Source organism: Sorghum bicolor, chromosome 10, assembly GCF_000003195.3.
Source record: "Sorghum bicolor cultivar BTx623 chromosome 10, Sorghum_bicolor_NCBIv3, whole genome shotgun sequence".
Taxonomy (NCBI): Eukaryota; Viridiplantae; Streptophyta; class Magnoliopsida; order Poales; family Poaceae; genus Sorghum; species Sorghum bicolor.
The window spans coordinates 11,934,902-11,995,849 of record NC_012879.2 but is presented as its reverse complement, the minus strand read 5'-3'; the positions used below and the strand labels follow the sequence as shown (position 1 = coordinate 11,995,849).

The 60,948-nt window shown below is 43.7% G+C and overlaps 3 protein-coding genes across 3 annotated transcripts; 1 reads left to right on the top strand and 2 right to left on the bottom strand.

The window, feature by feature from the left end:
• On the top strand, positions 15,668–16,896 carry LOC8061549 (E3 ubiquitin-protein ligase ATL41). Its single transcript, XM_002438178.2, has one exon. The coding sequence runs from the start codon at positions 15,981–15,983 to the stop codon at positions 16,491–16,493; it is 513 nt and encodes a 170-aa protein (XP_002438223.2). The 5' UTR covers positions 15,668–15,980; the 3' UTR covers positions 16,494–16,896.
• LOC8061548 (senescence-specific cysteine protease SAG39) lies at positions 19,567–20,697 on the bottom strand. The gene is made up of 2 exons (XM_021448536.1): positions 20,274–20,697; positions 19,567–20,153 (listed from the first exon to the last, which is right to left on the bottom strand). Exons 1-2 carry the CDS (start codon positions 20,611–20,613, stop codon positions 19,567–19,569), a joined length of 927 nt encoding a protein of 308 aa, XP_021304211.1. The 5' UTR covers positions 20,614–20,697.
• On the bottom strand, positions 31,048–32,204 carry LOC8061547 (senescence-specific cysteine protease SAG39). The gene is made up of 2 exons (XM_021450582.1): positions 31,755–32,204; positions 31,048–31,634 (listed from the first exon to the last, which is right to left on the bottom strand). The coding sequence occupies exons 1-2, from the start codon at positions 32,188–32,190 to the stop codon at positions 31,048–31,050; spliced, it is 1,023 nt and encodes a 340-aa protein (XP_021306257.1). The 5' UTR covers positions 32,191–32,204.

The window sequence follows — 60,948 nt, the reverse complement described above, 5'->3', positions numbered from 1 at the left end:
CTCTTCGTGTCGCCTAACAAGGACAAACTACGCTACGTCCTCAGGATCCTCTTTCCGGCGTCAAACAACATCGCTGAATACGAAGCATGCCTACATGGCATACGACTAGCCGTCGAACTGGGAGTCAAACGCCTCTACGTCCACAACGACTCTGCCTTAGTCATCAACCAGCTCAACAAGGAATGGGACACAACCCACGAGAAGATGGACCTCTACTGCAAAGAAATCCGCAAATGGGAATCCAATTTCTACGGCATAGAATACGTCCACGTGGTCCGGGACAGGAACCAGGCAGCGGATGCGTTGTCAAAGTTAGGATCATCTCGGGCCCAGATTTCGCAGGGAGTTTTTGTTCAGGACATCCACGCGCCAAGTGTGGGCATAGACTCGGTCGACAAGCAACCCAACGAGGCAATGCTCATAGACAACACCACTCCGGCGACCAGCAGCCGTGATTGGCGCACCCCCTTCATCAGGTATATATCTGATGGATCGGGATTTCAAGACAAAACAGAGAACGAGCGCCTCATTCGACGGTCCAAAAATTACATACTGGTGGATGGCAAACTTATGCGAAAGAACGCAAGTTCTAAAGTATTGCTCAAATGCATATCCCAAGATGACGGCATCAAGCTCTTAGATGACATACACGCCGGATCCTGCGGCAACCACGCGGCCTCTAGAACACTAGTCGGGATGGCCTTCCGAGTTGGTTTTTACTGGCCAACCGCGGTCACCGACGCCGAGAAACTAGTCCGACATTGTGAAGGATGCCAGTTCTTCGCCAAGAGGACCCACGTGCCTGCTCACGAAATTCAAACTATTCCGTCGTCCTGGCCTTTCGCCTGCTGGGGTCTCGACATGATCGGGCCATTTAAGCCGGCCCCCGGCAACTTCAAGTTCGTCTTCGTGCTAATCGACAAATTCTCGAAGTGGATCGAATACATGCCACTGGTCAAAGCAACCTCCGAGAAGGTTGTGGAGTTCCTCAATCAAATCATACACAGATTCGGGATCCCCAATAGTATAATCACTGACTTGGGCACTCAGTTTACTGGCACTACATTCTAGGACTTCTGCGATGACAGGGGCATAGTCATAAAGTACGTGTCAGTAGCTCACCCACGGGCCAACAGTCATGTAGAGCGCGCGAACGGAATGATTATCGATGCCCTAAAGAAAAGGTTATACACCGAGAATGACAGAGCACCTGCACGATGGATGAAAGAGTTACCGGCTGTGGTCTGGGGCTCCGAACACAGGCTAGTCACAATACGGGTGTATCCCCCTACTTCATGGTTTACGGCTCCGAGGCAATGCTCCCATCTGACGTAACCTTTGGATCTCCAAGAATCGAAAATTTCGACCAGTCATCGGCTGACATCGGTAGGGAGCTTGAAATCAACTGCATGGAGGAAAGGCGCCTAATCTCATGTCTTCGAACAACAAAGTATCTCGAAGCCATCAGGCGGTATCACAACAGAAACATCAAAGACCGTTCCTTCGTGGTCGGTGATCTGGTACTCAAGTGGAAAACAAGCCAGGAAGGAACGCACAAGTTATCCACATCTTGGGAAGGACCCTTTGTGGTCGCTGAAGTCACACGCCCTACATCTTACAGACTGGCGTACCCAGACAGAACACGCCTGCCTAATTCTTGGCACATAGACAAGCTGCACCGTTTCTATCCATAAGTTCCAGCACCTTTTATTTGTAAGTTTCTTGTAACTAGCAATAATAAAATTTTCTCTTTTTTGCTATATATTTTTTACACGCAGAGCTTTCGACAAGCGCAACAATTCCCCTCTAAGACCAAGATCATTAAAAATTATTAATCAAACACAGTGATACATCACTCAGACAACATTGCAGCGCTCAAAATCATGGTCATGACAAATTAATCTTTATTACAAACTTTACATACAAAGTTTACAATACACTCCCCTCTGGGCGGTTCCTAGTCTATCCCTGCAGACTACTCTACAAGCCTATTGCTCGGGCTGATCACCTGCACGGTCTTGCCGTCCAGTTGAAGGGGTCGGGGCCACCGGCGCCTGGCTGGTCGAGACCGCAGGCGTCGACCGCCCATCTCCGGCATTCGACGCTCCCGACAACTCCCTGGCCGATCTATCTGACCCGGGCTGGTCGGGGGGAGTTGCTGTCCCGCAGAGGTTGATGTCACCGATCACTGTCGACGACAAGTCAAGCAGACCAACACGAAGGTCGTCTGCCTCCTGCGGACCAACCTCCTTGGGGTACCCCCTCGCTAGTCTGGACAGGTCAACCAGAGGATAGTGGGCGCGCACCATGCTGAGGACGTGCGCACCGGCGAACTCCCCGGCGTCCTTGACAAACTGCTGGAGCCAGTCCCATGCCCGTTGCGCCTTCTCGATCGGAGTCAACTTCGGTGCGCGGGGCTGGTCCTCAGGGAGCTCGGGGCTGATCAAATCAAGGACCGGGTCCACTCCTTTCCAAATCTTGATGCAGTTGGCCTTCCAGGAGTCCCGGTCCTTGATCAGCTCATCGAAGTGCTTCTTGGTATTCATCTTGAGCACTGTAAACCAAGCAGGAGGTTAGTACACAAACAAGAAACGGAACGTTGGGCAGTCAAAGGAAAATGGGATAGAACGATTCTCACCAGACAACTCCTGACTCTTGCTGCTCAGTTCCTCGCCAGCTCGGCGCCCGGTCTCCAGTGCCCTGGCAAGCTCCTGGTCGAGCCTCTCCTTTTCTTGTCGGAGGCGTGCAACCTCCTCCTCCAAGTCTGCAAGAGCAATTTCTGGTCAACAAAAATGACTACGTGGCTACATACAGCTGCTCGGAATATATGATCGACTTCTCCTTTGTTGATGCAAAACTGATCTGCAAACACAAAGGGCTAATACCCGATTCAAACGTTAAGGCGTGCCAGCCGATTTGACCTTGCTATCGGCAAAGGTGATAACTCGAGTACTTTAGTCCTGACAACAGCGATGCGCCCGGATGTCACGGCTAAGAGGTACTCACGCGGAACTTGAGAACACGCCGAGCTTAAGTCGACGAATTCCTAAGAACTCGTAACAAAAGGAAAAAAGTATGACGAAGTCGTCGAAAAGTAGATGCTGGGATATGAGTAAAAACGTGTGTTTGATTGATTGATTTTTTTCATTACAAGGCCCTAGGGTCTATATTTATACCCTGCTCAAAGAGCTACAACCAGACACGATTAGAATTCGAATTCCAAATTACACGGAATCCGTATACAAAACGATGTAAATAATTAAGGAAATAACAAAACTATCCCTCGTGACAAACCGAAACTCCTCCACATAACGACCGGCAGCTTCCGGACTCCCTCTTTGCATCATCGGCAGACCCTTTGCCATAGTCATCGGCAGACTTTCTTATCTAGCCATCGGCACAATACTACTGCCTGTGGACTTAGTCACGTTCAACTTCGCCCTCATCGGCAACCATCCTCATCGGCAACCCACTTTGTAAACATCGTACTGCCACCTTATCCTGCCATCCTAGACACGTGCCCAAAAACGGTGTCAACATCCTTTGCCGATCCTGGTCGGCCAATCGCCGATTGAGGTCAAGCAGGTGCTCTTCCTGAGCACTCATCTCGGCCGTCTTCTCCCCGGCCTCCGACCGAAGCCGATCCACCTCCACGGACAGGGCCTTGTTCTCGGCCACGATGCCCTCAATTTGGTCGAAGCACCTTTTCTAGTACTTCGCTGTTTTCATTGCGCCCTACAAGAAGAATACATACTGAATCCAGGAACAATGCATATAAACTTCGAGCAGCCCAAAAGACCACTTACCTTAACCTCGTCCACAAGCTGCTTCGCTGCGCGCTCCACCCTCGCGGCCTCCTCCGTCTCCGCGAGTTCTTCATGACCAATGAAGTGGTCCCCGCGTTGGCGCCACACGTAAACGTGCTGGCGACCATCTTGGGGACGACCTTGGATCTCCTCCACTTCATCGTCGAAGGCCGTCTGGGTCTCCTCGCCCTCCGCACTACCCCCGGCTGTGGTCGCAGGCATCACTGGACCCTGATCCAGGCCAGGGGAGTCTACTGGTGAAGAGACCCTGATCGGGGCGGGGTTGGGACCCTCCCTTCTTCAGCAGGCAGGGGAGTCAGAACTCTGTCCTCCTCCTCTACAGCACTGCTCGGGGGAGGCGCCCTCGCAGCCTCTCCATCCCCTGTAGGGGTGTTCGCTTAGGTCTTCGTCGGAGCCGGTTGCTCCACGGCACTCTCAGCTGCGATCGTCGCCGCGGACTGCTCCTCGGGCTGTTCCTGGGCGGTCTGCTGCGCGGCGTCCCCGACGACAGCCGTCGGCTCGGCTGTCCTCTGCCCAACGACGTTGTCGGGATCAACGTCAGACGCCGCACTAGCAGATACATGGCATCTTACCAATGTCAAACGCCACGGTAACAAACGCAAAAGCAATAATAATGATAGGAAAAAGTGTCAAGAAGAGAGTTTTTCTACTTACAGATCGGAGCGCATATGCGTCGCCGTAAAGACCCTCCTCCTGGTCCTACCGGTCGCCGCTGCCGCCTCTGTCGCCCCAAGACGTGTCGGCTCGGTGTGAGGAGCAGGAGGGTCACTGGTCACCCGGTCGCCAGTGATCGGCGCAACATCCGGACGACTACGCGGCCTCCGGACCAAGGAAGGCGCGGCCTCCTCCTCCTCGTCGTCGTCATCAGTGATCCTGACGAGCCGATGGCGCTTCGGCGCTTGGCTGCTCTCCGCCGGTAGCGCCTCCGCCCGGGACGGATCCGCCACCACTGGCCTTTTCCCCACCACTCTGTCCTCGGTGGTCGGGGCGGGACGGTTCTGCTCTTCCTCGCTGCTGGTGTATTGAGGACACCGAGCAGCGTCGTCCTCTGTCGGGTCCACTCCCGCGGGATTCTCCATACCAGGTGCCAGTGATACGTACACTGCGCACCGGTCTACGTCTCCAATCTGCAGTAGAATCAAAGACAAGTCAACAACTAGGAGAACAAGTACTCGGAAAGTAAAGTCAGTCAGTAACATTACCTTTGGAGCTGGTCGTCCCAGCTTGAAGGCGTGCATCCGATCACTGCTTCGAACGAAGTTGTCATCTGTAAAGTTGAACAACTCGTTCATCAGCTGCTGCATTTCTGCCTTCTCCAGAACATCGGGACTCATTCTGGTCGGGTCCTGGCTCCCCGCGTACTCGTATGCCGAGTGTACCCTCCTCTGGCAGGGCATCACCCGATGACAAATAAAGTTACCGACCACTCCTGGCCTGTCTAAGCGGGACCAGTCGATCAGTTTCATCAGGTCCACCTGACCAGCGAACGCCGGGCGGTCCGTCCAGCTGACCCTCTCCTCGGGAATGTAGCCCACGTCGCAGAATGTGGAGCTGCTCGACTCTTCCTTGACATAGAACCACTTCTTGTACCATTCAGTGAGAGAAGTATTTCATGGGCAGTTGAGATACCGGTTCTTCATCCCGTCACGTAGATTGAGGTATACTCCACCTGCAATCTTGGAGCCTCCAACTGCTCCTTTCTTCCTCAGACAATAAAGGTAGCGGAAAAGGTTGAAGTGCGGCTCTATTCTAACATAGGCCTCGCACAGATGGATAAAGGTGGAGATAAGAAGAATGGAGTTCGGGTGCAAATTGCAGATCCCAATCTCATAGTAAAGAAGAAGACCCTGGAGAAAAGGGTGGATAGGAATCCCAAAGACCCTCTTGAAAAAATCTTCAAAAACCATGATCTCACCGGCACGAGGGTCGGGGTAGCTCTCCCCTTCCGGCGCCCTCCAGCCGCTGAGCTCCTGGCTGTGAAGCAGCCCCATGCCGACGAGGTCGTTGAGGGACCTAGTGCTACTCCGGGACTTCTTCCATTCCTTCGCCATCAGTTCGGCCCTTTTCTTCGAGTCACTCTTTGCCATTGATGCTGCGGGAACGACTGCGAACTGGACGAACTGACGGTGGCTGCAGAAGGTAGGAATGACAAGAATAGAGGGCTTGAAGGCAAAGGCAGGGTAAAGATTACGGGCGTGGTGTTAAGTCTTTATAGGCAACGCCTCCACCTCTTCCACTTCCCGTATCCTTGGGAAGTGAGCGGGCCCAGCGGCGGATGCGGCGTTTCGGTTCTCAACAATTACGGGCAGTTAATGCGGTGGCTTTTCTGTCTAATTGATGGTTTCATTTTCTCGAACCACGCAAAGAGCGGCTGCACAGTTACCAGGCGCACCTTTTCACGCAGCCGTTTGACAAATACGCCAGGATGCCTCGTCACATCACGCATTAATGTGGCAAGATGCTCTTTCTAAAAGAACAAGCAGAATTGGTGGAAGATTGTGTATGACATTCCTGGGGACTGCACCGACCACCGAGCACTATAAGCTCGGGGACTGGTCGACCAGTCTACCAGTTTGGAGACCTGGGGACTGCATCGACCAATTTGAGCACTATAAGCTCGGGGACTGGTCGACCAGTCTACCAGTTTGGAGATCTGGGGACTGCACCGACCAATCTGAGCATTATAAGCTCGGGGACTGGTCGACCAGTCTACCAGTTTGGAGACCTGGGGACTGCACCGACCAATCTGAGCATTATATGCTTGGGGATTACATCGGTAAATTCCATTTTTCAGACCTTGCCACAAGGCTCATACTTCGTCTTCCAGCAAGCTCGGGGACTACATCGGTATGATGCATCTGGCGACGCATCTCAGTTTTAGGATTCCTATGAAGACTTTTTTGATCCTGGTATGACGTGCCTACGTCACCTACTACCAGGCTCGGGGACTAAGTGGGCACACTTCACCTTGCGGTGAACTTGCTTGCTTTTTGACGGACTGAACTTTTTATAAAAGTCAAGTGGGCACACTTCATCGAGAAAAGAAATATTTTTTCTCAAGAGCACCATGCATTCTTCGAACAACCTGCTTCTTCGATGCCAATGTTGATCAACTATCTTTTGAGTTGGTCAAAATACCGTTGAAACTATTTGGGCGACTTCCATGCAAATTGAAGATGTCAAGCCTTGCTGATCGAAGAAGCTCAAGACGGCATGTTATATCACAATACACGGTGCTTGGGGACTAGCTGTGGGGGTATAAACCCCTATACCCTTACGGCTAGACTTGGGCCAGGAGGCTTGGCCCATTACGAGACAAGTCTGAGGCTTGATCCGACTGCTTGGAGTTTCGCGCAAGGAAACAAGACGTGAAGATCAAGCCAGAGTCTAGTCAGTTAGAATAGGAATTGATATCGAACTATCTATGGCAATTGTAACCGACTAGGATTAGTTTCCAGATTTGTAACCCTGCCCTCTGGACTATATAAGGAGGGGCAAGGGACCCCCCTTGGGACACAATTATCTCAACACAAATCAATATGACCAGACGCAGGACGTAGGTATTACGCCCACACGGCGGCCGGACCTGGATAAAAAGCTTGTCCGTGTCTTGCGTCACCATCAAGTTCGTAGCTTGCGCACCGTCTACTGATAAACTACTGCCGTGGGTATACCCCAAGGTAGACTGCCGACTAGCTTTCGTCGACAAGCCTCATCTAGTTGTTGAGGGTAGTTTAGGCCAGTATGTAAGGCTTCTATGTCCCATGTCACTAACACTAGGTTAACCATTTTAGTGAAATGAAGATGAAACCATATGTGAGTTAGTTAGAGTATTTGAGCTGTTTGTAGTCTTAGGGTGTTACAAACTCTCATTAGATCATTGTTGTCCAAGACCAAATCTTCTATCAGGGTGTAAAAACTATCATTAGACCATTATTGTACAAAAACAAAATCTTTGACAGTACAGTGTATTGAATGGTACGAATGCAAGTGCATGATGGCGCTGCTTGCAATCAGGAATGTCATATCCACTTTATTCTAGGAGGCACTATTTATAGTGCCCAAGTTACACTTGGTAGTCCGGGAATGATCCTAAACTACCCTATGGCTAGATCCTAAGTATATTCCTAGTATTGTGTAGGGACATTCTAGTCCTTTCAATCTAAATCCATACAAGAATCGGATTTGACTTCTCGATTGAGTTATTGGGCATTTTGTGTTGTCATACTCCTCTAGAGCCATGCATGTCCCCTTCATGTGTTTGATGGACTCTAGGCTCATTGAACATCATCCATAAACCATGTGATTTTGGATGGCCTAAAGTTACCTTCGTGCTAGCCTCTTTATAGAGATGGCTGATGCCATGTACTTCATTCAACTCTTAGAGCGCTTCTTTGCAGAATGTTAGGGTGATATTTTGGAACCTCTTCTCTCAAGGACTAGAGCCGCCTTCCAGTTTCCTTGCAAGAATGTATATTTTGGCTTACACCGGTGTGGTAAAAGATCACGGTTTAGGGAAGACGATGCAGGAGGACCCCGTAAAGGATATGGGCCCCCAACGCTCATCATTGTTAGAAAGCCTAATTCAGTTCTCCTTTTGTAGCATCACCGGATGCAATGAAATACAAACCGTGAAGATAGAGAAAAGTCGATGGCACGAACAATGCAAAGACCCAGAACAAGAGCACAAATACTTATTGCATCATTATAACAAAAAAATCTGAACATTTTACTAGTTATGTATGCTCAAAATGTTGCTTAGCATGCATGTTTTCATCTACTCCTTGCTAGGCTACGTGTAATGTTTATTTGTTGACCTGTATGTTTGTCGGAACTAGTAGTATGTGGAAGCCAAACTAAATATTACCCACGAAGGTTTCATTTCCCGATTACAGACTTCACTCTTTGCGTTCAATCGAAATCTCTTAACTAAATTGCATCCAAAAATTCACTACACCACAGCCCCAAAATAGCGACGTATCGTTGATCGCTATAGGTGGATATAGCGATGCACCATCGGTCACTATAGACCTATTGCGACACTTAATTGCTGCCGCTGAAAGTGGCGTCGGGATAGGGTTATAGCGACCAACATACTTTTAGCGACTGATAGTCTGATAGAAATGTTGAAGCAATACCGACCAACAAGCTGATGAAATATAGCAGTTTTACCGTCCAACAGTGCAAGGCTAATGGGATTTATACCAACCAACAATCCAACGCATAGATCACATGACCCAAAACACATTGCTAATGTTACATTAAGCAAATTGCAATTTTCTTTCAGACATTATACATACAAGGTCACATTCAACATCGGACAAGAAATCAAGTAACAAAGACATAGCTTTGATTTCATTCATGCTAATTGGTACATGTAACAGTCAACACACAAGTCTAGCTTGCACACCTCACAGCTAACATGCACAAGAAGTTCTTTACAAAATGTTACATCATCCAAAACAATTAGCATCCATCCCCAAGCAGTTCATTACAAAATGTTATGTCATCCAAAGCAGCTAGCATCCATCGATGTTTCATCTTCATCTCACAAAATGTTTAATCAATCTGCTTGCTAATACAAAATAATCACATTACATCCGGCGCCTTCCACTTGAAAAATCAACACATTTTCAACTCCAACTACTAATGTGTGCTACCATATTTTCAGCTCATGTATTATCTGAAATGGAACTTGTTTGTACACCTACCCTAGTTCCAGCCAGCCACTTCAATCAGTTTTGTGTCCACGCCTCTCCTCCCTTGCTGCAAGACAAGACCAGTAACCCAAGGTCAGAAGAGTATGTAAGTTTGTGACCATAACCACTATAAAAAAAAAGTCCAGTAACTTGGTAGCTTGGTGAAAGTATGTAAGTTTGTGACCATAACCATAACAAATTGTAGCTTGGTGAAAGTAAAATTAAAAAAATACATACCTGTAGTAGACTTGGATGAATGTGATGCCTTGGTGACGCTCAACTATTACAAATATCAGTAATTAGAAATTTTGTTCACTTATCACATAATGAATAAAAGAAACATGTGCAAGTATAGTTTATTACTCTGTTGTATGGCCACTGAATTGGCATTGACAAAGCATCAGCCAAAGTCTCAATGTCACCATAAGGGCGAGGAAGCACTGTATTCCTTTTAATCACAACCTTCACAACAACTTCACAAAAGTGCTTTCCAAGAGGCTGGCCTCCTAGTAAATTTCTTGGATTTTTTGAAATAACTGTTGCCTTAGCCACAACTTCTGGCCGCAACAACGCATATAATGTGACCTCCTTTCCAACCGGAAATGGTTTATGCACTTGTCAGCAAAAATTGAACAAATGTATAGAACTGCTAGAATTATAAGCAAGGTTATATTAAGAAAATTACAAGGTCAGCAAGTGAAACACGAGGGGATTTATTGTTCTTTTGTGGGGCAACATTTTTTATGGGACTAGTAGCACTGGACTCTCGATGAAGATCAATCGATCCTCCTACAACACTGTGCACAGAGGAGGCAGGAGCACGCTGCGTAGATGGGGCAAGAGTATGCAAGGCAGATGGAGAGGAACTAGGCTGCTTGGATGGGCTGCAGCTTCCTTCACAGATAGGGCAGGAGCACGCTGCATAGACAAGGCAGCAACACGCGCAGATAGGGCAGCAGCACGCGCCACTGATAGGAAATTAGCATCATGCTCAGATGGGGCAGCCTGAGGACTGGGAAAAAGGACGTAATCATCTTCATCATAGTGGTTAGAGTTTTCATTAATATCTTCAAAAATAGCATCTTCAAATGGTTGAGCGTCATGTGCCTCATCAACATGTTCTTCAGACGTTGGGCTCTACATAAACAATACAAGAGGGTTAATATGTATTATTCACATGTCACCATATCATCTAGCAATTCAAAGTCTTGAAGTTCTTTACCACATGATTTCATGAATTAGAACCATTGTGTGAGGCAATTTCCATATTTCTTCTTTGTTGCACTATCATTGCCTCATCCAGTTTCTCTTCCAATTCTTGTATGCGTCGTTCTAGAGAAGCTTTGTCACTTTCAACCTTTTTACGAGCTAGAACTTCCATTTGTAGCCTTGTTGGCTTGTAACACTTCAAACCAGGGGTTCCAATAACTTGGGGAGTTGGTCCTAGACCCAAAGCACGAACACGCCCTCTTGGCTCTTTTTCTCCACAAGCAACAACGAAGACATCACCTTGCTGAATTGATCTTTCTATCAACTCTGGGTGGGCTTCAACAACTTATTTAAGTTTGTTCTAGCAAAATAGAAAAGGGTTGTTTATACACTAGAGTGAAATATTACATACTAAAAGTCTTTTATGAAGAAGAACTTACAATTATTGGCTCTGCTTGTTGCGATGGAACTCCATTTTTTCTTGTATGTGTTCTAATATAGATTTCATCTCTTCGAGGCACGCGCCCTAGCTCTATAGCCTAAAATTGTTTTAATTTAGTACTAAAATTGTAGCAAAATAATGCACTAAAATTGAATGCTAGACATATTTTCTATACCATTTCATGCCTAGAACAAGCAAAGCTCTTGCTTCCTGATGTATGATGTATCCTCAACTTTGTACGATTAGCTTTGGATATTTCCATTCGAGCCTAGGATAGAAATTGTTAAATTCAGCAAATATATTGTAGTCCAAATTTGCATATAACAAAATTTACTCCTTACTTCAAATTCAGGAGAGGTCCAATGCTTAATGAGGAACTTCCAGTCAGTAGGTTTAACTCTATCACCATGTTTTCGCTGCAGTGCCTCAATTGTTATTTTTTCATCAAAAAATTCCTTCTTCAAGGTTGCCTTAAAATCCTTCCATTTCCTTACAGCAGTGATTAGAAACCAGTTTTTGGCAGCCTCATCAACGTCATAGAATTCCTAATTTTCCATTGACAGCAAATCAGTCCTTAGGATAGTAATCTAATACTAAACATAAGGATGGGACAACCCACACTCCATAGCAAATCAGTACAGAAAACAGTACATGTTGTGTGGCAGATTTTAGCAATCAAGGTCCAAAGAATTGAAGAGGAAAAATACCTTTAATGTTTCCCACACTTGGTCTTCCTTTTCAACATCGACAAGCCTCCAATCTGAACACCCAACTGATAATGTTCGTCTCACTAGGCAACCAATGGCACTAGAAAACTGTCTATAATTCTGTCCAATAGGTTGACCAAATTCATTGAGTGTTATTTTGATTTTAGGCATGTTTGGTGTTCTTGCAAATATGTTATCCATCCTAGTGATGCTTCTTTTCCTCTTCTTTGGTGGACTAGTATGAAGATCTGTAGTAAATTTTAAATAAGAAACATGTAATACGACAAGATATTTGTGATGTAGCAAGTCAGTCTACAAGACCTTCATCCCCAGCTGGCTGGTACTCAGGATCTTCTTCAATCTGCTCATTTACACTTTCAGCTTGATTTCTCTGTGACCTACGTAGATTGTGACCTTCAGTTCCTGCATAACTTGATTGTGGAGTTTTCTAAAAAAAAGGCACATAATAGTATAAATATTTGTTAAGAAATATGCAATGATTGTCGTAGTAAATAAAAGTCTATACAAAACCTTTGTTCTTTTACTAGGTTGAATATTCTGTCCTAAACTATTCATAGGAGGCAGATTTAGAGCTTCAAGCCTCTGGTTATTGATTTTAATCTGGTCATTTCGAAGTTTCTCATACGGATTGACAAGGATATCCTTATTGCTTTTTTTGGTCTTAACATGTTTTCTCCTGTGAATGGACAAATAAATTAGCAATACTCACAAGAAAGAAATAGACACATTGTTTGACAAGACTTACTTTTTAGAACCTGTTTTAGAATTTTTTCGATCAACAATAATACCATCTATGTCTGTTCTAACAGAAGGGACAACCCCATTAACAATATCCACAGTCACATCACGATTTAGATTAGGTAGGTACACAACTAGTCCATTATCATTATTTATGTGCTCATCCTCCAAGTTATCAAAGTCAAATACTGTAGTGTGAATACACGACATCGGATCAGTACATGTACAAATATGTCGAGACTGAATCGCAAAAACAAAGTACTGCAGTAAATCGATTATGCCAAATAGAACTAGTCTGCATTTCAGCTTTCTATTAGTTTGTACAACAACTGATAGCATGAAAGTAAAAGACAGAACACAAGATACATAGTGATAGGCCAGGGTCACAGAAAAATTAAGATCAGGCTACTGCCAATACTAAACCATCACTTTTCTACAATAATCGTATCATCATTTAGGACATGTGATCTGACAGTGCGTGCGTTCCATGAGAAAAACTGAGGTCCAGCATCACCACCTGAACAATATTAAACCTGCAATATGTTGCCATAACTATAGATGTTTTCACTGCTTGTTGATTAATACGTAAAACACAAAAGAAAATGCACGTGCTACTCAATCTACTTCCCGATTTATTTCCTACCATTCATATACTACCGACACGCACTGCACTGACATGTTTTTCAGTTGTTCACAATAATGAGCACAACAAGGCTTTGTGTCAAAATTATTAGCACAGCAAGCCGTAGGCAAGGAAAAAATTGCAAGCAAATGTAACCTTTCTTCTCCACGCAGCAGTTGTGGTTGTGGCAGCAGGCGTCGTGGTGGTAGCAGCAGGCGTTGATGTCGTCGTAGCACACCTTGTCCACGAAGCAGCTCCAGCCCCCACTGCAGTTATTGTTGCCACGAATCTGAACAGCTGCTGCAAAGAAAGCGTCATGGAAACCAGATCAAATCACTAGTTCAAATCGAATCGATGAGGATGAGGGGAGGAGTCACGCACAGTCGCAATTGAGGGCCGCGTACGAGGAGCTGTATGGCAGGGGCTAGGGGCGCCAACTGGGCAGCAGCGGTGGTCGTCTTGGGCGGAGCTGCACGGCAGCAGCGGTCGTCTTGGGCGGCGGCCGTTGTCTTGGGTGGGGTCTTTGCCGGCGGCCGTTGTCTTGGGCGGAGCTGCAACGGCAGGGGCAGGGGCGCCAACTGCACAGTAGCGACGGTCGTTGTCTTGGGCGGAGCTGCAGTGGCGATGGCAGTCTTGGTGGCCGTGGTCCTGGGCAGCGGCGGCAGCGGTTTTTGGCGGCAGCGGCGGCGGGTGGGGTGGGCAAGCACCGTGATAGAGGATGGGGTGGGCAGGCGCAGGGAAGTGGCGGCTAGCTGAGGGAGAGTGAGTGGAAAGGTTAGGGTTAGTAGTATTTGGGCCCAATTTTTACCGCGAAGGCCTGTTTTCATTTTTAGCTTCCCGCGAAGGAACTTTTTTCCTTTTCAGCTCCCGTGCATGGACCTTGAGCCCGCACAAAATACACAGCCCTATATAGCGACTGATGGTTCGTCCTCTTTACAGATCTATCCCGACCGATAGATGGACGCTATAGCCAAATATCTATACCGACCGATCGTTTATCGCAAAGAGTATATTTAGCGACACATGATCCGTGGGCCACCTATACCGACCGACGGTTTGATGTTATTAGTATATTTATAGCGACACACATATGACACTATATTAGGGTTGTGGTATAGTGATTGAAACTGTTTCTTTTTAATTTGGACTTATTTTACTATATAAGTTTCATGTAGCCCTGATTGAGAGTTTTGGACCAGCACATTTCAACCTTGTTTTCTAGTTGGCTCCAAAGGTTTTATGTGAAGTGAAAAGAAGAGAAAGTGACGTTTTCTTATTTTCTAAAAGGAAACTCATAAAAGAAGCCATCCTAATTAACCTGATCGAGGTCATCTGCTCTAGAATGCCTGCTTTCATATTAGTTTTGTGTAAACACGCCGTTACTAGAATAATCGTCATTGATCCGGCACTGAAATCAGAGATGATGCTTTCAGTATGACTCCTGAGTCATGACCCGCGCCAAGGTGATGTCACCATATATATAATGAAGCTGATATGTCATTATGTACACTCTCTTACTGAAACATTCAAAAATATACAGGATTAGATGGTACCATGACTAAGCCTACGGATGCAACTGAATGAAAGGTCAGCTGACCTAATATCCACATTTGAAAATTAGCTAGCAACTACTTCCATATAATTATACTACCATCTCCACTCACAAATAAGTGATGTGATTTTGGAGATCCTAGGGATGTTTAAACCGCCACTTATTTATGATTGGCGGAATGCTGACTGTAGTTCATTTTCTTTTTTTTTCCGCTTGGATTTATTGTTTATGGATCAAATCAACTAGAGCTAATTAGGGGTCACTAATAGGATTGAGCCTATTTCTCTGATCTCCATTGTGTTTGCACCCTGCTGGCATGCTCATGCTCTGTGCCTGTGCGTCGCATCTCAGCTCATCAATTTTGTCTGGCTGCACATCAAAATCTGATGTGTGATATTAATTATTTTTGTCTAGTGGCATGCAATGAACCACCAAAAAGAAAATGTGACTGCACAGTGCACATTCTATGAGCTGAAACGACATAGAGCCATCCAAAGCTGCTGACAGAAGTCCGTCTTGTCAACTTGCATAGTTGAGAAATAAGTAATTTGACGCTCTCGGTCTATTTTCTAACCACCCCCCATATCAGGAAGATAAAATACTTATACTGTCATATTGTGGCAAGAAGCGTGGTAAAAAAATATTGATGCAAATTGTAAGAAACGCTTTTTTTCAAAGGAATGACCAAAAAGAGCTGAAATATATTCCTTCCCTTTGACCGTCGGCTTCTCTACCTTCAGGCAACAACAAAGCATGAAAATCCTCTTAAAAAATCGGCACTGCTATAATTCCAATCGAGCCCTGTGGATGCAAATATATCTAGGTTAAGTCAATATAATTGACAATGGCAAACAAATAAATGAGCAATTATCTCAAGAAAAAAAAACCCAGCTGCGCCTCCCGTTTTCTTCCTTGTACCTATCAGTAACTTGCAGCTGCCACACAGCCCCTGCTATACAATATACAGTGCTGATCGCCTCTTCCTTGGTTTCTCCCAACCCAACACGTACTTGAACTGGTGTCCATATACATCCAATTCCAAAGCATGGAACGTCAAAAGCAAGAGAAATCTTCACATCATCCATGAGAAACACATGACTCCTAGCCTAGAGAACATCATCACCAGCTAGACGCTACCATATACAGTACAGCATAGCAATAGCATGATCATGACAAACCCAGCCGCGATCCTCTCCGTGGCGCTGCTCATCGTGGGCGTCTCTCTGATGCTCGCCGTGCACATCCTAGTTGTTTTCTGGGCTCTACGACGGGGACTCGGCTCCCGCGACACCGGCCAGCACGCCAACCACCAGGACCAGGAGCGCGTGGAGGACGGCCACGGCAGGCGGGGACTGTCGCCCGGCGAGCTCGTCACGCTTCCTTGCCACGACTTCAAGGCTGCGGACGGCGAGGCGGCCGGGGACTGCGCGGTCTGCCTCGAGGCGTTCCAGGCCGGCGACCGGTGCAGGCAGCTGCCGCGGTGCGAGCACTGCTTCCACGCGGAGTGCGTGGACTCGTGGCTGAGGAAGAGCAGCAAGTGCCCGGTGTGCCGTGCCGACGTGGTGGACCGGCCGCCCAAGGGAGAGGCGAAGGCGGCGGCCTCGGGACCAGGGGTCGTGGAGATGGCGGGGAGGAGAAGCTCGAACGCCGCTTTGGAGATCGTCACTGAAAGATAAGGTCGATCGCCCCATGGCAGTTGGGAGTTGGGACGACCCAGGGACGGCGCCACGGTGCGTTGGTTGTGCAGGCATGTGCATAGTTTCTTTTAAGCCGCACCCCTGCAACTACTCTTTCATGTGTAAGATACATGTATACCCTTTTTATCTTGATTTTACTATATGCATGATGGTAGAAATGTTGCCATGCATTTGATCAATGTGATACTGTTTACATATATATATTTAATTTCTAGTGTTTTGTTCACTACTATGTTTAGGCTTTTTAGAGTCGCCAAAACAATGCTCTCCAGAGCTGGGACGGTAGCAGACGGCGGTCTCTATTAAGCCCACTTGTAAAAAATGGTGTGGAGACGGTGAGTTAGACATCCGTCTCAAATCTCAATAAATATAAAAACCATCCATCACCATCAGCATATGGAAATCTAGCTTTTTTTTGTTCGATCACTGCCGCTGCTCCTCCTTGTTGTCCTGCTTCCGCTCTTTCATCATGCAGTACACCACAGCTGGGCCGCCGCTAACGGATTGTCTGAGATCAAGAGTCAGAAGCATCTCCCTACCTCCCTGCTCAAGATTGAGCACATGCAAAACACCGGAGAGACAGATGAGGGGAGAGATGCATGTCGAGAGGGAATTCATAGAGTACCTCCATATAGAGAGAGCACCATGTGCGCCCCGCCCACCTCATCCATGCTGCTCTAGTCATTGCCTGCTGCATCACCCTCAGCCTTCGTGTCCCTTGGCATCCGCGTCCTCCACGTGCGCTCGGTTTGCAACCCCTTTCTATAGGTGGATTGACGAACCGCCTGTGCTGGTGGCCTGCGGGTAACTGAGAACCATCGGTAGAAATTCATTTCTATATGCGGTTCACGTAACTGAACCGCCTGTAGAAATGAATTTCTAAAGGCGGTTCAATTATGCCATCCGACTGTAGGATTTTTTTTATAAAAAATACAAAATCGTTTTTAAAAATAGAAAAAAAGATTTTAATTATAGGGAAGTCTCCGTCGCAAGTCACGTTTTTTCACGTAAAATCGCGTGCTTCGTGGCCGGTGGGATTCCAACCTGAGACCTCGCCCTTGCGCGTAGCCTCCTCTACCACTCCACCCATCAGTTGTATCTATATTAGAGTTTAGTTCCCCACATATTATCCTAAACCGAGCATATATTGATTATTTGAGGCCCTAAACGGATTCTAATGGAAAAGTTGTCAACTACAAAGTTTAATAACTTTTTAAGAATCTACAACTTTTATATTGATAGTTTCTCCATCTGAGGTCATTTACAAAATTTGAATTTCAAATTTGAGAAATTCAAACGTAGTTTTCGACGACAAGATGATTTCAAATGAAAAAAATTATCAACTACAAAGTTTCATAACTTTTCGAGATCTACAACTTTTATTTTGATGGTTTTTTCAAACGAGGTCATTTGAAAAACTCAAAAAATTGAATTTCAAATTATTTCTACAGTAGAAATATGATTTTTACAGGCGGTTTTTTAGGAGAACCGCCTGTAGAAATACATGATTTCTACAGGCGGTTTTGTTAGGAAAACCGCTTGTTGAAATTAATTTTCACAGACGGTTTTTGAGTTGTGCCCGCCAATTTTTTTTTATAGTCGTTCTTTAATTGATTCCGCCTATAAAAATTAAATTCCACCGCCAGCGTAGAGCTTCTCTGTACCACCAGCCTCCACCCAGCAATAGCCCAGGCATTTCCCCTGCGCACCACCATCAGCCTCCATTACACCACGCTTGGCCTCTGACCTCAACCTCTGCACTCGTAGGACCTCCTCCACGCAAGCCGTCTGCCGGTAGCGCTTGACGAAAAGCTCACGGCTCGATAGCTCGCTCAACATGGTTCATTAATTAGTGGCTTGGCTTGGCTCGGTTCATTTTTATTTCTGCTTGTGTAGTTAATGAGCCAGCTTGGGAGCCTAACCAGCCAAAGTTACTGACCTTAAACTTATATTATTTTGTAATATTTTATATCTTGCACTTTGTAGAGTTAGACCGGCCTAGACCTAGCAAACAATGGGATTATCATGACCAGATCATATGAGCCACCCATAGTTTCGTGGGTGGTTGACAGTAGCCGGCAGTGCACATCCAATTGTAGTTTAAGCTTGGTTTGGGCCAAGTGAAGCTTGAGGCTTGTTACTCTTGGTGCTTGTCAATATGAGACAATCTTAGTAATTCGGGGAGTTCTTGGTGATGGTGATAATCTTATTTAGAAGATTTTTGTGCTAGTTTGGATTTTGGAAGCCTACCTTTCTAGTGTTGCACAAGTGCATTTCATTCGCGAGGACTTTAGTCTTAGTGCCTAAAGAATTACGCTTGGGTGAGGTGCTACAACAAGTGCCGAGAAGAGTGCCACTGTACTTCAAAAATTTGGTGTTCTATTGTTGATTCCATTACTTTTCCTCATCTAGTGTGTATTTATATTACCATCTTGCAATCACAACTGGATTTTTCAATTTCTCCTAGTAGTGTGGGGTTCTCCTAGTGTTTTAGCATTCAAAATTTAGTATAAACTTTTCCCAGTAAATACCTCATAGTGAGGATTCCTTAGTGTTTTGACTAGTGGTAGTGTTTTATTACTAACTAAAAATATTAGGAGAACTCCACCATTTTGGTAGTGAATGTTCAATGGCTTCCTCATTGTGTAGCTTAATGTTACACCTAGAATGTATGGTATGGTAGCTTGACTAGAATGATAGGCTTTGAACTACAATTATATATAGGGTTAGGCTCCTATGTATTCTTGAATAAATTCCAGTTCATCCTGGTAGCCCATGATACATTGTGTTGCCCTTCGTCATTTCTGAATATTCACTCCAAGAAAATAATCAGAATGTATTCATGATTAATCATTACACATTCAACACATTACATGATTTCTAATAAAAATATGGAATTGTAGAATACATGTAGATGACCAATTTGAAACACAGTTTACAGACACACATTTGAACCAGCTATATACACATAGTAAATAAAAAAGCATATAAGTATCAATTTATTCCAATGTAAGCGTTTATGTACGAACTTAAAGGCTTATGAAGGTTTTGCCTACTCAGTGGGGTAGGAAGGCTCCATGGCTAGGCCACACATGCCCCTCTTGTCGGAAATATCCTTCTCCATTCTCAGGTAACCATTCTCGCCCCAAGTCGTGCCCCATGAGTTCTTCAGTAGCCAGTACTTGGTGCCATCACTGGTTTGTCCATAGCCAATGGCTGCAATCCCATGGTCCAGGTCAGTACCACATGAGCCAGTCATCACACCACCAGAGTAGAACTGAAACGTCATGTCTCCGCCGTCCACTGCCACCGACACGGGTTGGTTGGCCACGGCCTTCATTAGGGAAGCCTCATCATTTGCAGGCACATCCTCAAAGCCCTTGACGGTTGCGACACTGTTTGATCCACTCTTGCACTTGCCATCCGCAGCTGTGTAAGGATAGCTAGACTCCGTGGTTAGGCCACCTTTCTTGATGATGAACTTGAAAGCATCGTCCATCAAACCACCTTCACAACCCTGATCCTCACCATGGACATCGCAATCCACTAACTCTTGTTCCGAGAGGGAGATGAGCTTGCCGGTGCTTATTTTCACAATGCCTTCTGTGGCAGCCACAGCCGAGAACGTCCAACAGCAGCCTGCAATTAATTATTTTGTTTAGACGTATGTTATTGCACTATAGTTTACATCGTAATATGATAATATTAGTGTTGTCAAGGTAAATATATATGTATATCCTTTGTACTAAATGTACTTACCACATTGGCCTTGATCCTTGATGGGAGTGACAGCACCTTTGGTCCTCCAGTCGATGGTTGCCGGAAGTGCATCAACGCTAATATTCTCATATCTAAATCCGGTAGGGACCTTCACGGGGCTAGGTTTGAAGCCCTTGTTAGTCTTGGTAGCCCTAAATTCGTCGTTCGTGAGGTCGGCGAACTGGTTGACACCGAGCCAGAACTTGCGGTTCCCACCAGCATTGAACGACTCGATGAACTTAACATTAGATTTGAACACCTCGAACCGCTGAGCCTTCTCGGTGGCGTCTTTGTAGACGCGGCTGTACTGCACCATCCACTGCTCATGCCTTGCCACCATGGCTCAATCGTTGTTCAGGTCGCGAGCAGCAAGGGCAGTACCGCAGAAGAAGGCGAGGCCGAGGATGGCCAAGATTGATGCCTTGATGGCGTGGCCATGGTCGATCACTCGATCGATCAAACCTGTGAATTGGTTGCTATGCAGACCTGCTGCTGCTGTGCACTATATGCCTTTTGATGTGGTAATTGGTGCTGCTGCTATGGGTACGTATATATAGCTAGAAGATGTATTTTATATTCTTGTAAGTATGAAGAGATACAGTGCTTCTACGCTGTATTGTTGCTCAGCGGCATTGCTCTCTTGTTGCTCAGTCGAATTGCCTTGCATGATCTCGTGGTAATCAATAAGTACTGACTACCGTCGTCGATCATATTTTCAATGACAGCTTACATATAATCAGTCTCCAACAGTTTATATATTATACTTAAAACTAATATACATTCATTCATCATTCTGCAGATTATATATATAAACTGTTGGAGATCGATTTAGTATACGTAGAGGATGTAGACGCGGCCGGAGTTCGATCGGTGGCCGGAGATGGTGGCGGCCGGCGCTGGAGACGGCGCGGCGGCGGCGGCGCTGGAGATGGTGGCCGCGGCGGCGGTGCTGGAGATCGGCGAGGTCGCGCGCGGGCAGATGAACGGGCGGCGGCGCCGGAGACGATGAACTCGACGAAGACGAAGATGAACTGCTCAGATCCAGGACGCCCATGACTTAAATAGGGGCGGACCCTTTAGCACCGGTCCGTGGCTGGAACCGGTGCTAAAGGGTCCCTTTAACACCGGCTGGTGTTACGCGCCGGTGTTAAAGGGTCCCTCTTTAACACCAGCCGGTGTTAAAGGTCCTTTAGCACCGGTTCCAGCCACGGACCGATGCTAAAGGGCCTTAGGCGGGCTCGGGCGGGGTCCTGAAAATTTCCAGGACCTTTTAGCACCGGTTCCCACTATAGGCCGGTGCTAAAGGCCTTGTTTTTTACTTTAGGGTTTTTCAATTGTTTATATATACAGTTTATATTATAAATTGTATAGTAAATTAAATATTTTGCATAATATTTTTTAAACAGTGACATATATTGTAATTTTTTTAATGTACACATGAAAATTTTTAACGTTAAATATCTTACTATATTTTTATAATTTGCAATGATTTTGTAAGAAATGTTTAGTATTTTGTTAATGCAAAAATATATTATTCCAATAAATTTACAAAAACTATATCCAATCAACTGGAAATCTATTTTCACATCATATTGACGTTAAACTTTTTATTTTTGTTATTTATTACTCGATTTGCTAGTAGGCTATAGTTTTCATCAAATAAAAAATCGATTTATAATATAAAAATATATATCTTGATGAACACACCCTTTGACCGAACCCTAGATTGTCCCAAATGGAAAAGTCATGAATACAAAGTTTGTTACACTCATCAAGTTCTACATTTTGTCTAATGGTCAACTTTTCTTTTGGAAAAGTTTGAACCACTGAATTTTAAATTTTCAGAGAATTCATAGCCACACAGCGGTTTCGGAACCCTAGATGGTCTCGAATGGAAAAGTCATGAATACCAATATTGTTCCACTCATCAAAATCTACATTTCATATATAGACCATTTTTGCATTTGACAAAGTTTTGGGAAGGTGTAGTTGAAAATCCACAATTGACACATATAGTTTTATATAGTTTGTGTGAGATTCAAGAATTGGTGGGTATTGTTAACTTAAACTTTCTCAAATGGAAAAGTTGTGTATATAAAAAGTTTAGATCTTGATGATATCTAACAACTTGGTATTCAAAATTTTTTCATTTTAAGTAATTTAGTTTGTCATTTGACCAAGTTTGACCAAAACCCGTCTTGGATTTTATAGAAATGTGATTAGGATTGGCTCAAAATTATCCAAATGGAAAAATGGACAATATATAAAATATAGATCTTGATGATCTCTAACAACTTTGTATTCAAACTTTTTTCATTTAAAGTCATCAAATAGGCCATTTGACCAAGTTTGACCAAAGTCAAAGCATTGGTTTTTACAAAAACACCCTTTGACCGAACCCTAGATTGTCCCAAATGGAAAAGTCATGAATACAAAGTTTGTTACACTCATCAAGTTCTACATTTTGTCTAATGGTCAACTTTTCTTTTGGAAAAGTTTGAACCACTGAATTCTACATTTCATATATGGACTATTTTTTCATTTTAAGTAATTTAGTTTGTCATTTGACCAAGTTTGACCAAAACCCATCTTGGATTTTATAGAAATGTGATTAGGATTGGAAAAGTAGATCTTGATTAAAATGGACAATATATAAAATGTAGATCTTGATGATCTCTAACAATTGGAAAAGTCATGAATACAAAGTCATGAATACAAAGTTTGTTACACACATCAAAATTCACAACTCTCAAATATAGTTTCATACAAAGTCAAGCCGACACAACAGTGAACTTCTTCTTGACGTATGACCCTTGGTTATGATCCTGCCGTAACCATGGAGTATCCTCATTGTTTAACAGAATGCTTGGGTCTTTGTTGACTATGAAGGGCGGAATTCGATCATCCCTTTCGTAATCGCCTGACATGTCTGACTTGTCCTCAATTCCGACAATGTTTCTTTTCCCAGAAAGGACAATGTGGCGCTTTGGCTCATTGATGATTGAGTGGTCATCATTTTTTCCTCTCTTTGGTTTCGTAGACATATCTTTGACATAGAACACCTGACTCACGTCTGCAGCAAGGATGAATGGTTCGTCTTTGAACTCACTATTGTTAAGGTCCACGGTTGTCATCCCATACTCCTTGTCGACTGTTACCCCACCTCCGGTCATCTTCACCCATTGGCACCGGAACAAAGGAACTTTAAAATTAGCTGCATAGACTAGTTCCCATATGTCTTCTATGCGTCCATAATATGTTTGTCTGTTCCCATTTGGATCCGTGGCATCCACGCGTAGACCACTATTTTGGTTGGTGCTCCTTTTATCTTGGCCAACTGTGTAAAATGTGTTACCATTTATCTCGTACCCTTTGTATGTGAGGACATGCCATGATGGTTGCCTGGCCAACAAATAAAGCTGCTCATCAATGTTTTCATCACCTTGACATTTTTTGCGCAACCAATCGCCAAAAGTTTCCATGTGCTGACGCATTATCCAAGCTTCATTCTTCCCGGGCCACTGGGACCGTAGGAAATCTTTGTGTACCTCAACATATGGTTCCACCAATGAGGAGTTCTGGAGAACTGTGTAGTGTGCTTTATTGAAGTAATCGTTTCCCGTACCAATATATGTTTTCTTCCCAAGTGTTCCCTTTCCGCTGAGTCTGCCCTCGTGTCGAGATTCAGGAATGCCAATTGGGTCAAGGTCTGGAATAAAGTCAACACAGAACTCTATGACCTCCTCTGTTCCGTAGCCCTTGGCAATGCTTCCTTCTGGCCGGGAACGACTATGGACATATTTCTTTAGGACACCCATGAATCTCTCGAAGGGGAACATGTTGTGTAGGAACGCAGGACCGAGAATACGAATCTCTTTGACCAGATGAACTAGGAGGTGTGTCATGATATCAAAGAAGGATGGAGGGAACACCAACTCAAAGCTGACGAGACATTGAACAACATCATTCTGCAGAGTAGCTAGTTGCTCTGGATTGATTGCCTTCTGAGAAATTGCATTGAGGAATGCACATAGCTTTACGGTGGCTAGACGTACGTGTGGAGGTAAAATTCCTCTTAAAAACGACCGGCAACAATTGCGTCATTAGAACATGACAGTCATGGGACTTCAAGTTTAGGAATTTCTTCTCTGGCACATTAATTATTCCCTTAATATTGGAGGAGAATCTAGATGGGACCTTGATGCTGCTAAGACATTCAAACATGCTTTCCTTCTCTTCTTTGCTCAGAGTGTAGCTAGCAAGGCTTAAGTAATGACGTCCATCATCTGTCTTTTCTGGATGCAGGTTGTCTCATTCTTTCATGCGCTGCAAGTCTTGTCGTGCTTCAAGTGAATCCTTAGACTTCCCGTAGACACCCATGAATCCGAGCAAGTTCACACAAAGATTCTTTGTAAGATGCATCACGTCGATCGCGTTGCAGACCTCTAGGACATTCCAGTAAGATAGCTCCCAAAATATGGATTTCTTCTTCCACATGGGTACGTGTCCCTTAGCATCCTTGGGAATAGGTTCGCTGCCTCGTCCCTTTCCAAATACCACTTTTATATCCTTGACCATTTCGAGTACATCATCCCCGGTTCGATTGAGAGGTTTGGTCCGGTGGTCTGCCTTGCCTTTAAAATGCTTGCCTTTCTTTCGTACTGGGTGGTTCACAGGAAGAAACCGACGGTGGCCAAGGTACATGACCTTTCAACATTTTTTCAAAAATACACAGTCAAGGTCTTCATAACAATGTGTGCATGCATTATATCCCTTGTTTGACTGGCCTGAAAGATTACTCAGAGCTGGCCAATCATTGATTGTTACAAACAGCAATGCTCGCAGGTCAAAGTGCTCTTGTTTGTACTCATCCCACACGTGAACTCCTGGTTTGCTCCATAAAAGTTGAAGTTCCTCAACTAATGGCCTTAGGTAGACATCTATGTCATTGCCAGGTTGCTTCGGTCCTTGGATAAGCACCGGCATCATAATAAACTTCCGCTTAATGCATAGCCATGGAGGAAGGTTGTAGATACATAGAGTAACTGGCCAAGTGCTATGACTACTGCTCTGCTCACCGAAAGGATTCATACCATCTGTACTTAAGGCGAACCGCAAGTTTCTAGCATCATCTGCAAAATCTAGGAATTCTCTGTCTATCGCTCTCCACTGGGATCCATCGGCAGGGTGTCTCAGCATATTGTCTATCTTACGGTCTTCTTTATGCCACTGCAACAACTTTGCATTGTCCTTATTTCTGAACAGACGTTTTAATCGTGGTATTATAAGAGCATTCCACATAACCTTGGCAGGAATTTTCTTCCTATGACGTTCTTCACCCTCAACATCGCCAGGATCATCTCGTCTAATCTTATACCGTGATGCCTTACATATTGGACATGCATCCAAATTCTCGTATTCCTCCCCACGGTAGAGGATGCAGTCATTAGGACATGCGTGTATCTTCTGGATTTCTAATCCCAAAGGGCAGACAACCTGTTTTGCTTCATACGTAGTGGTGGGCAATTCGTTGCCTTTTGGAAGCATCTTTTTTATGATCTTCAATAACTGCCCAAATGCCTTGTCAGATGTACCATTCTTTGCCTTCCATTGCAGCAATTCCAGTGTGCTACCTAGCTTTTTTTGCCCCTCTTCAGCGGTGGGATATAGCGATTTCCTGTGGTCCTCTAGCATGCACTCGAACTTGGCTTTCTCTTTATCACTTTCACATTCTCTTTGTGCATCACGGATGGCATCACCAAAAGCATCATCGCCCCGTTCATCTTCTACCGCTACCTCTTCTTCATTATCTCCCCCCATTGCAACATCATTGAAGCCACCGTACTGAGCAATAATATTGGCATGGTCCAATTCTTCTTCTTCTTCTTCACCTTCATCCATTATAATCCCGCTTTCTCCATGTTTGGTCCAACAAATATAGTTTGGTACGAAACCAGACTTTAATAAGTGTGAATGAAGAGTTCTTGAGTTAGAATATTCCATCAAATTCTTGCACACGGCACATGGACAGCACATGAAACCGTCCCTCTTATTTGTCTCGACCACACTTAAGAAATAGTGCACGCCATTAATGAACTCTTCGGAGCGCCGATCAGCATTATACATCCAATTACGTGTTACCATCTGCATTAAATATAACATATATATTATGAAAACCATGCACATATATAGTTTCTCATCTTATTGCACAACATGTCTAAGATACATAGTTGATTAATTCAGGAAAGCTTGGCTACAACAAATACAATCGCAACTAGCACTAAAAAACCAAAACTAAAATGCACTTAAGCAACATAATTAGTTCGCGTCCGATCCCAACTATAATAGATAGATCATTCGCTTGATCAACATCATTGAACTCCTTTCGTCGGCTCACTGCCTCACCACCTTCAGCCTCAACCACCTGTGCAAAAGATTTCTTAATGTGTTCAATGTATTCTTCCTCCTAGTACCAACCTGTACATCCGCCGGTACCGTCCCACTGAAATTAAAAGAGAGAATCAAAAGTTTAATTAATATCATTTAAAAAAATATGCACATATATAAGCAAATGTCTGGAAATAACTCACATTACGATCCGGACACTTGTAGAATATACGACCCTTGTTTACTCCCTCTTTCGACACTTTGTACTCCATCAAAATCTTCTGCCCACACTTGCCACAAGTAATGAGATGGAGTTCCGGACGGTATCGCTTTTGAACCCATTGAGAGACCGAAGACCCGGTCACGGTTGCCATCTACTATCCATACTCAATTTTTAAACAATTATAAATTCCACATTTACTAGTAAACATGTATGATACAATGGACATTATGTAGTAATAAAAATAAATCAAGTGATATTAACAAACCAATTAATTTGAACTATCCTACTTTCTAAGATCATAAAAAGATACTATAATTCATTCTTGCAAACTACATTAATACTAGGTCAACCATGAAATATGATATATATATATATATATGGATACTAATTCATGTGATTGATTCAAAATAACAAAGTGGATTTGAGCTAAAAAATGATGGGAACATCACAAGCCAAAAACAACATGAAAAAGAGAAGAAAGGCTGAAGTTAGTCACCTCCAAGCACGAAGAGACGATGATGGAGTCGAAGAAGATCAACGATGGGCGTTGGAGATGAAGAACAAATGAAGAACAAGCAAGAAGAAGCTCTAAGAACAACAATGGTGCTCTCGGTTTCAAATGGGCAGAGGGGAGGAGGGAGCCGGCCTATAAACCGGACCTTTAGCACCGGTTCAGGGCAAAAACCGGTGCTAAAGGGTCACCCTTTAGCACCGATTTGTGTTACAAACCGGTGCTAAAGGCTTTGCCTCGGCCGTGGCACTGGCCGGTGCTAAAGGGTCCCTGCCCCGACAACACCTGTCAGTAGCCGTTGGGCAGGACCCTTTAGCACCGGTTCGTGTTACGAATCGGTGTTAAAGGGGCCTTTAACCCCGATCCGCAATAAGGCCGAGGTTTTTGGTCATTTATTCTGCAGTAGTGCCGGATGCTATAAAAATATGTACTTGATCTCGGATGTGCATTTGCGGCTCTGCTTTGGATTCTTAAGGCATTATAAATAAATATAATAAGCGCCACATTTGATCACAGCATTCAATAACATATATCAGATAAAAATTGGAAAAAGTGTATTGGCTATTAGAACTTAATTTTATTTAGTACCTTAATGAACTCATTGCTTAATTAATTATGCTTTTCCATTACTGACTTAGAGATCTAGATGCAGCCCCCGCCACCATGAATTGATGGTTTTTGGCTCAGATGTGGTGGAAGCAATGGATCAGGTCACTCACCGCAAGAAACTAAATCTGCAAATACTATGTGGCAATGCTTTTTTGCAGGACAAGAGTAACACATGGCTTCGGAGGTAGATTATTTTTGACGAACAGTTACCAGTAGCAGATAGGTTTATTATTAATTTTATTTGTGTATCAACAGCTATTTTGATGCATGTGTGAACCTGAAAGCTGATGCACGCATGAACCTAATGCATATGTGAAGTTGATGTATGTGTGAACTGAAACCTGATTCTGTCGAGATGATATTTGTAGTGTGAAATCTTATACTATATCTTGATGTATGAAAAGAGTTCGTCTGTGTGAATTGAAATCTGACGCAAAATATGTTGCATTTCAAAAGTTCCAGAAAAAGATAGTGACATTCGAAATCATTCGGCGTATTTTCAGCTCAAGAAGGATTTGGTGGAACATATTTGGACAAAGTTCAGACATCGTCAAAATTATAGATGGACATCGGGCTGGGCCAGGCACGGGCCGTAACGTGCCGTGCCGACTTGGCCCGCGTGCCTGCCGTGCCATGCCTCAGTGGCCCGCGTGTTTGGCCTTCGGCCCAAGCACGGACCCACAGGCTGACTTTGTACCGTGCCGGACCGCGTAGCCCGGCGGTCCGAGCTAGTCCACAGCCCGGTTTTATAAAAATAATCAAAATAACCACACAATGACAATGATCACTTCACCAGCATAACGCTACAATCAATTTTTTACAACTCTCAACTTCTCAGATTCACAATCTCAGTCTTAGACCATAAAAATGACATCAAAAGACATGTAACATAAAAATGACCTATTTGTACAATGCCTGCGAAGGTGGCACTGCGCCGTTGCCGGGCCGACCCCTAAAACTCGGGTCGGGCCATGCCAGCCCGCGGGCTTAGAGATTGGCCCAAGCATAGCCTGCACCACCGGGCCGTGGCGGCGTGGGCCTGCGAGTTACCGGGCCGGGTCGTGCTCGGACCGGGCCAAAATGTCGTGTCGTGGGCCGGGCTGTCGTGCCTCGGGCTGCATGGCTTTCTATAGTCAAAATATATCTTGAGTTTGCTATATGCAATTCGTTTAGTATATATGTAATCTTTTAATATATATGTATGATGGACTAAAATATAAGGGTTTCCCATAAGGCAAGCTACTCAGCAAGTAGATAGTCTACCTAGAGGGTGCAGAACAACGTGGCATGTTCTCCAAGGCTACAAGGACCAACCTACTCGTATTCTAGGAAAGTCTAACTTTCTAATTAGATTAGAATCTTATATATAACCGACTAGGTCTAAATCGATACGCCTGTCCTCTAGACTGTATAAAGAGAGACAAGGGCACTTCCCTTGTACATTCAATGATACAAGGCACGACGCCTACTGGACATACGGAATTAGACTATTCTAGTGGTGTGAACTAGTATAAACCACTGTCTTTGCTTTCACCATCGAGTTTGGCTTACGCCGAAGCCCACTAATCACCATTCTGAGTATCACTGTAATGTGTTGCCGGTCATCAGACACCGGCTGGTGGCACGGCAGGTAGGGGGCTGTCAAGGGCACGCTGAGTTGCACCCACGTGACGACACAGATGTCTACCATTTGACCAACCCGGGTTGCTCTTGACGGACACGCGCCCCCTCAGGAGGATACCCTCCGTACCTCCTTTTCAGGATCTTATGAGTTGAGCTACACAAACATACCCAACACAAAGCATACTGATCAGCTGAATTGTTAAGCAATCAAGTACCCTGCTCATAACTGATACAACATTGATGAGAAAAAAAATTACACAGACATAAAAATGTTAGCGTATATTAATTTATGGGCTTAGCTTATTATCCAGCCCTATCCACCAGCCTCCTCCGAGGCCTGCCCATCAGCCTCCTACCTGCTTGTACCACTTATATACAGGCTTCATGTAGGCCTCCTCAACATGTGTTAGATGATTTGTCTACACACAGAGAAAATAGTGTCGGAGTAGTTGGATCAGCACACACACTCTACAAACATAGAGAGAGAGGGGGGGGGGGAGTGTGACATCTAGGAGAATAGGGGTGTGATAGAGTTAGGGTTATGCGAGTGGGAGAGGATTTAAGGGTCCCAAGCTTTTTTAGAGGCACGACTCATAGAATGTATGCCTCTATTAATGGCTCCATTTTCAGAGATAACTACTGGATGGCTGTCTCCATATCTGGACGTAGCTACCGCCTATGAAAGTTGAAGGATGTTCTAGGAGACAAACACTTTTGAGACACCTCAGCAAATAAGAGGGACGATCTCTGAAAACCTTTTTTTTTGTAGTGGCTAGTTCGGAAGCCTACCTTTCTAGTGTTGAAGAAGTGCATTTCATTCATGAGGACTTAAGTCTTAGTGCCTGAAGAATACACTTGGGTGAGGTGCTACAACAAGTGCCGAGAAGAGTGCCACTAACTCAATACTTCAAGAATTTGGCATTTTATTGTTGATTTCATTAGTTTTCCTCATCTAATGTGTATTTATATTACCATCTTTCATTGTTCAATGGCTTCCTCATTGTCTAGCTTAATGTTACACCAAGAATGTATGGTATGATAGCTTGACTAGAATGATAGGCTTTGAACTTTACAACTATATACAACGTTAGGTTCCTATGTATTCTCGAATAAATTTTAGTTAGTCCCAATTCATCCCGGTAACCCATGATACATTGCGTTGCCCTTCACCATTTCTGAATATTCACTCCAAGAAAATAACCAGGATGTATTCATGATTAATCATTACAGATTCGACACATTACATGATTTTTAATACATATGGAATTGTAGAATACATGTAAAAGATCTATTTGAAACACAGTTTATGGACACACATTTGAACCAACTATATATACATAGTAAATAAAAAGTCATATAAGTATCAATTTATTCCAATGTAAGCGTTTATGTACGAACGTAAGGGCTTATGAAGGTTTCGCCTACTCAGTGGGGTAGGAAGGCTCCATAGCTAGGCCACACATGCCCCTCTTGTCGGAAATATCCTTCTCCATTCTCAGGTAACCATTCTCGCCCCAAGTCGTGCCCCATGAGTTCTTTAGTAGCCAGTACTTGGTGCCATCACTGGTTTGTCCATAGCCAATGGCTGCAATCCCATGGTCCAGGTCAGTACCACATGAGCCAGTCATCACACCACCAGAGTAGAACTGAAACGTCATGTCTCCGCCATCCACTGCCACCGACACGGGTTGGTTGGCCACGGCCTTCATCAGGGCAGCCTCATCATTTGCAGGGACATCCTCAAAGCCCTTGACGGTTGCGGCACTGTTTGATCCACTCTTGCACTTGCCATCCGCAGCTGTGTAAGGATAGCTAGACTCCGTGGTTAGGCCGCCATTCTTGATGATGAACTTGAAAGCATCGTCCATCAAACCACCTTCACAACCCTGATCCTCACCATGGACATCGCAATCCACTAACTCTTGTTCCGAGAGGGAGATGAGCTTGCCGGTGCTTATTTTTACGATGCCTTCTGTGGCAGCCACAGCCGAGAATGCCCAACAGCAGCCTGCAATTAATTATTATGTTTAGACGTATGTTATTGCACTCTAGTTTAGATCATAATATGATAATATTAGTGTTGTCATAGTAAGTGTATATGTATATACTTCGTACTAAATGTACTTACCGCATTGGCCTTGATCCTTGATGGGAGTGACGGCACCCTTGGTCCTCCAGTCGATGGTTGCCGGAAGTGCATCAACACTAACATTCTCATATCTAAATCCGGTAGAAACCTTCACGGGGCTAGGTTTGAAGCCCTTGTTAGTCTTGGTAGCCCTGAATTCATCGTTCGTGAGATCAGCAAACTGGTTGACGCCGAGCCAGAACTTGCGGTTCCCACCAGCGTTGAACGACTCGATGAACTTAACATTAGCTTTGAACACCTCGAACCGCCGAGCCTTCTCGGTGGTGTCTTTGTAGACACGGCTGTACTGCACCATCCACTGCTCATGCCTCGCCACCATGGCTGAGTCGTCGTTCAGGTCACGAGCAGCAAGGGCAGCACCGCAGAAGAAGGCGAGGCCGAGGATTGCCAAGATTGATGCCTTGATGGTGGCCATGGTCGATCACTCGATGGATCAGACCTGTGAATTGGTCGCTATGCAGACCTGCTGCTGCTGTGCACTATATGCCTTTTGATGTGGTGATTGGAGCGGGTGGTATGGGTACGTATATATAGCTACAACCTGTATTTTATATTCTTGTAAGTATGAAGAGATATGGTGCTTCTACGCTGTATTGTGTGGAAAGGGACAGGTCCGTGGCCGTGAAGTACGTATGGTTGCCGGATGCTATTAGAATATGTACTTGAGCTCGAGACGTGCATTTGCGGCTCTGCTTTGGATTCTTAATTAAGGCATTATGAATAAAGATTATAAGCGCCACATTTGATCACAGCATTCATTAACATATATCAGATAAAAAATGGAAAAAGTGTATTGGCTGTTAGAACTTAATTTTATTTAGGATCTTAATGAACTCATTGCTTAATTAATTATGCTTTTTCCATTACTGACTTAGAGATGTAGATGCAGCCACCGCCACCATGAATTGGTGGTTTTTGGCCCAGATGTGGTGGAAGCAATGGATCAGGTTACTCACCGCAAGCAACTAAATCTGCAAATACTATGTGGCAATGCATGTTTGTAGGACAAGAGTGACACATGGCTTCGGATCGAGGTGGATTATTTTTGACGAACAGTTACCTGTAGCAGATAGTTTATTAATTTTATTTGTGTATCAGCAGCTATTTTGATGCATGTGTGAACCTGAAAGCTGATGCACGCGTGAACCTAATGCATATGTGAAGTTGATGTATATGTGTGAACTGAAACCTGATTCTGTCGAGATGATATTTGTAGTGTGAAATCTTATACTATATCTTGATGTATGAAAAGAGTTTGTCTGTGTGAATTGAAATCTGACGCAAAATATGTTGCGTTTCAAAGAGTTCCAGAAAAAGATAGTGACATTTGAAATCAGTCAGCGAATTTTCACTTCAAGAAGGATTTGGTGGAACATATTTGGACAACGTTCAGACATCGTCAAAATTATAGATGGACATCGGGCCGGGCCAGGCACGGGCAGTAACATGCCGTGCGGACTTGGCCCGCGTGCATGTCGTGCCATGCCTCAGTGGCCCGCGTGCTTGGCCTTCGGCTCAAGCACAGGCCCACAGGCTGACTTTGTACCGTGCCGGACCGCGTAGCCCGGCGGGCCGGGCTAGCCCATAGCCCGATTTTATAAAAATAATCAAAATAACCACACAATGATAATGATCACTTCACCAACATAACACCACAATCAATTTTTACAACTCTCAACTCCTCAGATTCACAATCTCAGTCTTAGATTATAGAAATGACATCAAAAGACATGTAACATAAAAATGACCTGTTTGTACAATGCCTGCGAAGGTGGCACCGCGCCGTTGCCGGGCCGACCCCTAAAACTCGGGTCGGGCCATGCCAGCCCGCGGGCTTACAAATCGGCCCAAGGATAGCCTGCACCACCGGGCCGTGGCGGCGTGGGCTCGCGAGTTAAGGGCCGGGCTGTGCTCGGACCGGGCCAAAATGTCGTGCCGTGGGCCGGGCTGTCGTGCCTCGGGCTGCATGGCTTTCTATAGTCAAAATATATCTTGAGTTTGCTATATGCAATTCGGTTAGTATATATGTAATCTTTTAATATATATGTATGATGGACTAAAATATAAGGGTTTCCCATAAGGCGAACTACTCAGCAAGTAGACTGCTTAGAGGGTGCAGAAGAACGTGGCATGTTCTCCAAGGCTACAAGGACCAACCTACTCGTATTCTAGGAAAGTCTAACTTTCTAATTAGATTAAAATCTTTTGTTATGACCGACTAGGTCTAAATCGATTCGCCTATCCTCTAGACTGTATAAAGAGAGACAAGGGCACCTCCCTTGTACATTCTATGATACAAGGCACGACGCCTACTGGACATATGATATTAGACTATTCTAGTGGTGTGAACTAGTATAAACCACAGTCTTTGCTTTCACCATCGAGCTTGGCTTACGCCGAAGCCCACTAATCACCATTCTGAGTATCACTGTAATGTGTTGCCGGTCATCAGACACCGGCAGGTGGCACGACAGGTAGGGGGCTGTCAAGGGCACGCTGAGTTGCACCCACGTGACGACACAGATGTCTACCATTTGACCAACCCGGGTTGCTCTTGACGGAGTGTTGACGCCGTTTTTGGGCACGTGTCCATGTTTGGTAAAGTATAGGCCGGCAAGATAAGACGGCGGTGTTTAATCTACAGGATGAGTTGCCGATGAGGATGGTTGCCGATGGAGGAGGGGTTGAACATGACTAAGTCCATAGGTGGTGATGTGTCTGTGCCGATGGCTACGACAAGGAAGTCTGCCGAGGACTATGACGAGGGAGTCTGCCGATGATATGGAGGGAGAGTCCGGAAGCTGCCGATCGGCTTGTGGAGGTGTTCCAGTTTGTCAAGGGGGGATAGTTTTATGTTTTCCTTAGTTATTTAAATCGTTTTGTATACGGATTCTGTGTAATTTGGAATTCGAGTTCTAGTCGTGTCTGGTTGTAGCTCTTTGAGTAGGGTATAAATATAAACCCTAGGGCCTTGTAATGAGACATCTATCAATCAATCAAACACAAGTTTTTACTCATATTCTAGCATCTACCTTTCGACGACTTCGTCATACTTTTTCCTTTTCATTACGAGTTCTTAGGAATTCGTCGACTTAAGCTCGGCGTATTCTCGAGTTCCGCATGAGTACCTCTTGGCCGTGTCATCCGGGCGCATCGCTGTTGTCAGAACCAAAGTATTCAAGTTACCACCTTTGCCGATAGTAAGGTCAAATCGGCTGGCACGCCTTAACGTTTGAATCGGGTATTAGCCCTTTGTGTTTGCAGATCAGCTTTTGCACTAACACATCTTTTGGCACGCCCAGTGGGACCGATTCAAGATCAAGATCAACATGTCGACTTCTGAGTTTGATCAGGAGAACGTTATCCCCGTGACGGAAGCCAATCTCAAGGATGAGCAGAAGCAAGCTATTGCTAAGGCCATGGAGGATTACAAGCAGCAATGCCTGAGGTCCTTCAGCATGAACAGGAGTGGCGAGGTGATCCAGAAGGATGTACTGCCGGCACCGCGGCGGGTTACTTTTGAAGCCAATCCTGGCAAACTTCAAGAGATGGTTGACAGCGCTATCAATCGTGCTTTGATCAACCAAGCTGGTGTATTGTCTAACACGGTTTTCAATGCCGTGGCAAGAACTTTCAAAGAAGGACAGCTGCCACCAGATTATGTGGGCCCCACTTATCACTAGCCAAGGTCACCAGTGGTCATAGCTCCATCAGCCGCTACAGCCGCTGCGGGCATGGATATTCCTGTTCCGCCAAGCACGGTGGGAGTCACCAATGCACAATCTACGCCGATGACAACCAATCCACAAACTTCAGATGGGCAGATCAAACTTGCTACAGATCTGTTGGCATCGGCAATGTCAGGATTGACTCCTCCTCCTAACTGGTGGGGTTATGGCATGCCTCCAGAGTTAACGCCGGGTACGTCGCAGACGACTGATGTGAGGGGCAAGACTCCTATGGCATCGGCACCTCCAAGCATGCCGATGAACTAGAGTCCCCAGTATACTACAACTACTACTGCAAGACCTCACACTGGGAATTCTCAAGCTCCAACGTTCCAGATGCCTAACGCATCGGCAGATTCAATGCTGATGCAACAGAGGTTTATGACTCAGCCAGGGTATGTCAGTTCAATGATCATGCCCAATTACCAGTCATCGGCAGGGCCTATGCCGATGAACGCTAATAATGGATGGCTTGGGCAGCAAGTCTTTCCACAAACACCCCAACAGAATCATCAGGCTACAGGGTTCCAACAAGGCCAGATCTATCCTGGATTCCAGAATCAGGGGATTCCCAACCAGGCAATGAATCTTGGGCAGCAGGTCGGCGGACAACAGATTGGCGCGCAACAGCTTGGTGGTCCACAGATTGGGGGTCAGATGATTAACCCGATGTTTCATGCAGATCGTGCGCCACACCGACACGTGGAAGCTTATCAGCAGGTGCCTGATCCGCAACCGCCCCATCGGCAAGATGCCGATGCTTATTGGGCCGATAAGATTGCTGAAGTGATGAGAGACCAATTCGGGATAAAACCCAAAGTCAATACTTACTCTTATCGGACACCGTATCCTCCCGCATATGATTTGATCCCGCTTCCACATCGGTACAAGGTACCAGATTTTACTAAGTTTTCTGGGTAGGATGACACGTCGACCATGGAGCACGTCAACAGGTTCATCATCCAATGCGGAGAAGCTGGTAACAGGGACGAGTTGAGGGTTCGCTTATTCTCGTCATCATTGTCTGGATCGGCTTTCACCTGGTTTATATCATTGCCTCCCAACTCAGTGATTACTTAGGCCGATCTAGAGAAACAATTCCACAAATACTTCTTTTCTGGGGTCCATGAGAAGAAGATCACCGATTTGGTTAAATTAAGGCAACGCAATGACGAATCGGTTGAGAGTTTTGTGCAGAGGATACGGGAGGTCAAGAACAAATGCTATAGCCTAGTTCTGGATGATCGGCAGCTAGCCGATTTGGCTTTCCAGGGTTTGTTGCCACACATCAGGGACAAGTATGCATCTCAGGAGTTTGAAAGCTTAAGTCATTTGGTGCAGAGAATTTCTGATCAAGATATCAAGCCTTTCGAGCCCAAGAGAGCATGGAACAAGAAGGTATCGTTCGTTGATGAAGCAGCAAGCTCGGATTCTCATGAAGAACCAGTCATCGGCTTGGCAGAATGGGTGAAAAATAAGAAGCCGATGTCTTGTCCTTTTGGACATAAAGAACCAGAGAAGTTCGCGTTTGATACTGCTAAGGCCGATAGGATATTCGACTTTCTACTTCAGGAAGGTCAGATCAAGTTGTCACCTAATCACGTGATCCCATCGGCTGAAGAATTAAAAAGGATGAAATATTGCAAGTGGCACAATGCAACTTCTCACGACACTAATGAATGCAAGGTTTTCAGACAGCAGCTGCAATCGGCTATAGAGTCTGGAAGAATCAAATTTGACAGTTCCAAGACCCAGAAGCTGATGAAGATTGATCAACATCCTTTCCCAACGAACATGTTGGATGCTAAGGGAAAGGCCAAGGTCTTAACATCAGAAGCAGCCGAAAGAAGTGCATCGGTGGATCCTCAGCATCAAGTCACTACTGCCGATGCGAGAGGAAGGGGCTTGGTCCAGGAAGAAACCAGCTCAGGAAGGCCTCCCCGATCTGGTATCGTTATAACTCACAGAAGACCTCGAGAAACTTGGCAGCAACGTGAGGACCGATATCGGCGCCAGGAGGAAGATTATCGTCGGAAAGAAGAAAGACGCCGACAGGAGTGGAATCGGCATAGGGATCACTGGAATTGTCCGTTCTTCATCCATTGCTGGGAGGAGAATATCAAGCTTCCAACTATCAGAGATTGTCCTGAGTGTAACGGTTATGACCGGTACGACAGGTCCGATCGGCACTATCGTGATAATGATCGGCATTTCAATGGGCCGATTAGAGGGAGAGCATCTGTCCATGATCGGCTGGGGGGCAGGCTCAGTGTGCACGACAGGCTTGGCGATCGTGTTGGATATTTTCCCAGGAACCAGGAAGAACTGGAAGAGATGGCTAATGCACGGGTTCCCGACGAGTTCATATTTTGTAGGGACGCCAATGCATATCGGATGGAGTCAAGGGAAAATCGTCGCCCAGTGGCAAGGCAGCAGCAGCTTCCTCCATGGTGTCCAGAGGGGTTGACCAGGACACAGAAACGAAGGCTGCAGCGCGAAAGGCAAGAAGAGTTAAGCAAGGGGGAGAACTCTGGACAGTCTGGGGATCAGCAACAACCAGATCCTAAGGAAGAAGGCCCATCGGCAGGTGTCAACATGGTCTTTATGTTGCCGATGGAGTTCCTTGCGCCATCCAGTGATGATGAGGTGGAGTTTTCCGACCAAATAGCTCAGTTGGCTCTGGATCCGATGACAGCTATCTTCGAGAAGCCTGCTGATGATGAAAGACAACATCTCAAGGCTCTGTTTGTCAAAGGAAGGGTTGACGGGCAGCCGATGACTAAGATCCTAATTGATGGAGGAGCTGCTATCAACATCATGCCATATGCAGTGTATCGGAAGCTTGGAAAAGGGGATCAGGATTTAACTAAGACCGATATGATGCTTAAAGACTTTGAAGGGAATGTGTCTCCGGTCAAGGGGGCAATATGTGTAGAGTTGACCATCGGCAGCAAAACCTTGCCGACAACCTTCTTCGTGATCAGTGGAAAGGGTGCTTACAATTTACTGTTGGGAAGAGATTTGATTCATGCTAATTGTTGCATTCCGTCCACAATGCACCAATGACTGGTCCAGTGGGTAGGTGACAAGATTGAAATTATCCCAGGAGATTCTTCTTATGTCATTGCATCGGCAGAGGCAGACACCTATGAAAGGACTAGGTGCATTTCAGGAGAAATATGGGAAAAGGATTTTCTCAAGGTTGCCGATTACGAGATTCCACCGATCCAAGCAGTCGGTTCTGACGAAGGTTTTTAATGGATAGGTTCGCCGATGATGGAAAATTAGGCCAGGGATTCACATCGGCCGATGATTTAGTAGAAGTAGATATAGGTAGTGGTGATAAACCTAGACCTACTTTTATTAGCGCTAAGTTAAGTCCTAAGTGTAAGCAGCAGTTAATTGATTTGTTAAAGGAATATAAAGATTGCTTTGCTTGGGATTATACTGAGATGCCTGGTTTGGACCGATCAATTGTTGAACATCGGTTACCTATCAAGTTTGGATTTCGGCCACATCAGCAGCCAGCTCGCCGATGTAATCCTAATATCCTCCCTGATATTAAGGCCGAAATCACCAAACTTATTGAAGCTAAGTTTATTCGGTAGTGTCGATATGCCGAATGGATTTCCAATGTTGTTCCGGTCTACAAGAAGAATGGGAAGCTTCGGGTCTGCATTGATTTCAGGAATCTCAACAAGGCTACGCCGATGGATGGATATCCGATGCCAGTTGCCGATCTGTTGGTTGACGCTGCGGCAGGACATCGGATAATCAGCTTTATGGATGGCAATGCAGGATATAACCAAATATTCATGGCTGAAGAAGATATTCCAAAGACCGCGTTCAGGTGCCCTGGGCATGTTGGATTGTTTGAATGGATAGTCATGACCTTTGGCTTAAAGAATGCTGGTGCTACTTATCAAAGGGCCATGAATTTTATATTTCATGAGTTCATCGGCAAGCTGGTAGAGATTTATATTGATGATGTGGTGGTTAAGTCTGGAGACTTCACAAAGCATCTTGCCGATTTACGAAAGGTGTTGGAGTGCACAAGGAAGCATGGTTTGAAGATGAATCCCAATAAGTGTGCATTTGGTGTATCGGCAGGACAATTTCTTGGTTTCATGGTGCACCAGAGGGGGATTGAAATCAGTCGAAGATCTATTGATGCCATCAATAAGATAGTGGCCCCTACCAATAAGACTGAACTCCAGTCCTTGATCGGCAAGGTAAATTTTATCAGGAGATTTATATCTAATTTATCTGGTAAAATTCGTGCTTTCAGTCCTCTTCTTAAGTTAAAAGCCGATCAAGAATTTATTTGGGGGAAGGAACAGCAGTTGGCTCTGGATGAAATCAAGAAGTATTTAGTGAATCCTCCAGTTCTAATTCCACCTCAGCAAGGAAAGCCCTTCAGATTGTATTTGTCTACCGATGAGACGGTCATCGGTTCGGCTTTAATTCAAGAATTTGAAGGCATGGAACGTGTAATTTATTACTTAAGCAGGAGGTTGATTGATGCTGAAACCAGGTATTCGGCTATTGAGAAACTATGCCTATGCTTATATTTCTCTTGTATCAAGTTAAGGCATTACTTGTTATCGGCCGAATGCACTGTTATTTGCAAAGATGATGTGGTCCGGTACATGCTGTCCATGCCGATTATGAGCGACAGGATAGGTAAATGGATTTTGGCGCTGTCGGAGTTCGATCTGCGTTATGAATCAGCTAAGGCAGTTAAGGGACAAATTATGGCCGATTTTGTGACTCAGCATTGCGGTACAGTGGAGGCTTTGGAAATTGTGCCTTGGACGCTTTTCTTTGATGGATCCACGTGTGACCGGGGGGCAGGAATCGGCATAGTACTAGTTTCCCCTCGGGGAAGAAAATATGAGTTTTCCTTGCCGATTGTTGCCACGTCAACGAATAATCAGGCTGAGTATCAAGCTTTAATAAAGGGATTAGAGTTGTTGAGAGAAGTTCATGCTGATGCTGTTGAGGTCTTCGGAGATTCTATGCTAGTTATAAATCAATTGGCTGGGAGCTATGAATGCCGAAGTGAAGTTCTCATAACTTATTACGAAAGGAGTATGCAACTGTTAAAGGAATTCAAAGACTTCCGATTAGAGTATGTTCCTCGATTGCATAATGAAGAAGCAAATCGGTTGGCTCAGCATGCTTCGGGATATTAGCCTATGATCAATACGATATCGGCAATTGGTGCCGATGATTGGAGAAAAGAAATCGTTGATTATTTGAAAGATCCATCTAAGAAAGTTGAAAGACGAGTTCGGTTTCAAGCAACCAAGTATGTGCTCCTCGAAGATGAATTGTATTATCGGACTATTGATGGAATTCTTCTCCGATGCTTAGGTGATGATGAAGCTAAGAGATTGATGGGAGAAATCCATGAAGGGGTATGTGGAGCGCATCAGTCGGCTTTCAAGATGAAGTGGATGATTAGGAGGAATGGATATTATTTGTCGACTATACTTGAAGATTGCTTTAAATATTTCAAAGGGTGTCAAGGATGTCAAAAGTTTGGTAATATTCAAAGGGCACCTGCATCGGCTATGAATCCTATTATAAAGCCATGGCCGTTCCGAGGATGGGCTATTGATTTGATCGGCCAGATTTATCCACCATCTAGCAAAGGGCATAAGTTTATTCTAGTTGCCACCGATTATTTCACTAAATGGGTTGAAGCTATTCCTTTGAAGAAAGTCACATCGGCCAATATGATTGATTTTGTGAAGGAGCATATCATTTACCGATTTGGAATTCCTCAAACAATTACTACCGATCAGGGTACTATGTTTACATCAGGGGAGTTCGATGAATTCGCAATCGGTATGGGGATTAAAGTATTGAATTCTTCTCCTTACTATGCTCAAGCCAATGGGCAGGCCGAGGCGTCTAACAAAGGAATTATTAAGCTTATTAAACGGAAGATTGAAGAAAATCCTAGAAGGTGGCATACATTGTTAAATGAGGCTTTATGGTCATACCGGATGGCTTGTCATGGATCAACCAAGGTCTCACCCTATCAGTTGGTGTATGGGCATGATGCAGTATTACCTTGGGAGGTTAAGGCTGGGTCTAGGCGATTATCTTTTCAAGACCAGTTGGCTGCCGATGATTATGCTACTTTGATGACAGACGAGTTGGATGATCTAGCAGGGCATCGGCTGAGAGCCTTGATGAGTATAGAAGAGAATAAGAAAAGAGTTGCTAGATGGTATGATAAGAAAGTGAAGGCTAAGGAGTTTGCCGATGGAGACTTGGTATGGAAATTAATTTTACCGATCGGGACTAAAAGTTCGAAGTTTGGAAAATGGTCTCCCAATTGGGAGGGTCCCTATCGGATAAGACGATCGGCTCCTGGTAACGCCTACATTTTAGAAACTCTCGAAGGAGTTGAATTTCCCAGAGCGTTAAATGGAAAATATTTAAAAAAGTATTACCCCAGCATATGGGTCGATGCATAAAAGTTTAAATGCCGATAACACTCCTATCGGCTGGATTAAAATGTATCTGGGCCGGACTTAATGTTTCAAAAGGATGCCGATAATAGTCCTATCGGCTAGACTAAACATCAAGAAAGCTGAAGAGCAGGAAGAGGCAAGTGTGTTGCCGATGAAGAGCTCACATGCTTAGCAGCGCTTGGATGGTTGATATAGCGCGTAGGCGGATCTGGTCGGCTGCTTCTATTTCTTTGATGTCTTCATCGGTAGTGCCTTCTATCGGCTTCAATTTCTTCTTCAACTGCAGTGCTTTGCGACCATGGGCATTTCGCTCTTGCTCGAGGAGTTTGATGGTCTCTGGCAGTTGGTTTTCTTCCTGTTGGGCTTGGGATAGAGCGTCCTCCACTTGCTTGAGTTCTGCCAGCAGGGCTTCTCTTTTTGCCGATAAATCAGAGATCTTCTGTTTCAATGCGCCGCCTGATGAATTCAAGGTACCGATGGTCTTGTGCTTCTCATCTGTCAGGAGTTTCTCTTTCATCATCTCCTCAGAAAGCCGGGTCTGAGCAGCTCTATCGGCAAGGCGCCGGGCGGCCCTCTGGTACTGCAGCTGACGACTCTCCAGATGTGCGGCCTGGAAGAGGGTTTCCTCGGCATTGGCAGGAATCTGGCCTCTGAGGGCCTTGAACAGAACCTTGGTCGGGTCAGAGTCATCGACCAGTTGAGCCGTGTCTTGATGAAGGAGAGCTGACAGTTCTTCTAGCTTGGCCCTGATCTCTGCCGATGTGATTCTAACTGCCTGGGAGAAACTTGCTTCCTCACCTTCGTCTTCGGAGATATTAATGGCAAAGGAGAATAGGCTGTTAGGAGAGTCCTGTTCCTGAAAAGGAGGACAAAGTGGGTCATTCCATGGTCAGAGCATCGGTAAATAATATGGATGGAGATTGGATAGCTTACTTGTTTCAAGACAATCTCTCGCCTCTGACTGGAAGATGTCGATGGGGCCACGGGTTGATCGGCCAGAGTTGCCGATGGAGCTACGTCAGCTGAAAATTAACAGAAGGGGTTATAAGACCGAAAAGGAATAAGTTCATCGGAAGTAATAAAATGTGTTACCTTGAGGAAGGGCAGTTCTTGTCTGGATGGAAGAGACCACTGATGCTATGATGGAACCTGCTGGATCGGCAGTTGGTTCGTGTACATCAGCCGATGTGTCTTCTGGCTGAGGTACTTCTTGTTGAGGTTCTTCCACCTGTGGTGCTTCTTGCATTGGTGGGGGAGATGGTACTTGTTGCGTCTGGACTTCTGGAGAAGAAGGGGAAGACTCCATCAGAATTGGAGATGCCGGAGGAGGAGGGGGAGTTGCTACTCTCTGGCGCTTTGCCTGTGCTCTGGTACCTTTGGCACCCTTTCTCTTTTGCTGGCTGGATTGGGGGGCATCGGCACCTTTGCTTTTGGTTCTTGCCGATGCAGTGGTTTGCTGTTACAGAAAAAAGAATTTGTCAGTACTAATATAGCCGATATAGAAGTAAGATCGGTATAAGTGAAAAGGTTTAGCAGTTACCTTAAAAGCCTGTGCTAGGGTGGAAGCAGCTACCGATGGTGATGTCTGAGTTCTCCTGGTGGTGACTTTTTTGAGGCGTATGCCTCGATGCACGATGGCAGCCAGGGTAGGAGCGTTGTGGCCGATTGAGGAAATTGGACCTGATGCAAACAAGTCAATCGGCTTGCCACTCCTGCTGACCGATGGAGGGATGTTGTCAACCTGCAAGATGGCATAGAAGTGAATTACCGATGGAAATAAAATTGAAATTTTTTTTTGAAACATCAGTTTAAAGATACTTACAGTGTCAGTGGAAACTTCGTACTCAGGATCGATCATGCCGCGATACGAAAGAGCCGATTTGCAGAATAGGTGCTCCTTCCATTTTGCCCACCACTGCTTGTATGACTGAGTGATAAAGGCGGCCGGGACCCACTCTGATAGGTCTACATCTGTATCGGCACTTGATGGCAGCTGGGCTACTCGAATCCATTCAAGGAGGCTGGTGATGGTTTCCCTGGGCTTTATCACATCGGCATAACAGAGTGCAATCGGCAGCTGGCCGAAAGCTAACTGACGAGCTAGTGCCGATGGATTATAGAATTCATAAATCTGGGGAGAGGTTTTTCCACTGCCAAAGAAGTTCACTGGTATGGCTCTAGGAGTCACCAATGCCATCATTACTTCATTGTCCTTATCAAGAGCATCATCGAATGGGTTGAAAACCAGAGGAGACACGGTGTCTGGGTCATCATAAGCTAACCATGCTCGCTCATCTCTGGCCAAACCTTCGTAGAAGGTTTGGAAGAATCGGCTAACCTGATCTGGATTACCCCCTGTGCCAGGCAGAACTATGACAGCTTCACCAAGTTCAAGGAAGGGCGTGTTGCCGATTCTTCTTCACCCAGCACATGGTTCTCTGCTATGTCCCTTGGAAAGCGCTGTGCAAAGAGATTGAACTCCAGACGCTTGTGCATGTGGAGGCTGAGCCACATGTTGATGAACGACCAAGGGCCTCCCAAGTTACCGATGGACTGGCCGAGTAAGAGCTTCCTGGTTACTTGGTGGAGGAGGTGATAGGCTGCCCCAAGCAGGTATCGGCCGAGGGGAAATCGGCCACCATTGGCCAGATTTTCTGCTGCTGCTAGGTAGACGGAAGTTGGTCCTGCCGATCGGCCACAAAATACGAATTTGTCTAGCCACATGTTCAAGAAGTAGGTATGTTCTTTTGTGTCAACAGAGCCTGTTTTGCGGTACTTTTGGATATACCCCGACCAGCCTCCGATGGTGCGGGTTTCTACCTTAGCACTGGGTTTGGTATCGAAGAAGTGGGTGCTATCGGCAGAAGATACATCCAGGCCAGTGAGCATAGCTACATCGGCAAGTGTAGGGGAAGCAGGGCCATGGCTAAAGACAAAGGCATTGAGGGTGTCTGACCAGAAATAAGATGCAGCTATCAACAGTGATTCATTCTTATGCATATCGGCAATGGACAACCTAATGCATTGGTCTAGCTTTCTCTCGCCCCACTGGACTTCATTGGAGTTGCTGACCCTCAAGAACCAATCCTTCCACCCCACGGTAGGGCTGGGCCAGGAACGAAAAGTGTCCTTCCATAGATCCAAAGAAAAATTCTCTGCTCTAAAAGGGATCCTGTTGGTTTCTGCGTTTATGAGGTTGGTTGGATCTGGATCCCCTAGCGGGCCAAGGCATTGGAGGTGTGGTTGATCGGTGGGGATGACAATTTTGTTAGCCAATTCCTAGTGGTTTTGGAGATGGAAAAGAAAAACACAAAGAAAAAAAGAGAAAATGTTCAGTAAGATGGATTGCGGATGAACAGGGGTGCGAGGAAAAGTACAACAGATGGCGCGAAGGACTGACCTCAGGAACGATGAAGTTGACGACCATTTTACCACGGAGAAGATGTTTGAGAGCTTCGGAGGTGGTGAAGAAGGGACTTCGTCGAAGATCTTGGAGCTTTTGGACAGCGCCGCCGCCGTGAAAGTGAAGTTGGAGTTGTGGAATGATGTGATGGAGGAGTACCCGAGAAGGAACTATTTATAGGACAAAACGGGCAAGGGCAAATCTGACTTATCTCTTTGCCGCATCCGTGAAATCCGAGGGTGCTCAGGTAGATATGGTAACTGTTCACACGGTAATCAAGGGATTGTGCAGGTGATTTGACAGGAGGCGGTCATTATCCAGAGATATTTTACTGTGCGGGATCTCCTGGTCGGTCCATCGGCAGCATCTTGTAACGGTCATATTGCCGATGAGCGAATAAAGTGGAGATAGCCATTTGGAAAGATAAGGTACGAACGTCCTGGTCAGTCCATCGGCAAGTCTTTGTAACGGTAATATTGCCGATGTGCGACTAAAATGGAAATGCCCGTTTGGGAAGTTGAGGATTTCGAGGAATCTGCAAAAGAATAGGATCAGAGTTGTTCAGATTGAGGTTGTCGGTTACCAGGTTAGGAGCATTGATTGCGGAAAAGGGCATCATTACTGCAGAGAATTTTGGAGCATTAATGATTTCATACTCTGAAATTGGGGGGCATGTGTTGACGCCGTTTTTGGGCACGTGTCCATGTTTGGTAAAGTATAGGCCGGCAAGATAAGACGATAGTGTTTAATCTACAGGATGAGTTGCCGATGAGGATGGTTGCCGATGGAGGAGGGGTTGAACATGACTAAGTCCATAGGTGGTGATGTGTCTGTGCCGATGGCTACGACAAGGAAGTCTACCGATGACTATGACGAGGGAGTCTGCCGATGATATGGAGGGAGAGTCTGGAAGCTGCCGATCGGCTTGTGGAGGTGTTCCAGTTTGTCACGGGGGGATAGTTTTATGTTTTCCTTAGTTATTTAAATCGTTTTGTATACGGATTCTGTGTAATTTGGAATTCGAGTTCTAGTCGTGTCTGGTTGTAGCTCTTTGAGCAGGGTATAAATATAAACCCTAGGGCCTTGTAATGAGACATCTATCAATCAATCAAACACAAGTTTTTACTCATATTCTAGCATCTACCTTTCGACGACTTCGTCATACTTTTTCCTTTTCATTACGAGTTCTTAGGAATTCGTCGACTTAAGCTCGGCGTATTCTCGAGTTCCGCGTGAGTACCTCTTGGCCATGACATCCGGGCGCATCGCCGTTGTCAGGACCAAAGTATTCAAGTTACCACCTTTGCTGATAGTAAGGTCAAATCGGCTGGCACGCCTTAACGTTTGAATCGGGTATTAGCCCTTTGTGTTTGCAGATCAGCTTTTGCACCAACACGGACACGCTGCCCCTCAGGAGGATACCCTTCGTACCTCCTTTTCATGATCTTATGAGTTGAGTTACACAAACATACCCAACACAAAGCATACTGATCAGCTGAATTGTTAAGCAATCAAGTACCCTGCTCATAACTGATACAACATTGATGAGAAAAAAAATTACACAGACATAAAAATGTTAGCGTATATTAATTTATGGGCTTAGCTTATTATCCAGCCCTATCCACCAGCCTCCTCCGAGGCCTGCCCATCAGCCTCCTACCTGCTGCTTGTACCACTTATATGCAGGCTTCCTGTAGGCCTCCTCAACCAGATGTGTTAGATGATTTGTCTACACACAGAGAAAATAGTGTCGGAGTAGTTGGATCAGCACACACACTCTACAAACATAGAGAGGGGGGGGGGGAGTTTGACATCTAGGAGAATACACTACTAACTTTTGACCCTTATGCCACGCTTTTTTGTTACAACAACAAGTTTTGGTTGCAATATGGGGTGCTTTCGCAACCATTCGGACATCTGGTTGCTATAGATCCTAGTTTTGGCCACGCAAATTGTTTCGTTGAAATAAGTATGGAGAGCCTTGCAAAAAGTAATTGCTATCGCAACCCAATTTAGATTGGTTGCAATTATTCATATTTGTTGCAACGGTTTACATTATGTTGCTTCCAATTTTATCAGTGTTGCAATTAGAAGATGAAAATGCAACGCTCAGGTTGAAGGTTGCAATAGCCCATTCATATGGCAACGGATAATTTCATACTATTGCAACCAATTATAGAACGATTGCAATTGGTGATAACTGTTGTCATGATTAGATTTGCGTTGTGAGTAGTTATATTGTCGTTGCAATAATTAGACGTTATTGCAATGCTTTATTTGATGGCTGCGAAAACAATATATATTGCTACGGATATATTTAATTTTATTTAATTGTTTGTTGCGTTGCAAAAGAAAAATATTTCGATGTACAGGTTAATAAGAAAAAATAACTAAAAAAACGTTGGTTGTGAGGTTTGAACCTTGAACCTAAAGCTCACTAGGTTAGGCCTTTACCACTACACCTTACACATGTTTGCAGTTTAATTTGAGTTGGAAACTATATTATTTAATGAAACATTGATTAGAAAAAGTGGAACTATTAAAATTTTTATGATGACCACGCCGTCTTGTTCGTTCCTTGAGAACGTCGCTCTCTTGTTCCTGCGCCGGCGCCATCATCGACCTTGCGCTGCAGTGCCCTAGTCGTTGCCCTTGCTGCAGCGCCGTCCCGAACTCCGTCGCTGCATCGCCGTCCCGATCTCCCTCACTGCAGCGACGCCGTGGCCCTCGCTGCAGCGCCGTCCGGAACTCCCTCGCTGCAGCGCCGTCCGGATCTCCCTCGCTGCAGCCACGTCAATCGCCATCGTCGTTGCCCTCGCTGCTCTTCGTTGAAGTCTGTAGAGCCGTTGTCGTGGTGGCCTTGCGTACAAGTACGTGCCCCCCATCATCGACAACAATTCTGCATCATCACGTACGACCACAGCATCGGTTCGTGTAAAAAATTAGATTGTGCATCTTAATTATGTTGTACTAATTCCTGTAAATTTGTGATTGTACGTTCTAAGTATTCAAATTTGATTTTATTTATGTCAAATATAACCATATGCATCTGTAAGTTTGTTGCATTATTTTTGTAGCTTAATTTCACGATCCGTTATAAGTAATAAAATTAGGTTTTATTTATAAGTAATAAAATTCATTATCTTTATGTGTTGCTTTTGTTTGTAGCATATGGAAAATGAAGATGATCGCAGTTGGATGTTGTTGTCTCAGACAATAGAGAAGTGGCAAGCAGGACTTGATAAATTTATTAACACTATTTTTGAAGGCACCTATACATCAGAAACTGCACTGTGTCCATGTTCAAGGTGTCATGGAGTCGTGTACAAAAAAAAATCTGAGGTTGAAATGCACTTGGTAACTAGAGGGTAGGGATCCGGATGTTGGCTCTGCAGATGATGCATCATCTTCCAAGAATCTGGTGTCCGCATTAATAAGGGGTGCGTAATGAGAATGAAGAGCCAAATAAGAGTGCAAAGAAATTCTATGAATTGCTGAAAGATGCACAACAAGCGTTGTGCCTAGGTTCAAAGCTTACTAAGATATCTTTCTTGGTCAGGTTGTTTCAGCTTAAATGCATGGGTGGTTGGAGTAACCAGTCTATAGGGAAAGCACTTGAACTGATGTCGGATGCGCTCCCACCAGGACATTCTATCCCAGACAGCTTTGAGAAAGCACGGAAGCTTATACACGAGCTTGGACTCACGTACATTAAAATCCATGCTTGTGTTAATGACTGTGTGCTATTTTGTGGGCCATATGAAAATATGGACACGTGTCCAACATGCGGTGAGAGTAGATGGAAGAAGAAAGACTTGAATTCGGATGGGATTGGCGAATCTAGTGATATTGGTGGAGCAAAGAAGCGAACTCCTTGCAAGGTTCTCAGGTATTTTCCACTTATTCCTCGTCTTCAAAGATTATACATGTCAGAGGAAACATCATCATTGATGTGGTGGCACAAGGAAGAATGCATCAATGATGGGAAAATGCGACACCCAGCAAACTCTAAGGCATGGCAGCATGTGAATATAATGTATAAAGAATTTGATTCGGATCCACGTAATATTAGACTGGGACTTGCATCCGATGGCTTTAATCCGTTTGGAATGTTGAATGTTAATTACACTTGTTGGCCTGTGTTACTGATTTCCTATAACCTGCCTCCTTGGTTGTGTTTGAAACAACCTTATTGGATGATGTCGATGTTGATACCTGGGCCTAAATTTCCTGGAGTGAACATTGATGTATATTTGCAGCCTCTAATCGATAAGCTAAAAGAGTTGTTTGTTGATGGAGTTGAAACTTGGGATGACAAGGAGAAGAAGAATTTCAGTATGAGTGCACTGCTGCTATGGACAATTAATGATTTCCTGTCACACTTGGTTTTAAATAACAAAACCAGGCTAGCTATATGTGTGCCCAGGAAGTCCACACATACAACAACAGAAAGGAACAGTATTAGAAACAATGTTATATAACGGAAATATACTTATAATTAACACTTACATCAGAGTATCGCGGAACGGTAACTAATCACCTGGTTTTAAATAACAAAACCAGGCTAGCTATATGTGTGCCCAGGAAGTCCACACATACAACAACAGAAAGGAACAGTATCAGAAACAATGTTATATAACGGAAATATACTTATAATTAACACTTACATCAGAGTATCGTGGAACGGTAACTAATCTTCAGACTCAATCTTCACAGGGACGGTTGACTGGGGATAACATATGCCTAGCACTTCTTGTATCCTAAGAACATCCTTCATGACTCCATCCTTCTAAACAACTCTTTCTAGTGGACTGAAGTGGTGGGAAATAGCAAGAGTGAGCACATATCGTACTCAACAAGTATAACTAGGGGTTCATGAGGCTCAAATAGCTGACACTGGTTTGACTGCATTTAGCTTTTAATAGTGGATAGCATGTTCATAATTATATAACAAAGGTCAAGGTAGCATAAATAATCCATTAATCACACGATCAAGTGTAAGCATAATTAATTCATAGCATAAACGATAATCAAATGAACATAACAACTTAATAAGCTCATCGTCGTCGCAGCAAGAACCCCCAAGGCCGCTCATAACCGTGAGCACGGCTAGTATACCAGTTTTAACACTCTGCAGAGGTTGTACATCTTTACCCATGAGTCATGATTTACCCTTTTGCCCGAGATAGCTAATCTATTAACTCCCTTCCTAGGGAGGTCGGCAGGGATCACTATGAAGCCTTTCAAAAGTTCGTCTAACATGTTAGGACCGCAAGGTTTTCTTTGCGAGTAGATATAGATACCCCCTTTTGAATGGCACAATGACGCGCAGCCTATACACATAGGGACAGGGGCTCGCACTATACCCGTGTCGGTTCAGCCCCTCCGCCCTTTCGGGTAACCTCTAACAAGCTAGAAAAGGTCTTCATACTGAGCTAAAGCTAGAGCCATTATAGCCCTCATAGTTGCACTGTTGTCCCGGTGATCACTTACAGACAAGATCTCATATAGTTATTTGTCATCTTTTAACGTTCATTGCATAGCTATTAATCATCTTACAAGATCATGGATTATATCAAGCACTAGCACATCTACACCAAATGCATATCAAGTAGGTAACAAGGAATCCAGGTAACAATCATCTATGATTTTGCTAAGGTCGACAAGGTGATAGCATGCATATGATATATATGAGTAATTATAAGTGAATAGGTAACAAGGATGATCCCAAGTTATACTTGCCTTGAACACATGCTCAATTGTCATATCATCAACTTTTGGTCATCATCTTCTAATCTTCAGCGCCCACAAATAGTTCTCGTCTACTCGTAGCAAGCACCACACATAGGCAAACATACAAGCAACAAACAGAAACAACTAAGAACAGTACACCACACAAGATCACGCAATGCACTAAAGGAGAACGAATTACTACACGCACAAGATGACAAAAAACGCCGATAACGGAACTACGCTTAAAACAAACGACTATGAGAAAATTCACATCATAACAGTAAAGACTATATGCTTGGTTTATTATAATTACAAAACCATATGAAGTATATTAATTCAGATTAGTCACTATGCATTTCAATTGAAAGACCAAGTTTTGAATCTAGTCATTTTTAATTATAGATATTTTAATGCCTTTTTATATACCAATCGATTATACTTTAATTTGCAAAAGCAAAGTAATATTTGAGAGCACATAATTAATGAAATTTTATCTGATGCATTGTTAACTAAGCAAGTTATAAATTAAAAATATATTTCTATATTGTTTTAATTTAGAAAGCAATGTGAACAGAGAGTAGCCAAAATTAATAATTAAATTAGAAATTTAGAAAACATGAAACATGTTCAGATGCGACATAGAAAGAATAGATTAAGGTGGGACTAAAGCGATTAAGATATGATAGGAATAACATAACTGAGCATATATAACTATGGAGACTCAATAGTTGCCTGAACAGGTATACACAAAATGTATTTTTTTTTCTTGATTGAGGAATAAATAGATAATGCTAATTTATTATGCATGAATGACATACTCATGACATCAGCATAAGGGTTAATCAATAAAATAATATGGCAAGGGACTAATCTGGTCACTAACCTTCAGTTAATCAGAATGCACATTTGCATGCCAGACGATATAGCTTTCCTGGAGTAGCAAGGATTGGGCGATCGTAAGTTCATGCAGTTGCAGCAGCTGAGATGACTTTGTGCTTGGTAATAGCGTGAAATAACAGCATGTCTAGCTTCATGGTTGGAAGTGCGACAACTGCAGGTGCTGGCCGGTGATGGGCACATTGGTAACGCTAGCTCGATACGTGCAGCGGCATCTGTAGAGTATTAGACTGCAGGCGGCGCTTCGTCTTGCTCATCGATCTCACAATGAAGCATGCATGAAACTGGATCGTGAGAAAGCAGAAATAATATATTGGGAAGAAAAGAGAGGACGATGCTGGGCTTGGAATTCTCACCAACGCCTAAGAAGCCACAGAGCCTGGACGTGGTAAAGATCACAGCGATAGAAGCGCGTTCGTGGAGCGCCAGGATCTAGCTACGAGCAGGCGCGACAAGGCATAGAACAATTTAGAGCTTCTTCGTGGATGGTTTGGGTCGTGTGAGCGGCCGGTGAGATGCAAGACGAGGCAGCGGCGGCGGCGGCTTCTTAACCTAGGATTGAGATATGCAACGTGAATCAGAGACTTGGTGTCGGCGCCTTAGGAGGAACGTGATTTATATAGTGGACTTGAGAATTGAGATGAGTCGGAAAAGGATTATGGCTTATTATTTTCGAAATTAATAAATTTGATGACTAAAAATAATTCTAGAAAATTTAGAATTACTATTTGAGTCACCAAAAATATTCTGAAGGCTCTGAAAATTTAGGGAAAAATCTCCGAGATATTATGGAATATGGGGAACCAAATAAAGTATTTAGAGCTTATAAAAGATATATAGGAGTATCTAAAAATTAGATTATGCTCACAGAAAAGTGGAACGAGTTTCAGGAAAATGCTGAAATAATTTCCGGTAACTTTTTAGAGATTGATTGACGGGTGAGGAACTGAAAGGAGTGATTTGAGTTACACAGAAAGATTTTGGGAAACTGGAAATGAAAAGCATAGGCTGGAAAACAAGGAATAAAGATGTGCCGAACAAGGAGCAAATTTATTTTTTTCATATTTTCATGAGCACTCAAATACAAAACTAAATCAATTTTCATATATTTTAAAAGGAGCAGATTTTAGGGTGTTACAATTCTACCCCACTTAACAGGAATCTCGTCCCGAGATTCGAAGAGACTAGAAAGAAGGATTAAGGACATCATCAAGATTGTTCTGAGAATTTTGATGTGATATGACTTAGGGATTAAGGATTAACAAAATTCACAAAGATGTCAAAGATTTATTATCAAGATTCATCCATGTTTTATGACATGAGGTCAAAGGATTCAAGATCAACATAGGTGGAAAAGAAAGATCAACTAAGGTTAAAATGGTGGATAAAGGTTGATCACTGGGTCTTCACCTTGTGAGGTTTAAAGTCAAGGAGCGAAGTTTTGTAAGAGACAATATAAAAGATAAAGATACATCTTACAATGCTCACAATTCCTTGATTCAAGATTTATGAGAATTATGATAAAAGATTATTAGCAAGGATTGATAAGGAGAATGAAGGTTGTTTTTTCAATGTTATTTTGAGCTCTATGATAAGAGATGATAGGATGACTGTAGACGAACATGGGTTAAATAGAAAGATGAAGTTGACCTTTAGATCATTATATTATAAGGTAAACAATCAAGGGGCAAAGACTAACAAAAGAGCATAAGAAGATGAAGATTGATGATAGAAAAGATAAAGTTTGATATACAAGAAAGAGATATACAAGAGGAATAAAATTGATCATTAGATCTTCATGTCTTGAAACTTGAGATACTTAGATGACGGTAGAAAATGCTACCCCACTTAACATGATTGAGCTACTTCTCAAGACGATACCTATTGGGCCTCCTTGAAAACACAAAAATAGTGACGACACACAAGCAACACACCAAACAAGACAAGCACACAACACATCATCGACTCTATATGTGTTTCTTCAATACGGTGGTCATCCTAAAGGGAGATTAGAGATGATAAAAGACAATCGAACTTTTGAATGAAGTAGGATCAGAAAACTTTTAATAAACTTACATAGAACAAAAACAAGGGAGTAAGCAGTAATAGCTCAAAGGAAGCTATCAAGGAGGGGATACAACGGGACAAGGATTGAGAAATAGTCAAATCATAGAGTCAATGGATAATAAAATAGTTTTATAGCAAATTAGACTTTTATAATCGACCAATGCTATCTAGGCATACGTCCTACAGTCAACACTGCTCTAATACCACTCTGTCACACCTGGTTTTAAATAACAAAACCAGGCTAGCTATATGTGTGCCCAGGAAGTCCACACATACAACAACAGAAAGGAACAGTATCAGAAACAATATTATATAACGGAAATATACTTATAATTAACACTTACATCAGAGTATCGCGGAACGGTAACTAATCTTCAGACTCAATCTTCACAGGGACGGTTGACTGGGGGTAACATATGCCTAGCACTTCTTGTATTCTGAGAACATCCTTCATGACTCCATCCTTCTAATCAACTCTTTCTAGTGGACTGGAGTGGTGGAAAATAGCAAGAGTGAGCACATATCGTACTCAACAAGTATAACCATGGGTTCATGAGGCTCAAATAGCTGACACTGGTTTGAATGAATTTAGCTTTTAATAGTGGATAGCATGTTCATAATTATATAACAAATGTCAAGGTAGCATAAATAATCCATTAATCACATGATCAAGTGTAAGCATAATTAATTCATAGCATAAACGATAATCAAATGAACATAACAACTTAATAAGCTCATCGTCGTCGCAGCAAGAACCCCCAAGGCCGCTCATAACCGTGAGCACAGCTAGTATACCAGTTTTAACACTCTGCAGAGGTTGTACATCTTTACCCATGAGTCATGATTTACCCTTTTGTCCGAGATAGCTAATCTCTTAACTCCCTTCCTAGGGAGGTCGGCAGGGATCACTATGAAGCCTTTCAAAAGTTCGTCTAACATGTTAGGGCCGCAAGGTTTTCTTTGCGAGTAGATATAGATACCCCCTTTCGAATGGCACAATGACGCGCAGCCTATACACATAGGGACAGGGGCTCGCACTATACCCGTGTCGGTTCAGCCCCTCCGCCCTTTCGGGTAACCTCTAACAAGCTAGAAAAGGTCTTCATACTGAGCTAAAGCCAGAGCCATTATAGCCCTCATGGTTGCACTGTTGTCCCGGTGATCACTTACAGACAAGATCTCATATAGTTATTTGTCATCTTTTAACGTTCATTGCATAGCTATTAATCATCTTACAAGATCATGGATTATATCAAGCACTAGCACATCTACACCAAATGCATATCAAGTAGGTAACAAGGAATCCAGGTAATAATCATCTATGATTTTGCTAAGGTCGACAAGGTGATAGCATGCATATGATATATATGAGTAATTATAAGTGAATAGGTAACAAGGATGATCCCAAGTTATACTTGCCTTGAACACTTGCTCAATTATCATATCATCAACTTTTGGTCATCATCTTCTAATCTTCAGCGCCCACAAATAGTTCTCGTCTACTCGTAGCAAGCACCACACATAGGCAAACATACAAGCAACAAACAGAAACAAATAAGAACAGTACACCACACAAGATCACACAATGCACTAAAGGAGAACGAATTACTACACGCACAAGATGACAAAAAACGCCGATAACGGAACTACGCTTAAAAAAACGACTATGAGAAAATTCACATCATAACAGTAAAGACTATATGCTTGGTTTATTATAATTACAAAACCATATGAAGTATATTAATTCAGATTAGTCACTATGCATTTCAATTGAAAGACCAAGTTTTGAATCTAGTCATTTTAATTATAGATATTTTAATGCCTTTTTATATACCAATCGATTATACTTTAATTTGCAAAAGCAAAGTAATATTTGAGAGCACATAATTAATGAAATTTTATCTGATGCATTGTTAACTAAGCAAGTTATAAATTAAAAATATATTTCTATATTGTTTTAATTTAGAAAGCAATGTGAACAGAGAGTAGTCAAAATTAATAATTAAATTAGAAATTTAGAAAACATGAAACACGTTCAGATGCGACATAGAAAGAATAGATTAAGGTGGGACTAAAGCGATTAAGATATGATAGGAATAACATAACTGAGCATATATAACTATGGAGACTCAATAGTTGCCTGAACAGGTATACACAAAATGTATTTTTTTTCTTGATTGAGGAATAAATAGATAATGCTAATTTATTATGCATGAATGACATACTCATGACATCAGCATAAGGGTTAATCAATAAAATAATATGGCAAGGGACTAATCTGGCCACTAACCTTCAGTTAATCAGAATGCACATTTGCATGCCAGACGATATAGCTTTCCTGGAGTAGCAAGGATTGGTCGATCATACGTTCATGCAGTTGCAGCAGCTGAGATGACTTTGTGCTTGGTAATAGCGTGAAATAACAGCATGTCTAGCTTCATGGTTGGAAGTGCGACAACTGCAGATGGTGGCCGGTGATGGGCACATTGGTAACGCTAGTGCAGCGGCATCTGTAGAGTATTAGACTGCAGGCGGCGCTTCGTCTTGCTCATCGATCTCACAATGAAGCATGCATGAAACAGGATCGTGAGAAAGCAAAAATAACATATTGGGAAGAAAAGAGAGGACGATGCTGGGCTTGGAATTCTCACCAACGCCTAAGAAGCCACAGAGCCTGGACGTGGTGAAGATCACAGCGATAGAAGCGCGTTCGTGGAGCGCCAGGATCTAGCTACGAGCAGGCGACGACAAGGCATAGAACAATTTAGAGCTTCTTCGTGGATGGTTTGGGTCGTGTGAGCGGCCGGTGAGATGCAAGACGAGGCAGCGGCGGCGGCGGCGGCTTAACCTAGGATTGAGATATGCAACGTGAATCAGAGACTTGGTGTCGGCGTCTTAGGAGGAACGTGATTTATATAGTGGACTTGAGAATTGAGATGAGTCGGAAAAGGATTATGGCTTATTATTTTCAAAATTAATAAATTTGATGACTAAGAATAATTCTAGAAAATTTAGAATTACTATATGAGTCACCAAAAATATTCCGAAGGCTCTGAAAATTTAGGAAAAAATCTCCGAGATATTATGGAATATGGGGAACCAAATAAAGTATTTAGAGCTTATAAAAGATATATAGGAGTATCTAAAAATTAGATTATGCTCACAGAAAAGTGGAATGAATTTCAGGAAAATGCTAACTTTTTAGAGATTGATTGACGGGTGAGGAACTGAAAGGAGTGATTTGAATTACACAGAAAAGATTTTGGGAAACTCGAAATGAAAGCATAGGCTGGAAAACAAGGAATAAATATGTGCCGAACAAGGAGCAAATTTATTTTTTTTTATATTTTCATGAGCACTCAAATACAAAACTAAATCAATTTTCATATATTTTAAAAGGAGCAGATTTTAGGGTGTTCCATTTCCCGGCATATGCGATGTTATCTGGTTGGAGCACAAAAGGCAAGTTTGCTTGCCCTTATTGTCATAAAGACACTGATTACTTGTGGTTAAAATATGGCTTGAAGCATTGCTACATGGGACATCGCCGATTTTTGCCTAGCAAACATAAGTGGCGAAGGAACAAGGTGAGTTTCAATAACAAGGCTGAAACCAGGGAAGCTCCAGTGCCACTCAGTGGTACGCAGGTGAAGAGGGACTATGAGAGTTTCCTGCAAGTTACTTTTGGAAAGGATTCAAGGAAAAGGAAGCACCGTGATGAAGAAAATAGGTGGCACAATTGGAGAAAGAAGAGTATTTTCTTTGAGCTTCCTTACTGGGAATCATTGCTTGTTCGACACAATTTGGATGTCATGCATATTGAGAAGAACATATGTGAGAGCTTGTTGGGGACGTTGCTGGGGTTACCAGGTAAAAGTAAGGACAGTGAGAAGGCTCGACTTGATATGCAACATTTGGGTATAAGGAAAGATCAACATCCTGTGCTAGAAAAGGGTAAGTACACCCTGCCGCCAGCGTTATACTCTCTAAGTAAGGATGACAAGAAAATTTTGTGTAAACTTTTACATGGAGTCAAGTTCCCTGATGGTTATGCTGCAAATTAAGAGATGTGTGGATGTCGATGGTTGCAAGCCTTCAGAACTTAAAACTCATGACCTGCACATAATCTTGCAAAAGATTTTGCCCTTAGTGGTGCGCAGCATATTGCCTGAAGAGGTGGTGATCCCAGCGATCGAGCTAAGTAGGTTTTTTAACTCATTATGTTCAAAAGATTTGGAGGATGCAGAAATTGAAAAGCTTAACGCCTCGATTCGGGAGACTCTTTGTCGACTGAAGATGATTTTTCCACCATCTTTTTTTGATATTAAGATGCACTTACCAGTACATCTTGCTGATGAAGCTAGACTTGCAGGCCCAGTGTTTTACAGATGGATGTACCCTATTGAGAGGTACCTACGCACTCTTAAAGGCTATGTCAAGAACAAAGCGCACCCTGAAGTTTCAATTGCAGAGGGGTATATATCTGAGGAGTGCCTCATATTTTTCTCTCGCTTCTTTGATAATATTAATACCAAGCTAAATCGTCCAGATCGTCATGAAAGTGCCACTGGTAGTGAACCGCCTTGTGGTCTAAGTATTTTTGCAAAGATTGACTATGATAGGAAAGGAAGTACTCTGGAGAATGTTTGTAGTACTGACATGCAGAGGATGAGGCATTACATATTAAGCAACTGTGATGAGGTCACACCATGGATAAAGTAAGTAATATTTTAAAATAGTTTTTACTGAGCTCACGAATGAAACTAATGAACGTATTTTATTTTGTTCTGAAAAGTGATCATATGGATGAGCTAAAGAAAAAGGATCCTCGACATGTTGATAAAAGACACAAGGAGGAGTTTGTATCATGGTTTGAGCATAAAGTGAGTCCTCCCAAATATTTATATGGATAATATATTTTTTGTTCACTTCTGATATGCTGCCTGCTATGAATTTTTTTGTTCCTAATATTTGCTAAAAATTTACTCAATGCAAATCAGGACATTGCATGCAAAAGGGGAAATTGATGAAAATATTTATTATGTATCTCGTGGTCCAGACCCCCGGGCTCATGTGTTCAATAGGTGTTACATAAATGGCTTCCTTTTTCGGGGCTCTTCCATAGAGAACTTCTTAACTACGCAAAACAGTGGTGTTTTGGTGAAGGGCGATGCAAGTACAGGAAACATGGACTGGTACGGCGTGCTTAGGAGAATTATATGCCTTGATTTTCATGGTGAGAATGAAGTAATGTTGTTCCAATGCGACTGGTTTGATGTCCCTACAGCAAGTAAGAACAAATCTAGAGGGTACAATAAGGATCAATATGGGGTGGTTGATATTGATATGACTCAGTTCAAGTATTCAGATGAGCCCTTCATCCTTAGCACACAAGCAGAGTAAGTGTTTTATGTCAAACATGCAAAGAAACAAAACTGGTGCAGTGCACTTAGAATGCAACCTAGAAACTTGTTTGCCATGCCTGAAGCTGAACGTACTCAAGAGGTGCGTGAGCTCGATTTGGACTCGGTTGTTGTAGGAGTGGAAGATATGAATCTTGAACAACAAAATGCAGGTGTCACTACTTGGAGTAGGGATGGTCTTCAGGGGGAAAGTGTTGATGCTACTGTTATAAATCAGGCTCTTGCAACAGCAATGCCTGAACCTATGTACAATGATCTATTTGATGAATTTGAAGACCCAGATGACACTTACATAGATGATGGAGTCGTCCCTCCATTCATTAGTACAAGAGAAGGAGAAGATTCGGATGACGATTTTTTTGTGTAAAATTTCCATGTGCAACAGCAATGCCTGAACCTATGTACAGTGATCTATTTGATTCTATATCTCAATGTGGATGCTGCATGCATACATTTGATTCTTTTAATTACCATGTGCCTGCTGAACAACTGAATAGGCAACTCAAAAGTATAAGATTACCAAACATTATATTAGCACCAGGCAAGTCTTAGGCAACTCAGTTGCCAAACACTACATTAGCGCCAGATCGAGAAGTCTCAAGGCAACTGAGTTGCCAAACACTACATTAGATTTGCATCACCATGCACCAGGAACTACAACAAAAGAGAATGCACAATCTGCATCACTAGGAACCAACATAGCCTAGCTTAGCATGGAGCAGAATGCACTATCTGCATTTATGTATACTACACCATGCATGCACTAGCTGGAGATGTTGGCCTTCACAATGCACTCTAGTCATTTGGGAAAAACCTCTTCTTCACAGTACGGTACAACTTATCCATCCTCCTATCAATGTCCCCCATTGCCTTCTCAAATAAGTCAGCCAGGTCATCAGAGCTGTCATCGCTTGAGTCGGTGTAGAAATCATAAGACGACGTATCACTCTCGAAAGGTGATGGCTTGCTGGTCTGTTTGGAATAAAACAGTACTTAGATTAGTAAAGAAGTAATTGAATTTAAGGTTATGTGTTAGATTAGTATTTGTTTCTTATCTCATTTCAACCACTTTACCAAACACAAATATATTGATCAAGGTAGCAAAATGAATAAAAAATAGTGGCTACTCAGTTCAGGAATTCCTAACCACAATCCACAGTAAAATATTATCCAGATAGATTAACATCAAGCCCAAATTAACATCAAGCCCAAATCCACAATAAAAATCGGCTTGAGGCATATGCTCCTCTGCCCTACATATGGCATTGTGTCATCAGATTGAGGTTGTTGATTCAGGTGTTAAAAAAAAGCTGCAGTTTTCACATCTGAACAAACCCCTGAAAAATATTCAGAGTGTACCATTTTCAGAACAAGACTAAAGGATCTTATTCATAGCAGGTATTAATTAGAAACTAACAATGTTTAACCCAATTT

Bases quoted from the DNA above. Each gene is read 5' to 3' on its own strand.
- LOC8061549 (XM_002438178.2), top strand. From the start codon at position 15,981: ATGATCATGACAAACCCAGCCGCGATCCTCTCCGTGGCGCTGCTCATC.
- LOC8061548 (XM_021448536.1), bottom strand. From the start codon at position 20,613: ATGGTGGCAAGGCATGAGCAGTGGATGGTGCAGTACAGCCGCGTCTAC. The intron at 20,154-20,273 runs GTAAGTACATTT...AATTAATTGCAG, and splicing joins CAAGGATCAAGGCCAATGTG to GCTGCTGTTGGACGTTCTCG.
- LOC8061547 (XM_021450582.1), bottom strand. From the start codon at position 32,190: ATGGCCACCATCAAGGCATCAATCTTGGCAATCCTCGGCCTCGCCTTC. The intron at 31,635-31,754 runs GTAAGTACATTT...AATTAATTGCAG, and splicing joins CAAGGATCAAGGCCAATGCG to GCTGCTGTTGGGCATTCTCG.